This window comes from Dreissena polymorpha, chromosome 12 (assembly GCF_020536995.1).
Source record: "Dreissena polymorpha isolate Duluth1 chromosome 12, UMN_Dpol_1.0, whole genome shotgun sequence".
NCBI classification, from domain to species: Eukaryota; Metazoa; Mollusca; class Bivalvia; order Myida; family Dreissenidae; genus Dreissena; species Dreissena polymorpha.
The window spans coordinates 30,428,318-30,500,406 of record NC_068366.1 but is presented as its reverse complement, the minus strand read 5'-3'; the positions used below and the strand labels follow the sequence as shown (position 1 = coordinate 30,500,406).

The 72,089-nt window shown below is 32.8% G+C and overlaps 1 protein-coding gene across 1 annotated transcript; it reads left to right on the top strand.

Annotated features, from left to right (window-relative positions):
• Positions 1-47,838: 47,838 nt before the first annotated feature.
• LOC127852490 (cholecystokinin receptor type A-like) lies at positions 47,839-49,161 on the top strand. The gene has a single exon (XM_052386446.1). It carries the CDS (start codon positions 47,839-47,841, stop codon positions 49,159-49,161), a length of 1,323 nt encoding a protein of 440 aa, XP_052242406.1.
• Positions 49,162-72,089: the final 22,928 nt, after the last annotated feature.

The window sequence follows — 72,089 nt, the reverse complement described above, 5'->3', positions numbered from 1 at the left end:
TTCATTCAACGAGGTTTCCACGAGTCTATTGGTACTGCTATTTTTGTCTGCAAACTATTGTTCTGTCGTATTTGATACGTTTTGCGAAAGAAATTTTAATTTATTTTTTAATTATTTTTTTCGTTGTATTTTTATTTAAATGGTTTCATGAATATGTCCACTAAAATGCCCCGTCTATCTAAACTATGTTTAAAGGGTTTAATTTACATTTATCGATTTCGCTATCAAAACAAATACTATATCGCATACACATGTTGCACACAATATTTCTTCTTTTTCTTTCCATAAAGTTTAGTATCGAAATAAAATAAATACTGCCTTTATATTTGGAAACTTATGTCAAAATTGTCGATATCATTATCTGTGGTCTGTCGGTGAAAAAAAGGGAGCAACTTGAACTAGCAAAAAGGACAGGTTGGACTGTGCAAATGCTGCGAATGCTTGGTTCGATATTAAGTATGTTGCATAGATAGACTGCACATTTCCTTCGATCCGAATCAATGTCTGCACTAGGTACAACAAACGGATATGGTTAAAGGCGAATTTTCAACGTTTAATGTTGTATGCGAATTTCTAACGGACATGGATGTATGCGAATTACCAACGGATACGGTATACGCAAATTACGAACAGAGAAAGTTTTATGCGAATTTACAACGGAGGAGGTATTTGAGAATAACTAACGGATAAGGTATGTGCAAATTACCAAACAGGTAAGGTATTGCAAACGAATACGGTATATATACGAATTACCGACAGTTACGGTTGCAATAACAACGGATGCCGTATATACGAATAACCAACAGAACAGTTTATACAAGAAAAAGAAAGGATTGTGTATATGCGAATTACAAACGGATTAGGTATATGCGAATAACACACATATACGGTAAATACATGCGAAGTAACAACGGATAAGGTTTAATACGCTCTACCAACAAATAAGGTTGTGTGTAAATTAACGACGGATAAGGTATACGCGAATTACGGACGTATAAGGTTGTATGCAAATTACAAAATGATACGATTGTATGCGTAGTACCAACGGATAAGGTTGCATGCGAATTACCAACTGATAAGGTATATGCGAATTACCAACGGAAATGTATATGCGAATTACCAACGGATAAGGTATATGTAAATTACCAACAGATATAATAACATGCACTTTACTACCAACGGGTAACGCTACATGCGAAATACCAGCGGATAATGTTATATTCGAATGACAGAAAACATCATAATATTAATGAGTGGGTACGTGTCAGTCAGGGAGTAAATTGACAAATCATATGCATTTATGACAGGAGTGAATAATAGCTCACTGTCGCATAATCCAATAGAATGACTGGTACTTAGAGCCTTAGAAAAATGCGGCGCGTTGTATGGTCAAGAACTAAATTGTTTTTATTTTTTATTTTTATTTCAACAATTGGGAAAATAGATTTAAAGATTGTAACAAAAAATAAGTTACAACCTCAAACTTTAAAATATAAAATGTAGAAAACGGGTCTATACGTTGGCCAAATTATTGCTGGTATTTAAAGAAATGTCCATTTATCAAATTTTTAAACATGTTTACATTTTGTAAGCAAACTTAATGCTTTACAATATGAATGTGTGCTATTAAAGATACATCCACGCCTAGCAAGGGTTATTGCAGAAGGTTTTGACACTTTGACAAGAACTCGTAAAAGCCTATGTGAATGTTTTTAGTTAATGAATACTTATAAATACTAATATCTATTTAAATTTCTTCTATAACGTGTAGTGTAATTTACATTACATTACAAACTTATGTGCTCTTGCTACATGTACAACGCATTTAAATGTCCATCTTTTTATGAAATTGACTGAGGCTTCAAGACGGCGCAACCGTGCGCATGCAGATCCTTTTTCATAGATAAATCTTCGCATATTTCATACTACAGTATTTCGTGACACGTATCAATTTTTGTGTTCAATGGGTCTCTGCTTCCGAGATTGCGGAACTCTTATGCATCAAAAATGACGTACAGCAACGTTGCTATATTTGTAAACTTTCGTCACGTTTTGTCACATGCGATACCATAATAAAGCAAACGGAATGCTTAGAATGCCTGTCTTGGGCAGATTATTAATTGACACACGTCACAAACAAAATGTACTTTGCGCCATGCTGTCCGAATAATGTCTTATTATGTACTTTTATATGTTATTATGTTTTATATAAAGAACAACATATCGCATGTATATCTGAATAAAAATACATAAAACATTTAAATGTCCGTGCGTCTTTTCAATTCAAAAATCACTCCAGCATGATGGTATGCTCATTTTGCTGTTTCCTTCTTTATTCAGTAAAATCAAAAACCGCGATATCTTTATTACAACGTGAAAGGAATCGAGCACACACTCATGTGCTCGGGCTCTTAAGATTCGTTAAACTTACCTGCAACACGATCGTACGGAAACGACTGAAATAATCGCCTGGTTTGTGTATGGATATCAAGTCTTGTTCATAAATGAAACAGTTTCCCATCCCACACAGCCTTTTACATGTTTCATATGTTGTTAAATGAATTCCCAAACACGATATCCATAATAATAATATAACATTAAATTAAGAATTATTAATACAAAAATGAGATGTTATATTCACGGCTTTTTCAGGTTCAACCGCCAAATACCGTTGTATCATCCATTTAATTTATTCTGATGAGTTTTAACGCATACATCTGGTTTAAACTTTAATGGTATCAATAATATACTGCATTAAAAAAATTCTATTTTTACATCTTATTATCGAATTACTAGCAATAAGAAAGAACATATTGCCACACAAATTTAATGCTGTTATATAGTAAACTCATTTAATTAAGGGATAGTAATACATGTGTACCGTATTGACATATTAATGTGTAGAACGGTCGTTATAAATGTACAGTCAAAACTGTATTTGAATGTTTTATATATCAATTGTCATGGTTATCTTTTCAGTGAAAGATATATTACAGTATCGTGCCTGTTAATAAATGTTTTTTACAATAATATCGCTCCAGTTTGCGAATTGTAATGCATTGAATTGCAGCTATTATATCGGATTTAATAAATGTATGCATAATTGCTATATTTAGTATATAGGTTGACGTTTGCACCATCTATATTATTTCGAATTATGTAATTTATTTTGAAGGTGATCTGTTTAAGATTTACTTCTTAATTGACATCAAAAACGTCGTCATTTGAATAAATTTTGTGTTGCGTGTTTGTTTAGTTACAGACACCGTGTCATAATATCAAATTTATTAAATATTGTACTGTGGCCAGAACCTTTGGGTTGCCTATTGTTATTGTTATATGCATGGGCTATAATTGATATGTATTTTAGTTCAGCTAACTGTCAGAAAGCTTGATATACGAAATCAATTCGTTTACGATCACGTATTATTCTATTTATTTGAAAATGTACATATTGCTGTAAGTATACTAGTATTATAAGCATGTTCCTCATGAAACGAATTGTCTAACTTCGGATTAGTACGAAGTCATCTATATGTACCATACAGTATTTAAGAAACGTTAAACCCACGAAGGTCCCTATGGCATTATAGTGACCAGCCAGGCAGCCACAAACCGTATATGGACCGAATCCGTAGGCTGAGGTCCAAATACAGTTTTTGGCTGCCTGGCTAGTCACTATAATGCCATTGGGATCGAAGTGGAGTTTACAATTTCTTATATTACACAGAAGAGTGTCCCCTGTTTCATTGTATGTGTTGTACCGGCTTTCCGTACTTGTATTTTTCATGCAACTGAATGCGCAAACGATGACGTATATCGTGTGACGTAGTTTCTCTGACGAAACATTCCAGTTGGAGCTAAATTCTCTGGATGTTAAGGACATGTCGGACGTGGTGTTTTTTTTAACAGTTAGTTATTTGCTAAAGGCATCGAACGAATACACAACGTATTTCGGATTTTGTGCTTATCATACATAATGTAAACTTCGATAGGAATACAATAAAATAGTATGATTTAAAAATAAGTTTCGATAAAGGGATCATGGAAGAATAGAAAATGGAAGTGAATATCGTTTCGACTGTATTGTTATTAACATTGGATTTATGTTGGCAATGAGGTAAGCATGTCGTTTACTCTAAATTAAGTTTTTTTGTACTCTTGTAAAAGCTGAAAAAGTGTAAATGCTGTTCAATAAAACGCGTCAACATCGCATTTTACAGACTGAAACTGGTCATATAGATATAGAAGGACCAATATCTCTGAGGTGCAATATAATTGATATAGTGTTGTTATTAATTATTTTTATCACAATTTGACGTGGTAATATATATTTAATAACATATATACTACCGACAGTTATCAATATAATAATATTAAATGTATTTATCATTGAAATGAAACGTATTATAACTTTGTATTATCATAAACTCTTAACTGTGTATAAACTGTACATATCCTTTCTTTTGCAAGTGGGTTTTTGGGCCTTCTGGATGTATTGTTTAATAAAACATAAGACAATCGACTTTCATAAAAAATAAACACAACACATTTTATTAAGATGTTCAGCTATTTATCAAACTTCGTTTCAAATGGACTAAACGACCTTGCGTTTTCAAGAGTCAAAGAGACATGAAATACAAAATTAATATAACATTTAAAATCATATAATACAAATATGTATTATCATGAGTGAAATATTGAAAAATAAACACAACACATTTTATTAAGATGTTCAGCTATTTATCAAACTTCGTTTCAAATGGACTAAACGACCTTGCGTTTTCAAGAGTCAAAGAGACATGAAATACAAAATTAATATTACATTTAAAATCATATAATAGAAATATGTATTATCATGAGTGATATATTGAAAATGCCCACTAGCCTTGTGTTTAAGTGAATTCAGTGCAGGGGAATACTATTTTGCTATTTAATCAATGCTGATCAAGTACGACACTTTACGCACATGCATTAAACCCGTTTTTCCCAGAGCGTGGCTCATATCTGAGCTGAACACAACAAGAATGGTAATTAAGGGAAGATTTTTATGAAGGAAATCCGTTGGTATTAAATGATATTTAGAGTTCGCCTGTATGTTTTAATGAATCTACAAGAAGAGATAAATCCCTCGATTCATTTACGTTGTGATAAGATTTTTTGAACTTTCCCCCCACACATCTTCCCATTCATCATGTCCACAAAGCAAAATAAGTTAAATACATTATATACATATTTTTATGTAACACATAAAACAAATACAGTACAAAAAGTAATTTCAGATGAAGATTAGGTGTGACATTAATTATCTAGTGAACTATATGAGTACATTTTATCTTCTTGATGGTTTTTAGTATTTCTAAAGCGCTTTATTACATTGGTTTGAATTACTACCTACCTGATTAGCGTTTATATCTGAGTAAGTAAGTAAAATTTGTATTATACTCGTAAATTATATATTACGTAATTTGTTTTACAGAAATGTGTCTGGGTCAACGCAACACTTTCACTTTTAAATCAATGCACATGGGTTTTAAAGCACAACAAAATGTTATCACTTCTAGCAAACAAATTATTATAAATATATAAGAATTCTTATCATGCTTTGTGTTTTACAGAAGTTCTAATTTAAAGTTAACTATCAATGCTCTGTAAATGATTGCATTAAAACACATTCATTTAGTAACATATTCACAAAGCTTAAAGATTAATTAGACATTAATAATACAAAAAATTGCATCTTTTTTAACATAGTAAATTGCTTATATGCATAATACATGTTAATAAGCTATATTGCATAACATCACTGATATGCTTCACGAAATAAATGAAACAACAAGTATATGAGCCGTGCTCTGTAAAAAGGGGGTTAAATGAATGTGCATAAAGTGTCGTTCAAGATTAGCATGTGCAGTCCGCCCAGGCTATAGAGGGACGACACTTTCCGCAGAAACTTGATTTTTGCTAAGAAGAGACTTTCTGTAAATGGAAAAGCACAAAAGCGGAAAGTGTCGTCTCTGACGACAGCACAGGCTAATCTGGGACGACACTTTACGCACACTCATTAAACCCCCATTTTCACAGAGCGCGGCTCAATTATACTTTACAAATCATACACGCCCTATTTATACCATGAATATTGTGGACACTATTCAATTTATGTACCTACATTTAATGACATTTAGTTCATATTTGTATACAATTTTATTGGGTTTATAAATAATTATTGTTTGCACAAGACATGCATGTAAAACATACGCAAACAAATATATTTTATTTTATCTTATTTTTAAAGAACCAACATTAAGTCCGTTATTATTTTATACACACATGCACAAAACTAATTATTATTCGTATTTCAATAATAGTTTATTAACTTGTTTGTATTTATATTAATCGTTAAGCAATGGAAATCGCATTTGTTCAAAAATGTATTTCTTTCACACTGCACGCTACAAGAAAGGATAATATATATATGTTATTTCAACGAGTTCAAAATTCCTTTATAATGTATAGGTTGGTGTGTTAATAAAATGTTTGAGCCATGTCTCACTCCAAATGTGTGTGCCACTCTTACGTGCTATTGCACCTTAGCTTAATGTATGTGTACATGTAAAAACGTTATGAAAAAATATTTGGGCCGACTACATTTGATTTTTGCTTATAAGAGACTTTCTTGAAACGAAAAATATCAAAAAAAGCGGAAAGTGTCGTCCCTGATTAGCCTGTGCGGACTGCATCGGCTTATCTGGAAAGACATTTTACACACGTGCATTAAACCCACTTTTCACAAAGCCCGGCTCATTTAAATAGAATGAACGCATACTTTTAAATATGTAACCTTTTGTTCATAGACACGTCTCAAGCTTGGAAACAAAAGAAACTGTTGAGAGATAACAAGAGCCTTTTGAATGTTTCTATGGAACGCCTTCACTGTCTTATAATACCAAAACTTGTGATATTACGTCAAACTGACTCTGCATGAATGCCTGTAACCATTATATATATGCACAATCACAATATATAAATACATAATTTGAATATATACATATAAAGCATTAATACATATAGATAAAATGTAAAAATATACAGATACAAATGTATTATACACAGATAATCTTCCATTATATAAAGGCATTACTTCTTTATATGAAGGCAAAATGTCTTTATATGAATGCCTGTAACCATTATATATATGCATAATTATAATATATAAATACATAATTTGAATATATACAGATAAAGCATTAATATATAAAGATATAATTTTCTTATATATAGACAACATGTAAAAATATACAGATACAAATGTATTATACACAGACAATCTTCCATTATATAACGATATTACTTCTTTATATGAAGGCAAAAGATCTTTATATGAACATAAATCGTTATGCAATAATAATAAAAGATCCTTATATATACATAAAACATTGAGAGATACAGATAAAATTGTATTATATATATGTATTATACCTCGATACATAGATATTATGTATTGATATGAAGATATATGTATTTTAATTTTCTTATATGAAGTTTAGACATTAATATACGAAGCTATTCGTTATTTATGTATTGGTCACTCATCATTATATAAAGTGCTTTCCTCGTTATAATACTAGTAGTAAAAAGTGAATTTTACAAGCCAAATATTTTGCACGCACCGGAAAATTGCGCGGTAATCTACAGTCTACATCATGGCAGACGACGCCGTAAGGAGTGTTTTGCATTCAATTGGTTTACATTCACTGTATCAAAATTGTATGAGTAAAAAAATATATTCTATTGAGATTTGTAAATCGTTAGAAGATAACCAGTTAACAAATTTAGGTCTGGTGACCATTGGTGAAAGAATTAAGTTTAAAAATGCAGTGCAGCATTGGCAATCCATGCCCATCATGCCCATGGCTGAGAGCGATACGGCCGCATCTGGATCTAGGATCTCGACAGGTACACTTTTCTAATCTATTTTATTAAATGTTTATTTGGTTATTCAGTACAGTGTCATTGTTTTTCCTGTCTGTCGGTAGCAAATCCACATGCCAATGCAAACCAATGTCGAACAAGTCACAAGGCCATTTGAAGTCAAGTTAACAGCAAAATATGTTTTACCTTTGAAACTTTGATTTATTTTGTTAAACTGGACTATTTTAATCAAAATTATGGTTGTGCCATCTTAGATTTATATAGTCCAAATAATGATTAATTTACGATTGTTTTCCTATTGTAAATTGTTTTTCAAATTTTATTTCAGTTCTTCTTGTTTAATCTTTGCTAACACATGCAATTATCATTAGTTACATGTAAAGACCACCATTACCCCTTAAAAGTGTGTGAATTATGTCAGAATATCACTTTGTAGATATTTAAAATAGATATTGTTAACAAAATACACATTGATTTTGTTTCTTACTCTTAAATATAAAATTACTTCGGACGTAAAGATACTTATGTGCAGGTTCTAATATTTTGCTAAAATCAGTTAACAGCGGCTTTTTTCCCCAATTGGGAATTTTTGCGTCGTTAAATTTTCAAATTGGGAAAAAACAAGTCGCAAAATCAATAAATTGGAAAAAAATCGAGTTGCAAAATTGATGAATTGGGAATCCTTAAAATGCATTTTATCTATCATTAGGGGGTACGTGTATATTCTGCATCACAAAGCATTTTAAACTCTAGGTTTTAACAGAAAAACTACTAGTGATGATATTTTGACAATCATAACATGTCATGTGAAAATTGTGTAATTGCCACTTCAGTAGGAATGTGCCTGTCAATGGAATTTTTTTAAGCATTATCACTGAGGTTGCATAAAAAATGATATTAATAATTGTGTTTAAGCCCTTTAAAGTCTCACAAGCCCTGGAAAGTAATTTTTGTGTTAACATTTTCAGTGATATCAATTAGTGTTGATAAAGTTTATTTATGTAAGGAAGACTGATTTATGTAACGATGAAATTCTTTCACGGGAAAAATCAATCACACAGCACGATTATGTTAACCAGTCACATTTTACACGACGGTTAGAGTTGCGCCGCTTTGAAAAGTTTTGTTTACTTTCTACGTTATGAAATAAAGGACCGAAAATGAAAGGCTCGACGATTTCAAAAGATATTTTCAGCGAACATTAAAGGCACTAGCCATTGGGAAAGGCACTGAGGATCGTTGGAAACGGTAGATATAGATATTGGAAAAAGTCCGGTGCTAAAATTGGGAAGCCTCCGGTAGGCTTTGGGAAAGGTACCGTTCCCAGGTACTAGTTAAAGAAGGAAAAAAATGCTGGTTAACAAAAAGGACTACACAATTGAAATCTTTCTGAAATGCAAAATATTAATAAACACACATGGCAAAATAAAAAAATTCATCTTAAATCGACAGGATATTCTTGGCATATTAATTTCATCCAAATGCAATCCTATACCTGCCATATGTCCCGGATCGGAAATCTGGCAAATGTGTTACACACAGTCCTTGTTTGAGTGTATACATGTACAGTGAATGAAAATCAAATCAGCACTGAACTACCTAATAGACAAAAAGCATAACCAGGGACGTATATGCATAACCAATAAGGCGCATTTTGCTTTTTTTACAAAATTTTATCTGTAAAAGTATCGTTTACGGTAAAGATCACCTTATTTTACAACTACGCGCTACATAATTTTCATACAAAAGTAAAGATCTACTACAAAGTTTTTATGTGGCAGTTGATACGCCCACGTGTTTCCTGCAGATCATGTGACCATGTACACAAAAGCAACTTCGCAACCTTTTTCTAACACAAACAACATGTGGCTTGTATCTAGTAATGAAAGTAGAAATGCTTAATTTGATGTTAATAGATCTAGTGTATTTCCGATAGGCTTTTGGACTTATTGTTTGTGTATTGATCTCATGGATGTTAATTTTTGTTTATTATAGGTAAGTTACATGTGAAATTTACCTAATTACATAGCTAAGATATCGCGAAAAAAATGCGTACCAAAAGTGCATATATCGTACATGTATGTCTATATATATCGCTATATGTATACATGTCCCGGAAATTTGAAGTCAAAGTCCCAGATTTGGTCTGAAAATTTATGGCAGGAATGCCAATGCTATGTATAGATAAACAAGTTATTTATAAACGACCAATGACGTAACACTATGCAGCTTTCAATAAACACAGTGCAATATGGCTACAATCGGAATCCAAACAGTGATAGTGTTTTCATATCTGGAATAGCATAACTTGTAAGTTTTGACTAATGCAATAGTTGTAATTCGGAACTTGGTCCAGTCTGGGTTTTTAGCTCCACTGGCCAGAGGCCAGCGGGGCTTAAGTCATGGTCCTGTGTCCATCGTCCGTGCGTCAGTGCATGCGTGCGTTAACTTTTCCTTAAAACATCTTCTCCTAAAGTACTAGTCCAATTCTGATGAAATTTCTCAGGAATGTTCCTGGGGTGAACCTCTTTCAAATTTGTTCAAATTATGCCCCTGGGGTCAAATTTGACCCTGCCCCGGGGATCACAAAAATGAAAATTTGCTTATATAAGGCCTATTTTGTGAAAACTTAAAAAATCTTTTCGTCCATAACCATTGGGCCTAGGGCTATCAAATTTGGTATGTAAAGACATCCAATAGTCTTCTACAAAATTTCTTCAAATTATGACCCTGGGGTCAAATTTGACCCTGCCCGGGGGTCACAAAATTGAACATATGCTTATATAAGGCCTATTTTGTGAAAACTTTCAAAATTTTCTCGTCCACAACCATTGGGCCTAGGGCTATCAAATTTGGTATGTAGAGACATCTAATAGTCCTCTACCAAATTTCTTCAAATTATGCCCCTTGGGTCAAATTTGACCCTGCCCCGGGGGTCACAAAATTGAACATATGCTTATATAAGGCCAATTTTGTGAAAACTTTCAAAAAAAATTCGTCCATAACCATTGGGCCTAGGGCTTTGACCCTGCCCTGGGGGTCACACAATTGAATAAACACTTATAAAGCGCTTTTTTTATGAAATCTTCAAAAATCTTCTTGTCGAAAACCATTCAGACTATGGCTACCAAATTTGGTATGCAGTAACATCTTATAGTCCTCTTCCAAGTTTGTTCAAATTATGCCCTTTGGGTAAAATTTGACCCTGACCTGCGGGTCACAAAATTGAACATTATATACGCCTATATCTTGCTTATTTTGTGAAAACTTTTAAAATATTCTTGTCCTTAACTCAAGGACCTAGGGCTACAATATTTTGTATGTACATGTAGTGCGATATAGTAGTCCTCTACAAAGTTTGCTCAAATTATGCCCCTGGGGTTAAATTTTACCAAACCCAGGGGTTCACAAAAAATGTACATGTGCTTAAATAGGGCCTATATTAAAGTATTTGCACATGCAGAGAATATTTTATTCAGCTTTTTTCAGCAGTGGAGCGATACAGGGCCATCATGGCCCTCTTGTTCTGATATTTGAGCATGCGTCAAACAAAAGCTGCAGGATGTGCATATTTCAAAACGAGAATGAATCAATATTTACTATATCTTTGAATAGTAAATACCACTTTCTACTAAAACATTCGTAACTTATAGTTTATAAAAATTCCATGAAAAATCATTTTTCTTATGATGAGATGAACACATTTTGATTGTGTTTAATTTGTTAGAATATTAAGATAATGCTGCATGTACATATTAACAGGTTTGGTGACGTAATTATGTCATTGCATTATAATTATACAATTGTGTGTAGGCCTGGGCGTACAGTTTTAATGGAAGTTTGTCAACGCAAATACAAAGACATTTACTTTATCGTATATATATTATACTATTCACATGTATTGGTAATAATAACGACAAGTACCAAACGACAAAAACTTAAATATCCTCAGTCCATTCGTAGTACTAGAACTAATATATTGATTCATATAAGTTGGTTATTTATATGTCAATGTATATAGCCCTATTGCGATGTTTTTCCTTAAATGTCATCTAAAAAAATAGAAGAAAATTATTTGCTCAAGACCACGATTGTACCTACTGCGCGCGCTCAGAAATCGGAAAAAACAACAGTGCGCGAGTTCCGAATGACATCTTTTAGTAAGGAATCTCGTCCATGAGGATTCTGGGCTGTTATATGAATTTGCAGACTTTAAAGACGATTAAAAAAAAAAAATCACCTGCGGTCCAAAACTAGGTCACTAGGACTCTTAGAACAGCTTTTTGACACCCTAGAAGCGACATTTTTTACCTAATCTTTATGAAACTTGGTAAGAATGTGATTCTCATTGAATTTTCAAATGAGTTTGAAAATGGGTCATCCCGGGTTAAAAACTAGGTCACTAGGTCAAATCTTAGGAAAGATTGTTTTTACCCTAGAGGCAACATGTTTGACCAAATCTTAATAAAATTTGTTCAGAACATGTGCCATATTGAAATAATATGGCACATGTTAATATTGACAAAAATATTATAATATTGACAAAAATATGTTGACTCAATCCTCAGGTGAACAATAAAGGGCCATCATGGCCGTCTTGTTATAAGATTATTTTTTTTTACATATTATTTTGGCTTTTATTATATAATTTGGAAAATTGCCTACAAATTAGGAAAACATATTGAGTCATATTTTGCATTGGGAATCGGTAAGATATTCTGACCCACAGAATCTCTAGAAAAAGGCCTGTAGAGCTTCTCTGCACAACTGCTCATTTGTGTGTGTTTTTCGTTTGGCTAACACAATGAATATCTCAGTGCTGCAGCGCACATTTTCATATGTTGTAGTGCTCTAGATATTTGAAATTAATATATTGTGTGAACAGCAAAATAAATCTCATCTCTGTTTCAGAATGCAGTTAATAATGTGTAAGAAAGGTAACCTTGGCTTTTTTTTCAGACGCTACATTAAGAGAAAGGAACTCTTTATTTATGCCAAGTAGGTGCAGGCAGCCTAGTACCAGTACTTCTGTAGGCAAAAGAAAACGTCCACGAACTTGGACTGCTAATTTTATGTGCCTTTCAAACAATCATCAAAATAAGGTACCTAACAGTGCTGAAAAAGATTGCTTGTACAAGGCAGGTTTGGGTATGAAAAAAGTAACTTTTGAAGGAGATGCAAAAGAACAAAGTGTTCATGACACTATCATTAAAGAGTTTCCTAAACTTGAACAGTGTGGGGGGTTTGAACTGTTACGTTGTAACAGTAGCTGCAGAGTATTGAAACAACTTAATTGTAAATGGGATGTTAAAACATTAAAAAGTGTTGTAGGACCTCAAGGTAAATTTTATATAAGACCCATTCAAAAGTGTTTGACGGTTGAGGTAGTAACAGAAGATGAAGAAACAGAGTTAATGACAAACTGTGACATATGCAAACAGGAAGTTTCTTTAGGTCAAATACGTAACCATGTTGAGTCCTGTTTAGCCACAAATCTGGACCATACAGAAACGTACCTGTATACTTCACAGGGAAATTCAGATGAAGAACTTCCTGAAAGTGCTTCAGAGATAATTCATCAACAGGTACGTGCACTTTGTTTACGGTATTTATAAGTGAATACACTTGCATGTATTTTCTCGCCATATAAAAATGTTATAATCAAAACCAGACTGTACACAGATTTAATTATTAAAATACTTATTGAACTTGGTCAGAGAAATTGTGTTCTATAAAAAAATAGCCACCAGGGGCTTCGTCGGTTCTCTTTATATTTTAATGGAGACAGTCAGTTGGAAGTCATTGCTCCCTGTCTGTGGGTAGTTTTTGTTTTAAGGAGTGTTGCGGCAGTTTTTGTTTTAAGGGGTGTTGCAGCAGTTTTTCTCCAAATCATATTTTAGATTTTTTTAAATCACTGTTATGCAGATTATCTGCGTTTGTCAGTTTGCTGTGCACAGTGTGTCAAGTTTTAAATAAATACAATATGTTAATTTAAACGTTACACGTTTTTAAAGGTACATGCATGTTTAAAATCAATGGTTCAAATTATGACAAGAAAAAGAAAAAGAAATTATGTCCAACTAATGCATAAATGATTATGTTATTTTGGATTAGTAGCAATGTTTTGTTGTTATGCCCCCACCATGAAATGGTTACAGGCATATAGTGTTTACCCTGTCCGTGTGTTTGTGTGTGTGAATGTGCAAAAAATTGCAATGGTTTCGTGTCGTGTCAATAACTTGCACTAACACCAATAAATAAAGTTGCACAAATTATGTCTCCCCCAATATTGGGGGGGGGGGACATATTGTTTTTGTGCTGTCCAGAGATCTGTATGGATGGATGTTCCTGGAACCTCGTCAGCACTTCTCATAAACTTGCAACACTTACTAACTATCATAAGGGGACTGTGCAGGCAAAGTTATGTAACTCTAACTGGCATTTTGACAGAATTATGGCCACTTCATACTTAAAAAATTGGAAATTTTGTCAAGTTTTGTGTTTTGATCCCCTTTACTCCTAAAGTATCATAGCTGTTGCTTTCAGACTTTCAACACTAATTACCATAAGGGGACTGTACAGGACAAGTTGCATAACTCTGGTTGGCATTTTGACAGAATTATGGCTCTTTTTGACTTAGTAACTTTGAATATTTGGTTAAATTTTGTGTTAAGATCCACTTTACTTCTAAAGTAAGGCTTTTGATTTCAAACTTCAAATACATTCAAAATCTGTACATATTTGGTGCTTTTAGGGAAAACAGGGCTTAATGCATGTCAAATAAGATTAGCCTGTGCACACTGATTTGCCTGTGCAATGCGCACAAGCCAATCAAGGACGACACTCTCTGATTTTATGTTGATTTTCGTTTAAAGAGAGTCTGTGGTACTGGGATGACAATTTATGCAAATGCATTAAGCCCTGTTTTTCCAAAATGAAGCTTAAATTATCTTTTTTATTAATTATTTGGGAAAAAAAACACATCTCAACCTGTGCTTTAAGACAAACTCTTTATAAATTTGAATGGGTTGTGTTCATTTCAAACTTGAGATATAAAAAGCTATAATATAATTTTGAAAACTGAGTTGCGTCTAAGATTATGCAATAGCCAACAATATCAGTACCTTCAGCGCTTTGATTTTAGGTGTATCTACTTTCTAGCTTGTTTTTGTTGTGAACACAGTTTGTCATCATTTCCTAGCTGAAACCTGAGATGAGTATATCTGGCATTTGTTAGAAAATTATTTTGTCCTGAACATAGCCTGAATCTGAGATAACAGCCCGTCAGCGACAATTTTATGGAAACTTTATAGGGAACATTTATTTTAGTGAATAACTTTTGTCGTACATGTTGTTTAATTGTTAACTTGATTTAATGAACTTCAATTCACTATTTAATTAAAAAGAAGTTCTATATTAATTAAATTGAATTTTGTTCATATGGAATGTTCTATTTTCAATAACCATTTAAGACTCTGAGGTTTAAAGGGGCCTTTTAATAGATTTTGGCAAGTTTTGAAGTTTGTCATTAAATGCTTTGTATCGATAAATGTAAACATTGGATATAAAGCTGCTATTAGGCAAAGCAGGCCCGGGCCTACATTTTTTTTTAAACATTAAAATGTTGACCCTGAGGTGGGTGAGGGGTTAGAAATCTGCATTTCATGTTGACATTATCCTAAGACAATCGATTCTGAAACATTCCGAATGATGTTAATGACCGTGGAAATTTAATCACAGAGAAACGGATGTTTCGATCGATGAAATCATCAACACATTTGCCTCGGTTAAGTGTAGAAAAATTGATTTCTTGTAATTGATGCACTTGTTAGAATAATTAGTGTAATAGATGAACTATAAGTTAGTTTAACACTCAACACGTTACGGTGCCGTTATAGACATGAAGCCAGTATTATTGGAAAGAATTCCCATGGTTTGACTTGTGAATAAGTGTGGTGTTACATTTTTAAATGTTTCTCTGTTCCATATTGTTTTAAAATTAAGTTCTCTGGTATGAAGATAATACAGTAAAATTTAGTTCACTAACATCGAGATAAAACAGTAAAATATCAAAGAAAAACCGGCAAAAGTATTATATTTTCGGAAAATATCTTATTATTTGTCTAGATAAGCTTAAAATCTCACCACAGGCGTTATAGGATTTAAAAATTGTCCAGGGGATGACACTCGGACCCCCCGTTTTCATGTATTATATCCGGGCCTACAGCTTAAAAATGCTAGCTACACCCCTGTTCTGGATACAAAGCCAGATGTATTTTATATTTTATATAAGCAATCCTTGTTAAGTTTCACAAAATATAACGACAACAACAGAACTCTCCAAATTATTAATTTGTTTTGCGTTGTTCATGTTCAGTACATGTTCAGTATTACTGTTTCCGCACAAATATCATAACTAAAACGAAAATTTGTGAATCTGAAACAACTTTTTTCAATTTTGTCAATTTACCCAAACGTGAAAAGGCCCCTTTAAAAGACACAGTCCCATTATGATTTTATGAAGAGAGATGTTATATATAATGTGTTACGACAGGTTATGTTAATTTCTTTCTTTCATATACCTTTTCGCTTATGTAACAATACAGTAATTGATGTATCACGCATGTATTTATAATAAAAAAGAAAAGAAAAAGAAAAGGAGACATCATGTATTGTATTGTAAGGGGCACATCTCGTATTGTCCTGTTAAAGCATGCAGTCATGAGTCATTATCCCGCGCCATAGGCAGAGGGATATTGTTTTAGTGTTGTCTGTCCGTCTTTCTGTCTGTCCGTCTTTCCGTCCGTCCGTCCGGAGCCATATCTTTGAAGTGCTTTGGCGGATTTCATTGAAACTTTGTATGAGTATATATATATATGGATAAGAGGATGACGCACGCCAAATGGCATTGTACACCATCTGTTAATAACGGAGTTATGGCCCTTTGTATTGTGAAAAAATGCTTTTTAATATAAGCTTAGAGCTTTATCTCCATTAACACATGAGCGAGAGCCATGAAACTTGCCATAGATGTTCTCAATCATCTGGGGATGCTTCACATTCAACACCCATAATCCTAGGGGCTAAGGTCAAGGTCACACATTGAGGTCAAAGGTCGTTCTCCATCCGTCCAGAACACTTTTGTGTCCAGAAGCATATTGGCCGGGGATATCAATTCAACGAATTTGCTTGTTTGTATTGAGGTTTAATCTGTCTTGTGTGTGAATCTATGAATAAAGTCATTTGTGAGTTACCCATCAACGAGTTCAGAGCAGACATGGCAAGGGACCGTCACAATTTTAAGGCCAGACGGGCCTAGAAACGCGGAGAAATAATGTACAGGCCACTGTTATTAATTTCACAGGCCTCAATTTTAATTGTATAATCCTGGAGGGACATTGCATTATAAATTCACAAAGTGAATGTTAACATGTGTGTGATTTATGAAAGGGCAAAAATTGTGTGAACAGTCTTGATTCGAAAAAATTAATTTAGTGTATTATTCAGTTTGGGAAAAATATAAACACATATTAACATACATACGTTATTGAGTTTTAATGATGTATTTAACACAGATTTATTAATATATTAAATACTTTTACCTTTTATTATCTTCTATTTCACTAACATGCCATAACAGTAATCTGTATAGAGTTACAAACATAAATTTGAAAGGCCTGTGTTCATTTCAAACTTGCAATTAATTTTGAAAAATAAGTTGCCTCTTTAATTATGCAATAGCGAACAATTTCAGTGCCTTCATCCCACCCTAAAATCCCCCCCCCCCTCAAAAAATATATTTTGTTTTACACGTTTTTTAGCTCACCTGAGCACAACATGCTCATGGTGAGCTTTTGTGATCGCCTTTTGTCCGTTGTCCGTTTTGCGACGTCAACATTTGCCTTGTTCACTCTCTAGAGGCCACATTTATTGTCCAATCTTCATGAAATTTGGTCTGAAGATTGGTTTCAATGATATCTTGGATGAGTTCGAAAATAATTATGTTTGCTTGAAAAACATGGCTGCCAATGGGCGGGGCATTTTTCCTTATATGGCTATAGTAAAATCTTGTTAACACGCTAGAGGCCACATTTATTGTCCAATCTTAATGAAACTTGGTCAGAAGAATTATCCCAGTAATATCTTGGACGAGTTCCAAAATGATGCCGGTTGGTTGAAAAACATGGCCGCCAGGGAGCGGGCATTTTTCCTTATATGGCTATAGTAAAACCTTGTTAACACTCTAGAGGCCACATTTATTTTCCGATCATCATGAAACTTGGTCAGGAGATTTGTCTCAATGATATCTTGGATGAGTTCGAAAATAATTTTGTTTGCTTGAAAAAAATGGCTTCCAAGGGGCGGGGCATTTTTCCTTATATGGCTATAGTCAAATCTTGTTAACACTCTAGAAGCCACATTTACTGTCCGATCTTCATGAAACTTGGTCAGAAGATTCATCCCGCTAATATCTTGGATGAGTTCAAAAATGATGCCGGTTGGTTGAAAAACATGGCTGCCAGGGGCGCATTTTTCCTTATATGGCTGTAGTAAAACTTTGTTAACACTCTAGAGGCCACATTTATTTTCCAATCTTCGTGAAACTTGGTCTGGAGATTTGTCCCAATAATATCTTGTTATCTCAGGTGAGCGACTTTGAGCCTTTCAGGCCCTCTTGTCTTATTTTTGGAAGATAATGTAATAAATGCCCAGACCCCCACACTATACACCCCTCACCACAGTTGTTTCAATTTCAGGGGTTTTCCATGGAATTCCATGATTTACCAGAGATTTCCAGCATAACTTCCAGGGTGACCCTGGACAATGTACACCCGGGCAGTGAGGACCAGCATAATGGAGATTATTTAAGTACATTAGTTAAAAAGTGTACTACATTTTGTAAATTCAATGATGTGTCTGATCCTATTCATGTGCTAAAGATCTTTCAAAAAGAGATTTTCACTGGAAGACCATTAGAACTAACAGAAGAGACATCAACTACGGGCATTTATGGTGAAACCAATTTCATTTTGGTAGACAGAGGCGATCTACTGAAAACAGCAATTGAGGAAATAAGGGCAATAAGCGACATGAGGAAATGCCTTGAAGTTCAGTTCTATGGAGAGGTAAATACATATAAAGTGTAGAAAAAAAAACAAATGACAATACAATTTTCCAATTCCAAGTCTACTTCACTGAAAATAATTCCCTGTTTGTGATTATTGTGTTTCACTGTATTACATTTTTCATAAATATGATTTTTCAAACTTTGAAAAATATAGAAAGAATGTTGCAAAGAGGTTTGGACATTTTGGGGCATTGAATTTCCTTGTTTTAGTGTCAGCGGCTTCTTGCCTAGCCATGCTATGGGAATAACGTAATCTTTTACACCCCAGCAAACAAAGTTTGCAAGGGAGTATGTAGTTGTCATTTTGTTGGTTGGTCGGCTGTGGGTTTGATCATCTCTCTCTGACTGCTCCAACATGTGGATCAAACTTCTCATAAATTGTGTAAGTAATTGACTTGAAACTAGAGATGTGTCATAAAGAAAAAAGTGTATATGTGCAAGATCCAATTTTAACATGCGGTGATTCACCATTTTGGTTAAAAAAAATGCGAACATAAGTGTCGGTAACAAATCTAGTGGGTTGTACCTGTCATTTAATTTTGCAGTGTGCTGCTGATTTTGGAGGTCCAAGGAAGGATTTCTTCTCTCTTGTCCTGCAGTGCATTAAGGAAGAATACTTCGAGCCAGTGAGAGAGTGGTCAGAGCTGTTGGCAGAATATTGGGTAAATTTATTAAATTAAGCTTATTTGACTGGGACAAAGTGCCATATAGGGGCCTGTACTTAGTGTTCCAAAGGCAAAGTCCAAGTCATTCAGGCTTTGAAAAATACATCATCCCAGTTGTACATACAGGGTTCTTGAACTCTGATATATGGGGCAAAAGTTCCGCCCCAATTAAACCACAGTAAAATCATTCGTAGTTGACGGTCACTTTAAGGTGTTATTTTTAGATATCATAAAACCTTCTAACTTTTAACTTTAATAATATTTTATTGCATTTTTATGCCCTTGCCATGAAATTGCCCTGGGACCAAGAGGAAATTCCGGTTAAGTGAGGATTCCCGTTTAGAGGGGAAATCAACTATTTTGCTTTCAGTTGGTCATTTACATAGTCTAATGTGAAAAACTATTCTTGGGTGAGGAGTTGATTTCCCAATGAGACATGTACAAAACTATATAAATATTTTGAGGTACATTTAACATTCCAGCTCTGAGCACTCTTCAAAACGGAAGATTACCTAGAATTATATCAGCAGAGCTAGTGGAGAAAGTATTCAATCAAGTGCTGCCTGTGACATTCACATATAATTATACCCCCATTACCATTGGTAATAGAAGCTATATGAGTCACTCTTTCGGTCAGTCGGGCTGTCACAAAATTTCATCCAATCTTCACCAAACTTGGTCACAAGTTGTATCTAGATGATGTCTAGGTCAAAGTTATCATCCGGAAACCACCTGGTGGACGGACCGACAGACCGACATACCGACAGACCGACATGTGCAAAGCAATATACCCCCTCTTCTTCGAAGGGGGGCATAAAAATATGACAAAAACATGGGGTTACATACCATTAGGAACAAAACCAAATTACATGTCATTTTTATGATTTTTATTTGGGGAAATGGTCAAAATGTTAAATATGAGGAAAAGTTACCACTGAGGAGATAATATGGTTTTTAAAAGTAAATTTGAAGGTAAACAGTATAGTTTTTCTTAGGTAAAAGGGTCAATATACTTTGCTGCTGCAAAAGAAGGAAACAAGCCCAGACAACACTTAAATGAACATCACATTTACAATGTAAACAAGCAAAATGTATTGCATGTAAATAAGACATAATTAACAACATGCTAATAAGCAAATTCAAAGAATTGATATACTTTACACATTGTGTACACTACAATACATTAAAATTTGTAAATGTTCATGCAAAAAAGGCTTATTTTCATGCTCAATCAACAATGAACCTATCATTAAAAAAAACATTATTACAAAATTACATGAAGATTAGGCATCAAATTTGACCTCTAGTGTTCACATGGTTTTTCTTTTTTGACTTAGTGTTTGACATCTAAATGACCCAATTTCAAACAGAGTCCATATATCATTGGGACTAATTATCTGACCAAGTTTCATTTAGATCGGACAAAAATGTAGACTCTAGCGTTCACATGGCATATATTGACGATGCACAAAAAACAAAGGACTATCACCCAAAACTTTGTCCGGACTATAACTTTGTCATTAATCGTAATATTTTAAAATGACTTGGTTAATTTGTGCACTATCTCCAAGTTCACGGACAAACTTTGAGTTGGAAGGTCAATATGCCCATAGACGAGTTTTTCTAGGCCATAACTATGTCATTTGTTGTGAGATTTTTAAATCATTTGGCAGGGTTGTTCACCATCATTACACGGTGTGTGATGCGAAAAGAAAAAATTCTGTCCATATCACCAAGGTCAAGGTCACATTTTCAGTTCAAAGGTCATATATGGCCATAAACTGACCTTGTCTGGGCCATAACTCTGTCATTCCTTGTGAGATTTGTGAATGACTCAGTGCATTTGTTCACCATCATGGAACAGTATGTCATGTGAAAGATCTACACCGATACTCCAAGGTCAAGGTCACACTTGCATGATAATAAATTATTCTTTAAAATAAAATAAAATTAGTTTCTCTTACTTTGTGAAAACAACGTGTTAAATACTCAGTTAAATATTCAGTGTCAATGCGGCATGTAGGGGAATCGTCATGTCTGTGACAAAACTCTTGTTCAAGTTATGCCCCTGGTGCAAAATTTGCCCCACCTTGAAGTAAAATGTATTTCTTTATATGAAAATTGGAAAAACTTCAGCAATTGCCTCCGAAACCACAAGGCAAAGCAGATATTTAGCATAAAACTTCATTTAGTGCATCTCTAATGAGACTGTTTAAATTATGCCACTGGGTGCAAATAAATTTAATTGTGTGTATATAGTGAAAACTTTAAACATCTCTGAAACCACCAGACCAAGACCACAAGAGCATAGATATTTTACAGTAAACATCATCTAGTGGACCTCTACCAGGATTACATTAATTATATCACTGGTTTGGCCCACCCCAGGCACAAATGTGATTTCCTTAAGAATTTATAGTCACAGTGAATAGGTAAAAACTAAACAATCTTTTTCTCTCAACCGGCAAGGAATAAAGTTCCCGTATGTATTTAAAAAAACAAGTCAGGTGAGCGATATAGGGCTATCATTCCTTTTTGTTAGTTCTTCTTGTCTAGTTATTGTCCTTTAAAGATTCCTATGTTATTACATGTTGTTAAGCGCAAGTTCTCTGAACCTTACACATGTTCCATTTTTCAGCCACTGTTGTAGGTGTATTGTCAAAATTAGAGACACTGCACATTCAGGGAGCATAACCTTTGTGGTCTGTGACAGCGACTTGTACTTGTAATTGCTTAGCATGAATGGCAATCTTTTGAGACAAGACCATATGGTGCAGGTAAAGACGTAATTAATAAGCTAAAGGTATAGTTCTAGCAATAACATGTTGCCCGTGTCCGTGTAAATGACTTCATGTGATGTTTCTTTTGTACAACTTTGTGAAAGTATGCACACGAGCTGCGTTCATGTAATTGAGAATCTTATTAAATGTTTAGTTATTTGAGGTTAGTCTGTGTTACTTCATTTAGAAGCAAAATGAAAATGCCCAAGGAAATTATAGACATCCAGCATGAGATATGTAATTGCACTAAGAAGCAGCTGAACTCCGTTATATGATTGAAATGGTGTTGACAAAAATAACACCGTATTTCCTCATTCACATCAACCCTCTTGACCTACAGTAGTTCATAAACGAGGAAATGAATGTAACAAACCATAAATATGATTATTTTTGTTATGCTTGTTAGTCATAAAATGGTGCAACCTTGAGGTATACATTAGTGGCGAAAAGTAGGTCACATACATTGTAATGTGCTGGGTAAATGTCAGTTCCGACGGACGAACAGGCATGTCTCTGGGGCGGAACAATTGAAACAATTGACTAGCGTAATATTCCGTATTATCACGTGGTCAGTTTAATGAAAACTAGCCAATAAAAACGCGTAAAGGTATATTACACATGTTTATTATAAAACTTTTCGTAATGGCTATATAATATGGGGAGGCAAGGTATAGCATGTGATAAAAATAATGTGCAGGCGGAATATGCTGAAATTGCACCTCCGTCATCATAAAATTGTTCATTCTCAATTAATATTGAAAATGAAAATGTTACGTTGATAGCGCAAATGAAGGAAGTGCATTTGTATCTTGAAGTATAGATTTTAATACACCATAACAACCATAATTAAGTACAAAATATTATTTAAATTAATACTTGCGTTTTTGTAGATTTAATTAAGTCAATTAACATATCGGGGACTTAATAAATTGCTTTGATAATTGAAACGTATGTTGGTATAGTAGTCTAGAAAACACTTAATGCAAAGGTTAAAAGTCTATGAACAGGCCACTTAAACTTCGCTTGGAAATCATAAAGCAGCTTTTAATAATCAAGCAATCAATTGTGTTGTCATTCAGTTTATATCTGTTTAGCTGTCAAAAAGATGTCTATGCCGTGATTGTTTGACCTCCAGTTTTGAGGACATAGCTCGTGGAGCCGTCGCATCCGGGTTTCTTCAACACTAATTTGAAGAGATGATGATACTGGCCTGGTGTCCAGAGACTCCATATCCTCATCAGACGAAGATTCTGTACGAGTGTTTGGAAGAATATCATCAACATGTGCTGATGGGTTGTCCATCATACCGGCCGTGTAAAGCCGCATTGGTGTTGAGTTCACTGTTCGTATTCGATGGTGATTCCATGCACCTTGCCAGGTGTTTAACCTTTCATTTATCTTTGAAACAAATACGTAACGAAGTGCAAACAAGTCTATTTCATTTAAAATGTCAAGCCGGCCATTGTCCTCTAAAAAGTAAAAACAGTCATAAAAATAACTCGAGACTCCGTCATACACGTCCCTTCACAATCGTTCAATACGTTGATTGTGTGTACTTTTACCAGTGAGCATACTTCCACGTCCTGTCCCGCGAGCATTTATCATGAAGTCGGCAACCTTCATATTATCACGGCCTTGATCTGATCTGACCCGGTCAGGAACTCCAAATTTCGAAACACCATCTCTGAAGCAATGCAAAACCGTCTCCGCTTTGTTGTTGTCCGTGCATTTAAGATATGTAACTAAACGACTGAAACCATCAATGTCGCCTATTATAACAAAATGCCATCGAATTAATTTATGGTTGCTGTCAATGTGCCATAAACAATTTGGAGCTGAAACGTTGTAAATGCGACGTCGTAATCGCCTTTTTTTTCGTGCACGAATTCCATCTTCGTCTAGGTGTTTCAGACACTGACGAAGCCTGAAACGCTGAACCTGTATAAGAAATAATACTTTATGTTGGTTTTATGCAAAAATGAATATGCTTTAATTTACTTCTACCTTTAGCCAAGTACCTTTGAAACAATAGAATTTTCTATGAAAAAAAATCTAACAAAATTCTTATTTTTAATAGATTAAAGCGATAGCCGTTTCAGGTATGATTGTTTGGCACAAATCAAGCTGTACTCTAAAACTAGTCTTAACAATTTAGTAAGTTTTCAATTGTTTGACAATACTTTATTGGAATCTGCACGGACAAATGTATCTGTTTATTTATAGACTGTCTACTAAAATCAATCAACAATGTACCGAATACGCCTTTAATTATAAAAAGATCTAGTTATGCATAGTAAAATCATGGTACCTTAATTCCTTTTTGAAGTAAACCTTTTCGCAGCATTTCTTCTCCACACCTAGGAAATTCAGTGATGGTCGTGGCAACAACAATGTTTAGTTCTTCTTCATCAATTTCTGTAAATGCGAGCTTTGACAAGCCAAATTGACCCATCTTCCGGAATAAGGTACTTTCAGAAACCCCAAGTGCAATACTAGTGTCCTTCACTGAATATCCGGCTCCGAACAATGTTTCAATCATGTTACTTGAAATTTCAAAACGTATATTCCGACACCGTGTACTATCATTATTATGTGCCCACGGATTACTCCGGTAACAAACACATTCAACACGCAATTTCATGATAGTTGTTTTGTCATTTACACCCAAGCAATTAAAGTCATACAGTGACATAAGTGATATGATGTCCGGTGTTATCTTCTCCTGTCTGAAGCGCCGTATCACTCCTTCTTCCACTCCAAGTCGCTCAAGTATCAAATCCATATCCATTGTTGTAAAATGATGCAAAACAATTTGTCTCCCGTGTGTAATAAAATCTTCGTATTGGTATTATATATTTAAGATGTTTAACGTATTTTTTAAATTGTATCTGCATATAAAGACGATATGTGTTTATATAAATACGATTTATGTTTATATAAAGGTCATTTGCCTTTATATAAACAAGTTATGCCTATATATAATAAAAACATATCCGTTATCATTATATCATAACGATTTATGTTCATATAAAAATCTTTTGCCTTTATATAAAGAAGTAAAGCCTTTATACAATGGAAAATTATCTGTGTATAATACATTCTTATCTGTATATGTTTACATTTTATCTCTATATAAGAAAAGTATATCTTTATATATTAATGATTTATCTGTATATAAGACAACTGTATCTTTATATATTAAATATTTATCTGTATACATTCAAATTATGTATGTATATATTGTGATTATGCATATATATAATGGTTACAGGCATTCATGCACACTCAGATTGACGTAATATCACAAGTTTTGGTATTATAAGACAGTGAAGGCGTTCCATATGTTTCCATTTCACCCGTTGCGACTTCAGCATCTGCTGATGAACGATAAAATAAGAGATTATCCTATTCATAAAGAAGCTCGATATACAACGTATTTTGTTGCCAAGCCTATCTTGTGTTTATGTCGATAATAGAGTTTTTCGATGAAACACATTGTCTTTTTTTCATTTTAAACAATAATTGTTGGAAACTTATCACGTGTTTAACCCGTATTGCGTAAAAAATCAATTTATAAATACATTTCAAAACGAGGAAACGCATACACACCCACAACACAACTGTGCTTTTAACGTATTTTAACTGTTTTAAATTTATTTGAATACATGCATCCTTCTTTTCATACATTTCATGAATCAATAGAAATATGTACCTGATCTTTTTTAATTTCAATAACTTAAAAACCATATTATAAACTCGATAAGGTAGAAGCAATTGGATTGTCTCGAGTTCCATACATGTCAAAATATAATAATGAACATTAAATCAGTAGACAACCCCCTCCCGCCCCCCTTCCCCCCAAACAAACACACACAAAAAACAACAACAACACAACAACAACAAAAACAACATATGTTGGCCCTTAATTGCGGCACGTGACCGATTGCAGCTACAACAATTTACACTACGCGCACTTTCAACAACAACAGGAAAAAACACCAACACAACAAGAAAAACAAACAGCATAATGATAATAATAATTATAATAATGATAATATTAATAATAATAATAATAATAATAATAATAATAATAATAATAATCATAATAACAATAATAATAATAATAATAATAAAAATAATAATAAAAATAATAATTATTATTATAATAATAATCATAATAATAATAGTTATATTTAATAATAATAATAATATAATATAATAATAATAAATAATAATAATTGTCAATGCAATTCATTAAATTTTGTGTTTTAAACAAGTTCACTTTACAATTACACTTCACTTGCTTATCGCATATTAAACAAGAATACTATTACTCGGTTTTTTTTCAAGAAATATAATATGCACCTGCTCCGAATTAATATTGCACTCACAACCACACGATATTATAACCGAAGCATTTTCCAGTACACATTTGTTGTTTTTGATTGTGCCTAGTATTGGAAGCATTTCAAGTGTGTGCTTAAAGGGGCCTTTTCACAGATTTTGGCATATTGTGAAGTTTGTCATTAAATGCTTTATACTGATAAATGTAAACATTGGATCTTAAAAGCTCCAGTAAAAAATCAAGAATAAAATTAAAACAAGGAAAAAAAATAGCCGGTACCAGGGCTCGATACAGTGACCCCCGTAGTCCTGGAGTTAGTCTGAAGTAAAAACGCATTAGCCTTCACGGCTATTCCGCCGAGTTTACACAGAATGAGTGTTTTATACCTTATATAAGCAATCTTCGTAGTTTCGTAAATTTAAACGACAACGAAAGAACTCTCCAAATTATTCAATCGTTTCGCGTTGAAACGCTTTATTATTTTTAGGTTTTCAAATCTTCAAAAGATACAAATAATGGTTATATTGGACTATGGTAAATGTTCAGTAATACTGTTTCCTCACAAATATCATAACTTAAACGTAAATTTGCGAATCTGAAACAACTTTTTTCAATTTTGTCAATTTACCAAACCGTGAAAAGATCCCTTTAAGGTTAAAGAATGACACACATACTATCTTCCCTTACTAAATGCCATGACAAGTTAATTTTGCCAATTCAATTAGAAATATACAACCTATAATCTCACCCGTAAAAAAGATGATAAGACACAGTAAACCCGCACTGTGATGTCTGATAAGTGCATTCATAACGGACGTTAGCTGGCCGTGCTTGTCATTCAACGAGGTTTCCTCGGGTTTATTGGTGCTGCTATTTTGTCCGCAAACTAGTTTTCTATAGTATTTGATACGTTCATCAAAAGGAATTTCCTTTTTCAATTATTTGTTTTCGTTGTATTTTTTTAATGGTTTCATTATTATGTGCACTAACATGCCCCGTCTATCCAAACTTTGTTTAACGGGTCTTATTACCGATTTATCGATTTCACTTACACAACAACCACTATGACTCTTACACATCTAGCATTAAATATTTCTTCTTTCTTTCCGTAATGTTTAGTATCGCCATAAACAACAACACTAATACTGCCTTAATTTTCGGGGATGTCAACTAATGTCAATTGTCAATATCATTATATGTGGTCTGTCGGTGAAAAAAGGGAGCAAAAAGGACAGGTAAGACTGTGCAAATGATGCGAATGTTTGGTTCGATATTAACCTATTTATGCCAAGCGTCTAGAAAAAAAGGCCTTGGCAAACATCGTAGACCCAGATGAGACGCCGCATATTGCGGCGTCTTATCAGGGTCTGCGCTGTTTGTTTAAAGCAGTTTCTGTAAGAAATATTCTAAATATAGAAATAAGTATACTAGACATACTAATTTTGGAAATAAATTGCTCCAATTGAGAAGTATGGGAGAGTCCACTAGGCATAAATGGGTTAAATATGTTGCATAGATAGACATAACCTTTCCTTCGATCAGATGAATTATCCAATGAATCCGTAGAAATCAAGGACTGCACTAGATAGGACCAACAAATATGGTTATAGGCGATTTTCCAACGTTTCACGTGTTATTCGAATTACCAACGGATAATGTATTTGCGAATTACCAACATATAAGGTTTTATGCGAATTTACAACGGGTAGGGTATTTGCGAATTACTAACGGATAAGGTATATGCGAATAACTAACAGATACGGATGTATGCGAATTACTAATGGATAAGGTATATGCACAATACCAACGGGCAAGGTTTTGCAAACGAAAACAGAAGACAGTATACATGCGAATTACCGACGGTTACGAATGTATTAACAGCGCATACTGTATATACGAATTACCAACAGAACAGGTTATACGATAAAAAACGAACGGATTTGGTATATGCGAATTACTAACGGATTAGGCATATGGGAATAACAAACAGATACGGTTAATACATGCGAAGTAACAACGGATAAGGTTGCATGCATATAACAAAATGATACGGTTTAATGCGAATTACCAACGGTTAAGGCTACATGCAAATAACCAACGTATAAGGTACATGTATATGCGAATTACCAACGGAAATGTATATGTGAATAACCAACGAATAAGGTTATATGCAAATTACCATCCGATAAGGTACATGTGAATTAAAACAGATACAATTACATGCACTTTTCCAATCTCCACGCAGATTTGTCGTTTCATGCTCTAGCATACAATCTCTGCCATGACAAGAAAATCCTACCAGCTTTGGTAGGATTTTACTTTTTGTATTTCAGCAATTTTTTATGAAAAGTGGTATCATTTTCTTAAATATTAAGAAAATAGTTTATAAGTTTAGGTTCATAATAAAGAAGAAATAATCTAAATTAGAAAACAGTAAAAATAACCACGGGAACATTATTGTTCCACGTGGCTTGGCTATCATCACGCAGTTGGCTATGGAGGTAGGGATTTGATCCAGCTATGCTGGTTCCAGTCCAACCTCTGCGCGGAGGTTGGCACTTTTCTACCAATGGATACCGTTACATGCGAAATACCAGCGGTTAAGGTTATATTCGAATGACAGAAAGTAGCATACAATTGATAAGTGGGTACGTGTCTGTCAGGAAGTAAATTGACACATCATATGCATATATGTCAAGGGTATATAATAGCTCACTATCGTATAATCAATCGAATGGCCGGTACTTACAACATATTAACGATTCATCTACGCCAGTCAAGAGTTGTTGCTGAAGGTTTTGACTAGCACATTAAAAAGCCTATGTGAATGTATTTAGTTACTCAATACTTATCAATGCTTATATTAAGTGCACTTTCTTCTATAACGATTATTGTTATTTAGATTTAACTTATGTGCTATTGCCACATGTACAACGCATTTAAATGTCCATCTTTTTTATGAAGCTGACTGAGGATTTAAGACCACAAAGCCGTGCACATGCAGATCCTTTCTCACAGATAAATCTTCACATAATTATGTAATACTACAACATTTCGTGTGGAACTTGTATGCATTACAAAATATTAATGATGTACAGCCACGATGCTGTATTTCTTTTTACTTTCGTCACGTACTGAAACCATAATAAAGCAAACGGAATGCTTAGAATGCCTGTCTTTGGAAAATGATTAAGTGAAAAGCGTGTTAGTGCATAACTATCATAAACCAAATGTATTTGCGCCATGCTGCCCAAACAATGTATATTTATATACTGTTATAAGTAAATACATTTGATATATAGAACAATAGATCGCATTAATATCTCATTAAAAACAAATAAAACATATTAATGTCCGTGTGTCTTTTCAATTCAAACAACACTCCACAATGATTGAATGCTTATTTTTCTGTTTCCTTGTTTATAAAATAAAATATAAAAAAAACACAATATCTTTATTACATCTTGAAAGGAAATGTGCACACACTCGTGTGTTTGGGCACGTGAGATTATTGTAAGATTATTTACTGAATCAAACACCTGGTTTGTGTATGGATATAAAGTCTTTTTCATAAATGAACCGTTTCCTGCCACATCCGCCATTCACAGTGTCCATATGCTATTAACTGAATTCCAAAACAAAATATAAATAATAATAATATTATACAATTATATAATGAACTATTAATAAAAAATTAGATGTTATATTCATCACTTCTTTCAGGTTTGATTTCAAAATACATTTGTGTCGTCCATTTAATGTATTCTGATGTGATTTGTACATATATCTGGTTGAAACTTTAATTGTATCAATAATATACTGCAATTAAAAAAAGCTATTGTTATATCTTATTATCGAATAACTAGAAATTAGAAAGAACATGTTGCTACACACATTATGTTGTTTAATATTAAAATCATTTTATTCAGGGATAGTCATACATGTGTTCCGTGTTGACCTATGAATGTGTAGAATTGTCGTTATACATGTACAGTCAAAACTGTATTTGAATGTCTTATATTAATTGCCATTATTATCTTTTCAGTGATGGATATATACCAATATCGTGCATGTTTCTATATATCTTGTACGATAACATGGCTGCATTTTACGAATTGTGATGCATTGAATTGCAGCTATTATGTCAGATTTAATAAATGTATGCATAATTGACATATTTGGTATGTAGCATATTACGTGACGTTTGCATCATCTATGTTAATGAATTTCGAAGGTTGTCTGTATAAGATTTACCTGTTAATTAACATCAAACTTCGTCATTTGAATACATTTTGTTGTGCGTGCTTGTATAGTTACAAACACCGTGTCATAATATCAAATCTATTAAATATTGTACCGTGACTAGAACCTTTGGGTTGCCTATTGTTATTTTTATATGCATGGGCTATAATTGCTGTGTATTTTAGTTCACCTAACTGTCAGATAGCTTGATATACGAAATCAATTCTTTTACGATCACGTTTTGTTCTATTATTTGAAAATGTACAAACTGCTGTAAGTATACTAGTATTATACGCATGTTCCTCATGAAACGAATTGTCTTACTTCGGATTAGAACGAAGTCATATAATGCACCATACAGTTTAATTGATATAGTGTTGTTAATACTTATCTTTATCACAATTTTACGTGTTAATATATATATATATATATGATAAATATATAATACCGACAATCATCAGTATAATTATATTTCATGTATATTTCGTTGATATGAAACGTATTATAAATTTGTATTATCATAAACTATTAACTTTGTAACAACTGTATCTTTTCCTTGTGCACTTGAGCTGAATGGTCTTCTGGATGTATTGTTTAATACAATAAAACATAAGAGAATCGACTTTCATGCAATATAAACACAACACATTTTATTAAGATGTTCACCGATATATTAAACGTCGTTTCACATGGATTAAACGAACTTGCGTTTCAAGAGTCGAACATAAATGAAATACTAAAGTAATAGGCTACATATGTATTATCGTGAGTGAAAGATTGAAAATGCCCACTATCCTTTTGTGAAAGTGAATTGAGTGTCGGATGAAATATAACAGCGTTGCTAACGATACGGTGATGTATTTGGACAATGACGCAGCCATCGCACAATACTGTTGTGAGCTGTAAACTCGTTTTTCTCTAGATAGAAGCTCTCATATATTATTAAGAAAGTTATTTGAAGTTATTTTAAGTGCAGTTTTGTTATTTAAGCGCATTTCCTCATATCTACAATAGATCAAGTTTCAACACGATGCAGACTACAGCATTTTCATAAAAAGGATACTTTTGGAAAAGACTCGAAAATCTCGCTTTACCTCGGACCGTGAAATATGAAATACAATCTATGTTGGTTGTATTACGTAACAAAAATGGAACGTCACGTGGTTTTTATGACGACATCTGATTTGGTAATGTAAATAGGTATATTATAACATAAAGAACATAACACAAAATCTTACACTTACTAAACACTGGTTCTAATAGTGTAACGATCAGTGCAATTAATTGAGGGGTTCAAATTTGTTTTAATTCATACCAAACCTGTAACTTTGACTAGATTATATCACAAAGAACTGAATTTAACATAATCACTGACCTAATCATCATCATCATCATCATCATCATCATCATCATCATCATCATCATCATCATCATCATCATCATCATCATCATCATCATCATCATCATGCTCATCATCATCCTCATCATCATAATCCTCATCATCATCATCATCATCATCATCATCATCATCATCATCATCATCATCATCATCATCATCATCATCATCATCATCATCATCATCATCATCATCATCATCATCCTCATCATCATCATATCTGGCCTTTCGTAGTTTTGATTGTTCAACAAGCACTGTGTGTCACGTTCCGGACATACATGTTGATCTTGTGCTCAATGTAGGAGATGCAGAGATGCGTAGACACATGTGTTAAAAGGCCTGTACCCTGCATTCTGTGTCCGAATCAAGTTTCCAGGTCTCGTAGCAGTAGTTTAGTACTTGAACAATTTTATATGGCGTGTGTAACATGTAAAATACACTACTAAACCTATATATGTGTATCACAAAATCACACATCACGCTATGACAATATTTGTTAGCAAACTGCGTTTGTCAGTTCGTTGGAGGGTCAAGCCCAAATAACAATAATAAATCTTATCAACTTTCTCAATCAGTTCGTCACACAAAACTAAAAACTGGTTTCGTGTCTTTATTAGTAGCACCGAGAACAAGTATTACTTTTGAAGTGAAATACAATCGTAATTAAAGGGAAATGTGGTTTGTGTGAAATTTCCTGAAATTCGCCGCAACATATCACTATTTATAACATATACGTGCATAAACTGATCATACGTGTGGACCGGAGAACGGTCTTTGCATGCAATAAATTGTTAACGTAGACAGTATGTTTCCGCAACATATGCTTTCTAAACGTCTTCTTGATCGTCAATATGCATTCGTGGCAAAACTAAAACTAGTCGTACAGTTTTCGAGCTTCGATTTTTCAATTTTAATTAAAATAAGATAAATGTCATCAAATCCCAATAAAACATCCGATTTTCATGATAATAATTCTATGATGACAATTTTATCGTAGAGAATTGAATATACATATGTCTATATTTCATAGTTTGTCTAATAAGATTCCTCATAGCAAGTGAAATATAGGGTATGTGATAATGTATTATCACTAAATATCTGAATCTTTTGTATTGAAAGCAGGCTGTGTATGAGAATCCAGTCAGACATTTCGTGATTAGAGAGGATATTTTCTGCAAGAAAATTTATCGCTTGAGGAACGCGGATGTTTCTGAAAATGAATACCCTTGTTGCAATTCGTGTCGGATGCTTTTTGCGATGAAAAGGAAATAAAGATTACTTTCAACATGAAATGCGTTTTCCAGAAAAAATCATGATTTCCGAAAGTTGCCATATCATATGACTTTCATCATGAAATGCTTTTGCAATGAACTATTTCGTCAACGCATTAATTAACATATGTATTTAAATTATTAGAAGTTGAATGCTTCTGTGCAGATTAAACCGTGTGCCCATGTCATGTGATACATGAATTTAGCGAAATTAATGTAGAGTTTAAATACATGGAAATTAAATAGTTTGAAATTATACTAACAAACCAGTTGCAGCACATTTGCATGTGGAAATCGTTCATGGATATTCGGTCGAAGATTTACCGTCATTCCATCGGTCATGGGTCCTGTTGCTATGTTCACTTCTGGTTTGATTGACTGGATTAGGTTCGCTTGTTTAAGTCATTTATCTTAAACACGTTAATTGTACTACCGTAAGTGTTTAATGTAGGGTTTCAGGAATCCAAAAGACGGCAAAAATAATTCAAATGGCAACAGATGCAGCTTTTCAGCTTATTGAATAGTACAACGATACTACTATTTAGACACCGGAGATACAGTTTTCACGTATTTATATAAATCACTAGATTGTGTGCACTTGATAACGTTCGTACCGCTTTCATACGTCATCAGTTATTCAACGAAGTTTAGTGTCTTTAACCAAAGCAAAAGAATACTTACACATGGCTAGTTATCGAACAAAGTATGCTAATCTCCAGAAAAAGTAAATAACAGGAATGCCTACATCGTATTTGATTAGGAATTCTGAATCACTATCCTACATGAAACACATAAATAGCTTCATACCTATAAGGTAATTTCTTTATTGTACATAATTATGTGAAGTTCGTGTCAAAAGTATCTTATCTGCCACTTGCAATTGCTTTTTCCAACATTAGATTTTTTTTTAAACATGAATAAAAACATTTTGACTTTCCCAGCACAATCATTACACTGATTCACAGCAAACCTCATGGATGAGTTAATATTTCGAACAAAAATTTAAATAACAGTCACGCATCTACTAGATTCGCGGTAAGTAGGTTACTATTTCCACATACATGCAACCATATTTCACAATTCTAACAATTAAACCACATTAATTACTGAGCTGTATTCGATGTTAACAATTAAGCTGTCTTGTATTCTTATTTATTAACATTATTTCCATTGAGCACGCATTCCCAACTACTAACTAATACAGGCGGAGGGCAAGTTTTCAAAATACCGAGATACAGCTTCAGCGTAGATGTCGAAGAACCAACGGTGTTGAGAGTTCTCTCTATAAAAGAGTTGATCTTTATCCTTTTTAAAACCTTCATTTGTTATTTCATGCAGTGATGTGTCTTTTTCTTCGCAAATTTTGACCAACCTATCGCAATTTCTTTTGTAGACAAGTATATATGATCGGAGATTCTAAATAAAGATGGATAGTTTGTAATCCTTGTTTGGAACGAAAAGCATTCATTGTTAAAAACAAAAACAGTGTTTTTGTTCCTGACATAATGTGATTCGTATCAAAAGTAACATAATAGACATGCGACCACAACATTTCATTAATTGGATTGTTTTTGTATAAAATGAACACCATAAATGGGCCCCGTCGTACTAAACATTTACAGTTACGTCTGGATGCATTTTGTAAGAAGCATTTATTCTTTGCACCAAGAAATATAATAAGTGTACTGTTTGCTTTATTCCTTGCGTCAAGAAATATGATAACTTTAGTGTAAGCTTTATTCCTTGTACCAAGAAATATGATAACTTTAGTATAGGCAATCATATAAATATGTTCGTATATTTAACGTGTCCTCTATTTTATTAATATATTGCGTGAACATTCATTGTTTTAAACCACAAAAATGAGTCGTTGTATATATTATTCGCCAGATTATGGACATCACAATAACTAGCTTAGAGTCAGAAAACAAATCAATTAAAAGATTAAAAAAACACAGTTTCTTTCTTAACTAAGTTCCTGTTCCCATACAGAAATGTCTTCATAAGCACTGCATCGGTCTAGGCAGGACCATACTCTCGTGTATACAGCTGTAAGTTCCTTTTTTATGTTTACCATACCTACTTAGTTAGTTATTTATACGTAATCGTGTGACTCCGGTCGGAATATATAGCTTTCATAACAGCACACCATCTATTTCGGTCCCTAAACTTGCTTTGGGCCCATCTTGCAAAACTATGGTAAGGCTTCTACGCCAAGATTTCGCTTGCGTTTGTCTTCGATTTTTGCCTTGAGGTATCCAGTCCAGTGTGTCATGCAGTGCTGCGTCTTTCTCTTTGCAGAGCTTGACCAACTTATCCCCATTTCTTTTGTATACGTGTTTATATAATCGGAGTTATGTTCGTTTGGATTCGGTAAAAATATGTATATGCCATGCTCGAAACTAATGATTTACTTCTTATCCTACTTGTACGTTAATGACGTTCCATGTCAATGACTTACTATTTTCCAGTTACTTTTTTACACTATTACATTTTTATATAATCAAATGTGATACATGCATCACTTTTAATATTGTTATGGCATTACGTTTTATTCTGTAGACTGATTAAACTTTTTATATAATTGCACATTGATACCCTTCTTAGGATTTCATTATATTGTGAATCACATACCAAGTGAGGATATGGTGTTTGATTCGTACTAGATACACTTTTGTATGCACTCAGTGGTCATAATCAACCTCATAAATATAACAACGGCCAGACAAGCAAACAAGGCCTCCGTCGGGAATAAGCATCATTATCAGGAATGAAATATTTCGTGATTTATCCCCGCGTATTATCTAAAACGAAGAATTTCCCGCAAAGAAAACATAACAAGTACGGTCATGGCAGTACAATAGCAGATGTACTTGTTATGTATTTCAATCGTCTTTTATATTAAAAGCCTTACAATATAACATTCAATGAATACTTATAAATAATAACTTAGTTTTAAATTGCATTAAATAAGGTCAAGTTTTTTTTCAAAACAGTTTCAACTTTTATTAAAATTGTATTTTGTTTTCTAGACTAAAACAAATTCATATTGTAATGTAACTGTTGGAACTTTGTCTTGGTAAATGTTTGTCTCTTTCGTAAATACTTACATCAGTATTGGTATTGTATATAATTTGAATTATTTTCCATAAACTGGTATAAAACGATAAAAGGCGCGGTAAATAAAAAAAATTGAAGTAAAGCATTTGAAATCCTTATGCTTATAAATTAGAGATTTATTAATATATGTTCTGGCATAGATGCCTAAACTGACCGGTGTCAGCATTTTGTGAAAGTAAAGTAATGAAATATAAAATACCAGAAAAGATTTGACCATGCATTTACAACAAAAGGCTACTACTTTACAGCGTGATATGTCCTGCTCTCCTTACTGATAACTGTTAAAAAGATTACGATTGAACCGTTAGATATGTTTGAGTTATCCTTATGCATACAATTTCTTAGCGTTTTAATCGTAATCGTTGTATTAAGTCTGCAATAATAATGTAAGTACATTATTACACAATGTTATTGAACTAATTGTTTCCCAATGCAGAATAGCATAGATACAAAGAACCTAATCAAGCTGAATAACAATATATACTTTATGATTTATATAACCAAGAAATAAACATAATCAAATCAAAACGGATACCCGTAATCACGTCATTATAACAAAACATGTTATTATTTGCAATAAATAACTTGTCCTATCATTCGTATACATTGATGATTCGTTTATTGTATATATGTTTTAATATTGTTCCATGTGGTAATCAAAGAAAACCATCTGTATTTACTCTTACATTGATGAAACAATTGCTCTACTTTGTTTTAATTTATAAGAATTACACATGTGATACTATGATATGTGTTGGCATTATTATTTGCAAAACAGCCTTGAAGGGACGGGTCAAACGAAGTTTTAAAAGACAACAACATACAGGTGTCAATATAAGTTTTGTCATTAAAATATATTAACACATTGGAAGATGTCGTTCTTCTTAAACCCACTTAGTCAAAAATAACTGTTGGGTATTGTATGCAAATGGCAGGTTTGTATGTGAACTGCTTTGATATAGGCTGCACATGAACGACAAGAACACCTGCCATTATGCGTAGCCACTTATTATAGATAGCACGTGCCGAGATTGTTAATAAAGCTTAACATGCTAAAGAAAGACTTGTGAAAATAAATGTACTCCCACAATGCATATTGTGTTTTTAACATGTTTATGTAACCATTTCCTTATTCGTAAATAAATGCTTGAATATGAACGAGGATTGTTAAATTAGCTCACTGTTTATTAAACCACAAATCAAATTGCGTTTAACCCAAAAGAAATGTATAACGACAAGCTATATCTAACACAATGTACATTCAGTAATATTTAATATTTTTGCTTCTGAATAACAATTTTGGATAGATGTCGTTTGAACAAATCAGAAAATTATAATTTCGTGTATTTTTTATTATTTTGAACTTTAAATTTGCTTTGTTATTTGTCAATCGTTATCTGTATTGAAAAATGCGAATACACTGCCATAAACCAGAGCAATACACCATTAACGTAAATAAACGTAGTATTTATCTCTAGTAATATGCATGGTATATTCAAATTAAAACTACTAAACTTGAACATGCTAAGATTTCAAACACGATGCGCGTAGGTATTAATATGTTTATTGAAATATACGTATCTGCCATCTAATCTCATAACACAAATTGTAGTTTCGTTTTAAAAATGCAAAGTTTGGCACAAATTCATAAATTACTTCATTGTAATAGATCGCAAAATGTATAACATAGAAATTTCATAAATAATTATAATAAAATCAATTAAACGATGTGGTAAACAATAATATAATATTCACTCATGGAATGCACACGGGCCGTGAAATTATGAAATATGCACGACTTAAAAAACACTCTTCATTGGCATATTTATAAGGGGTGTACATACATGTTGTTTTCTTATTAAACACAACAACAAGAGAACATCATCAAAAACCAATTTAACACAATAACAAAACACGAACATAAGTATAATTTAGACACGCAAATATAATATAACGAGAGAGATTCATCTTACCATCTGCATGTCGTTTGTTGTGAGCGATAAATAGAGGGAAATTAATAAAACTCAATATTTATGTAGTAAGGTATTCAGTGTCGTATTACTGATTCTTCGACTAAGTTATTATTGAACTTGTATTTCATTCCGGCTGTTACATGTCAACGTGGGTTGAGACTTATTTAAAGAATTCATACAATGTAGACAACGTTCAAATGTGTCTTCAGCCCCACTAATTCGAGGTCGATGAACTAAATTAGAACGAATATTACAAACAAGATGGCATTGACAGTATTTCACACAATACAGGTCGGGTTAAAAGCCCTACCATTTATAGAGGAACACTAGGTTCATATTAACATGTATCTAAACAATTGTATCGTTTCAAATTGAAATCCAATGGCAGTTAAGCACAACAATAATACGAATCGATTTCTTGGACGTTTAACCATTGGTAAAAAAATTAAGCATATTTCGTGTTTTTTGTATACCGAGTTATATCAACGAATCTTTTGAACGTTGTGAGAAATTTTACAATCCAGCTATATGATATGTGTTTTTATAGTTATATCAGTTTTGACTGACTAAAATACGGACAAACAGAGGAACATGGATTGACATACAGACATGAAAAACCTAAAGCTGAAAATTTCAACAAAGTTTCATGGTTATATCTTAAATAATCTGCTCTTTATAACAGATATGCGGCTCAACGGAGTAAAGGAGCATACTATACTTCATTATTAAGATATACATTTAAATATTCAATACTTGTATTTAAGAAGCAAGGAACAAAACATTCCAAACGAGTACATTCTCGACGTTAATGTAATACTTAACACTCAAAACAGCCAATGCATAATGTAATGTTGTAATGTAAATATATATATATATGTCCGAAAAATGTTTTATTTTTCAGGTAGCCCACTGGGCTACTAATAAAAATATTTGGTAGCCCATACAATTTACCTACAAAATGATAAGAGGCAAGTTTTCATCTTTATTTTATTTCTTCATTTACATATACATAATATGTTTACATACATATACATATATATAATACAGCAAGTAGTCTGATGTACACAGTCAATATCATAAATTATTGTTACAGTACAGGCACCGTATACTACATGTAGATATTACATGTATGTGCACATGTATGCGTACTTTATTCGGACAGTACGTAAAGTCGGAAACGTAAATAAAGCGTTTAGATGATCAATACTATTGACTCTTATGGTGTTAATCAATGCAATTGCCCTTTTTTAACAACAAATACCGAGTTTCAAAGAAAACAAGAGAGTATTAAATCATTTATTTACTTGCGTCGGACTTAAAGGACTGACCGAATTTACGTATTGCATCCGTATGTTACGACAGTAGTGTGTAGTCAGTATACAATACAATAATTGAATGACAACTCTTGTTAACGCTTAATTACGAAAAGACCGAATAATGAATGAACTGATACAGCGTAACGGTAACGATACAGCGTAACGGTAACGATACAGCATGTTTACATTATATTTTATTAAGAGGAAATGGCAATGCCAAATAATTCGCGAGATACCCCGGTACTTTAGTTGAAATTAACAACGAAATTTTTAATGGAAATTAAATGATCTCAATGTTGTACCCGCTACGAAATTTTTATTTACAAATAAATACACCCACGCCAATTTTCGTGCACTTTTTATCTGGACAAAGAATTTTTTCATTTATTTAATGTAGAATTTGTAACCTAAAATAACTGTACACGACGCGTGCAAACCGTGTCAGGTGATTTACGCATGTTGCAATACAACGGTCCTGATTGGGAGCTTATTTCATCATATCTTTAAATAGATCCATACGCCGAAATTCATTTGACACTTTCGAAATTTTCAAACGTTTGTGTTTATAACTCTTATCGTCTATATTACCCACCCATAATTTGTTTAAAAAAATATAAATCGGGCATATATGGGATTATTGATTTACAGTCCAATCCAATCATTAAGTGACTATGCAAACTAATTAGCAGCGTTCACACCGTTGTAGATAATATTCATTTTCGGTTTCGTTACCGTTTTGAAGAATCCGCTATTGTTTTGATTTATTTAATGTTCGGCGTCCTTGGATATTTAACGACATCAAAAACGTTGTCGCTATTACTCATTGTTGCTGTAAACAAAGAATTCCAAATTGCGAAATTGTGAAATGACGTTGCATCATGTGCGCAAACTATCCAATCGGCTCTCATTATATTTTTAGCAGACGACACATGTTGATTCTGATTGGATTATTAAAATACACTTTTACTGTTTACAATCGACATTACCGCAAGTAATCGGTGACTGATAAGTTAATTGATTGCACTTTGTTATCGGATTATAGGCAATACAGTGTACAAAAACATGGTCAGTTTATTCTACTTATGTCTGTCAATAACCCGGGCTACCGCTCTTATAGATTTATAGTAGCCCGGCGGGCGTGAGCTGGAAAATTTCAGTAGCCCGATGAAAAATTTCGGTAGCCCCCGGGCTCCGGGCAATGGATTTGTCGGACACTATATTAATACGGCTAGAATATTGCCTCTTATAGCCTTTTTAACTAAAACCTATATTGCGGGTATATTTATAGTGATAACACAATTTTTAAACCATGATAATTATTCTTGAAAAAAAGAACATTGCAATTTGTTACTTAGACACTTATTAGAAGTCTCACTCTTTTTTCCAGATGTGTTCTATTAATTACTTTAGGTTTTGTGTTCAAATATATCAAACAAAAACGCAAAATTAATGTTTAAACACATCCCGTGCTAACATAATGATTATAAAGAACAACCACTGTAGATAATCTATCTAAATTGTATTTCTTTACAGATATAATAATATATCGATTCAATAACAACCCGCATCAAAAACTATAACACAACCAACAACAATATTGCGATTTGGATAGTATATCCATCAAGCTAATACCGACAATTGCAATGGACATTAACCGTTAAGTCTAATTGAAACATTCTACTTACACAGCTGTCATAAAGCTGTAATAGTATATTTCAAAATAAACAAATTGATTTCCCAAAAGAAATCTTTCACCGACAACACCAACATGTTGTAAGAGGTTTTCAGAAAATCGTATATATTTGAGATATCTTGACATCGACTGTTGTGTGATTTGAATTCTGTAATCCCTTGTGGGCATGGAAAAGTTAATAAGGACTACATGACGAAGAAGCTGAAAAGATGAATTACCGAAGAAGGAAAGATGAAACCAATAAAAACAAACAAAATAAAAGCTAGGTATGTGCGTTTGTATTATTTGTACTTTATTTTTTAGGACCTTGATTGTTTTTCATTTATGAACATCTAAAGATAATATTTGAAGTAAATACATCTAAGTAACTAGTTTTATACTATTTTTTTTCTTACGACGTATGAATCCATTATTGTTCGGGCAAATACAGTGAATAGTATAATATTATTTATAATTGAAAATACTGTTATAAGTTAACACGGTATTTGGCGAGCTACACATCTTCTAAAATCAAGAAACACAACACTGCTCATTTTATGTTTGGTCTAAAAATCTTGATTTTGCGTTTTATATGTGCAGCGAGTACTACTAATATGCAGTGTCTTTTCCGGAAGATGAAGTTTTTAGGAGTTACTATTTGATTCTTAAATTATTTAATAATTCTATTTTTGTAAATATTGTCATGTTTATCTATTCAATGTGTAACAATTTTGCCGTATTGCAAAGAAATTTTATACTTAGCAAGATAATTGTCATTTTATCAAATTGTGAACATATTACGACATGCTTTCCCTCTGTCTGTTCGTCCATCTATCCGTCGTGTTCAAATCATCGGTCTGAAACTTGGATATCATTGTCTGCGATGCGATGCTTATGCATTACACCGTTGTGGCAGTTTGTTTTAAAATAATGTAATTGCCATTACATAACTATGACTTCATCGACACGTATGCTCTGCTCTTAAGCTTTATGTGATTAGGAACGACCTATGGTTTTTAATACACGAAAACGTCTTTTTTTAATTCAGGTGCAAAACGTCCAACTAAAACCTGTACCTATGTAATCGTTAACTTGTATAATATTGTTCCAATGAATGCATCAATTTAAATATTCATTTGCATAGAATTGATAAAATGTAATATATTTTTTTTTTAATTTTATTTCTTTTTAAACATTCACAAGTCGAGGCCATATCTACGAATTCAACAGATCATGTACATGTAAATCATAGTGGAAATGTGGATATAAAAAATAGAAACAACATTTTTGATTTGAATATCAGAAAAAAACTAAAGATTATACGATATATTTAGATGTTTCTATCGTTTCCTTTACGTTTTATCATATCTTACGTGCTGTTGAGTCATAACGTAACCGGGTCAAAGAGATATTGTAATCATTTCAGGACTATAAATAACACGTGTATACCAGCATTCGTGCGGTATGATAGCCGTAACATTGTAGCCTTCTTCAAGTTGAAACAAATGTTCTTTATTTCCATTTTTATATCTCAATGACTTATCACCTTATATGAGTTAACATCAAGATTCATGAGATCATTCAAGTTTTTTTGAAGAATATATCTAGACGCGTTTTCATTTCTTTGCTTGTTACACTGATCAATAGAAAGAAATGTGTACATCTTTAAAAAAAAGCTATCAATCCCTTTAGTTAATTGTAAAATGTTTCCTATTAATGCCCATTTAAACAGGTTAATCAGAATGACACGTTGTGAGTGTTTTATTAATAGTTCTACCAATAAGTATTAGAAATAAGTATCAGAATATAGCAAATAGCACACATACACAAACCGACAAAATAAATATAACATTAAAACACTATTGACAAATAATATATTTGCGAATTAACGCAGTGATGATTGCACTCTTTTTGTATCTACTGAATATCGTGAAACATAACAAAAAGCAATCAATTTGCATCAGTTAAGGTCGATTAAAATGTTATAACCATTAAAGTATTAACATAAACTTTAACATAAATGTACTGCGTATATTTCATAAAACCCTAACATTAAAATATAGGTTGGTTTAATTCGTTTCAATGACTTGCAATACTATGTGGGCAAGTGTGTGATTTATGCTTTAAATCTCTTATTTTATGTAGCGCTTAAGTAATTCTCTAGTACATAATAATGTACCAAAAATCACGAATATTCTAATTGTTTTCAGAAATCTTTGTTGTCATGCCGTATACTAAATGTATACATATATGTGTATCCATTTAATGAGCATCTTACCGTTTAAAACTTGACGCATAAACCTTCGAGTAGTTTTACCAGATGATTTGTTGAAGAAAGCATATTTAAATTGTATATTACATTATGATTAATTTCACTTAATTCAATAGTTGTCATTACAAAACGGTTAATTATTGCAAGCTAAACGGTGAGGCGTTGTCACAAGATAGGTTTGCTTAACGTTTATATGCTTCTTACCAAAATATATATTTTCTAATCATTGCTTCTTTTTCAACATGATTAATCAACGCTCTTATAAACACAACCCAGCGCTATGATTGCATCCGCATATATACTTTGTTCTCGTATATCAATTAAGAGAGCCGGAACTAAGAATGTACATTGTACATTCATGGTAACATACATTGCTTTCCATTCGAAAGTTAAATTGTAATTGTTATTAGTAAGAAGTATGACAGCATGGGCGTTTGTTGCTATTATTTATCCTATATCAACATTAAGCTTTTATGCGCACAGCTTTAAACTTAAACACGTATCATCTGAAAATTAAGATAACCGTTAAAAAGGCAAAACCGATGTTAAATTACGCGAAGTTATATTGAAAATGACATTTATTTAATACACAAAAAATTAAGGTTGCCATCAGCGCGTTATTTAATCAGCTCCTATATATAATGAAATTGTCATGTCGCGTAACTTTCTCTACATATCGCTCCTTTTCAATATCTATCGGAGCATGTATGAGATGGTGTAGTCCGTTTGTTGGTAGATTTATCTTCCTATCTATTTCACCGTACTCAAAATTATGGTTAAAGTGTATCTTGTGTATTGTATTAATATTGCAAATATATGATGGGCTTTTGATACTAGCCATAAACATTAAGGTATTTATATATTTCTTATGGCTTTATCTAATATTTATATGGCTGATAAAAACGTTTTTATAGAACTGTGCTGGAGGCAATAATATTTTATTGATAAAATCGAAATAATTAAATTCGATACACAACACTGTCAACACGCTCTCGTTACTTTTGATTTAATCAAAGTTCAAACAGTGTAATTTGTTTGACATTATACTGGAAACAAGTGCAGTGTACCCGACCGACGTATTATTTTGGAGAACGATCGTGAACCCATCAACCCTTTAAACAGCGTAAATAAGCAGCACGAATGTTGCTACGTTGTTTTGAACATGACCGAGATGTTTTCAAACAATTTGATTTTCATACCTAGAAATATCTCCCACTTGTATTGTTTTTAGCATTTTAAATTGTGTTTGTGATATGGTTTGACGTCAGGAATAGTGTTAATACATCTGTCATTGTACTTTACTTTTTGAGAATAGTTACCTAGAATAGATCTCTTATTAAACTTTCCTTTTTGAGAATTGTGTCATTAGTACGTAACGTGGACACGGTTGTCGTGGAGACGGGTGTCGTTTGCTTAAACGGCGTATATTTGCGGCACGAAAATTGCTGTTTGTCGTCAATGTTGGCGGTATGTTTTCAAAACATTTGATTATCATACCTAGATATATCTCACACTTGTATTATTTTTATTATTTTCAATTTTATTTGTGATATGGTTTGACGCCAGGAATAGTTTAAATAGATCTCTTATTAAACTTTCCTTTTTGAGAATTGTGACCTTAGTACGTAACGTGGACACGGTTGTCGTTTGCTAAAACGGGGTATTTAAAAAGCACGAAAGTTTCCATTTGTCGGGAATATGGGCGATAACAGCATTTGTTAATCATACCTAGAAATATCTCACAATAGTGGTGTTCTTAGTATTTTTTTTTTATATGGTCCGACGTCAAAAATAATTGTTATTATTATCTTGAAAATGTAGCAGGGGTGTAGATCGGCGAAATTGTGTTCGTTATTTATGTACTTATTTTCCACTTTAATTATGTTAACATATTGTGTTTTATTTGACAAAAACCACAATACGGAGGTGAAATCATATCAATTGATATATTGCCACATTTTAGCGATTACTCTAATTATCTTGTGAAGCACAAACTGTGTTAAATTGCATGCACGTGTAAATCACAGACATTTGTATTAATTAAATTTTATGCGTTACAGGATAAACTGTGCCTTGCAGATATGCATATTATTTTTTATTTCTTAAAACACAAAAAATATATATATAACAAATCACGATTATTAACCAAACTGTTTACGCAATCTGCAATAAATGACGCAATCTACAATAGATAAATTTAATTAGATTTACCAATAAGTCCATACTAAGTGATTGTAGCCAAGATAGATGAAATTGATACTGTGCATAAAATGCAGAAAACGGAAAACAACAAAAAACTATACACGTATACAGTTATTTAAACTGGAACCTTAACGGGCATTACAGCTTTGTTACAACCCGTTTTGCAATAAACCCGTTTTGCAATAAAATTATTGCAAAACGGGTTGGAGTGTCTTATTGCAATTTTTTTTTTTAAACAACCCGTTTTGCAATAAACCCGTTTTGCAATAAAATTATTGCAAAACGGGTTGGAGTGTTTTATTGCATTTTTTTTTAACAACCCGTTTTGCAATAAACCCGTTTTTAAATAAAATCACCACACATTTATTTGCAATAATTTCATTGCAAAACGGGTTGGAGTGTCTTATTGCAATGAGAATTTTGTATAACAACCCGTTTTGCAATAAACCCGTTTTGCAATAAAATCATCACTCTTGTATTTATTCAAATGGATTGGAATAGTTAAAAGTGATGTTCAAATTTTGTATTTAAATAATATTGTTTTAAAATAGACAAAAACTGTGAGTTAAAACTTAAAATTAAAAAGCATGGAAGGTGGTGAATTTCGAGATTTAATACGATAAAACAAAACAGAATGTGTGTCGAAACGTGTTGAAGTGTCTTCATGCAACGTCAGTTGTGAGTTACAAACCGTTTCGCAATACAATCATCACATATATACTATTTGTTTCAAATTGATTTGAAACGGCATAAAGGAAGTTTAAAATGTCGCCTGCAAGGTAAATATGATACAACTAAACTGAATGTATATATGAAGTGATTTTCACCAATTGGGAAATTAAGTGAAAACAACCCAGAAGTGCAATAACTTTATTGCAAAACGGGTTGTTTAAAAAAAAAATTGCAATAAGACACTCCAACCCGTTTTGCAATAATTTTATTGCAAAACGGGTTTATTGCAAAACGGGTTGTAACACAGCTTTTATTAAATTGACAAAATATAACATGCTGATTAATTTATTATTGTGTTGAAAAATTATTTGGTTCATAAACCACGAGGAATTCTTACCACGGCAGTTGTAAGAGCGCTGTATCCAATGATTCCAATCTAAACGTCGTACCAATCAAAGCGAACCAGCGAAGTTTTATTGCTTATCCAAGCACGCTTTGTACTATATAGCATCGGATCTTATGAGAATTGTAACAGTCGACTGCGAACGCTAAGCGTGTGCGGTGGATAGGCTGCTACTATAACTACGCTATTACATACACATGTATGATTCAGATGATATGTGTTTAATTTCTGCTATTTGTGTATAAACTACTACATGTTGGTGACTAATGGTTATAAGTAAAATTGATCAACCGCGTGTTTCATACTTATTTTGGAATTAATAAAACACAACACAATGTGTTCAATTGTTATAGAAGGAGCGACTTTGAGGTGTTTATTATAACACGTGTGGGGTTTGGAAAATACAGGCAATATATTCTATTCTGTGAAATAAACAAAAACACAACAACATGGAAGGTATGGAGCTGTCGCCGAAAAACACCACACTGGACACGAGTGTTTATGTTAAAGAGTACAACGCAGAATTCAACAAGAAAATTCTGCCGGTGAGCATAGTTTTCGGACTAACGGCCAGTGTGGGATTGATTGCCAATGCCCTCGTGATTTACATCTACGGTTTCCGCTACAAGCGCTGCAACTTCAAGTATTTCCTCTTCACGCTCGGACTGATTGGCCTGCTGCAGTGCACCATCATGCTCCCGACGCAGATAGGAGAGATGCACTACTGGTTCAACTTTCCAACCTCGTGGCTTTGTCGCACCTCTGCCTACGTTTTCGGTTATACAATCATTCACTGCTACTCCATTCTGTTCCTCATTGCTTTGGACCGATTCCGCAAGGTGTGCCGGCCATACGACTGGCAGATCCAGGCCAACACGGCTAGGAATTTAAGTATTATCACTTCGATTGCATCGTTAATTCTAGCAACGACGCCTGGCGTGGTGAGTGGTCACCATTCTTTCCAGACATCGTACAAAGACGTGAATATTACTGTGACAGTTTGCGCAACGGATGACATGCATAACAACAGAGAATGGGCCGTGTATTTCCTGCTTTTATTGGGTGGACTACCAGTCTCTGTCATCATTATTGTCACGTGTACCATATATGCATTAATATTAATGCGGTTCTACCGTCAAGGCTCTCGAACAGCGCAGTCTAACTTAAACAATAGTTCACTCGCTCGTTCTTCATCTGATGAATTGTCCAAAGTGAAGACGGACGATCAAAATAATGTCACGGACACAGATAACAAAGAGATTGTATCAAAACAAATGGAACAGACACTGACTGAGGCAAAAATAGTATCATTTGATACCACGACGAGTGTTCAAAATGGCGACAATAATTCGTCTATGAATTCCACGTTTAAAAATATTATGTGTGTAGTGTTTCCGGTAAGCAGACAAATTAATATTAAAGCCAATCGCCCTGGCAATCTTCGTAAAACTTCATCAAAGCTTGCAGTTAGAGAAAAATTATTGCGAAAAACATGTATAGTTCTCATCATCACGATAACGTGTATCATTGCGTTGATAATCACATTTTGTCTACATATGGTCTCCGAGTCGATCAACTACCACGCGCTTGAGGTCCACGGAGTGATTTTGAACGCGTTTGTGATATTTCACCGAGGGAGCTTTTCCATGATATGTGCCCTGTTTCCAATTATCTACGGCGTTCGTGATAACAGTTTCCGGAACATCGTCCGGGAAATGCTCGTCAAGTACAAGGGGTCCAATCAGGAGCAAGAGCTTGAAACGTGTGCATGAACATAGTCATTATGCCAATTCAACTCGTGACTGTTCATGACGTTTTTTTCTATGTTAATTATTTGTATTATATATGTCCACTGATTTTAAAACTGACGTTAAACTAGAATTTAAGTCACACACCTTGAAATGAATTACATGTTAATCAATTTATACATATGGATGACATTTGAAAGTGTGCAAAATTGTAATTAAATATATAGCCTAGTAAGCAAGTATTTTTTTCAATCTTAAAACCGAAAGTAGGATTTCTATACGTATACGTCCATTTCGACAAACGCGATTATTTTTAAGTTTTAAAGCGCAAAAAAAGACGGATTTCTACCTTGTAACCACAAGATATATTCTAATTGGCATAGATAAAATTAAATCTATAGCCTAGTTAGCAAGTACTTTTTTTTATTTGTAAAACCGAAAGTAGAATTTCTATACGTATACGTTTATTTCGACAAACGCGATTATTTTAAGTTTAATAGCGAAAAAAATACGGAATTTTACATTCTAACAACAAGATTTATTCTAATTGGCATAGATAAAATTTAATCTATAGGCTAGTTTGCAAGTACTTTATTATTTTTTAAACGATACCGCTTTTAAAACCGAAAGTAGGATTTCAAGACGTATACGTCCATTTCGACAAACGCGATTATTTTTAACTTTAGAAGCGCAAAAAAGTCGGATTTCTACCTTGTAGCTACCAGATTTTATATTCAAATTGGCATAAATAAAACATGTATCTCATTTATACTTAAATTTACTGCGCAAAATAAGTTGTGTGGCTTTAAGGATTGCGGATTCCATGTTTGAAACTGCAAATTTCGGGCTGCATTGTTCATTAATTTACCTCATCCAGTTTAGGTGTGTCGATATATAAGAAATCATTAGAAGAAACTTTGTTTCTTTATAGAAGAGGCAATAATGTGATACAGTAATTGAAATCCATACTATAACCGAAATCGAACTAAATCCGTTTCCAATAGTCAAAAAATTAACAAAAAGCACTATGTGTACCATCAAAAAGACTCAATTTATATGTCATGTGTATATATAGGTATACACGAGTATTCCAAGTGTCTGCAGTTGCCCTATTCCCAATAATAATGTGCAATTCGTTCATTAATTCCGTCACGAATGCTCGCCAACTTTGCGTACCATAAAGTATTATGCCTATCCTTTGAATTGTAAGAAAAGATAATTAATAAAACACCTTAATGCATGTGCAATTGGTTAGTTTCTTTACGATGATGTCCAAAACATGTATAATATTTATAAATTGACACCGTTATAGCAGAACATTAATAATAATAGTTCCTTGAATATTTTCCAACTGTTACGTACACTATGGTACAGAATTATTTTACCATGATGATAAGGAAATAAATAGTCATTAAATGTCGTGTTTGACTTCATGACAAAATGAACAAAACTTTAATCACTCTATCAAATGTAACAAAAGTTCGTTACACATTTAACAATAATCATTTTTTTAACCGAGTTAATCAATCTATGAATATTTTGTACGAACACCATTTGTTTTCTGTCTGGTTTGTTCAATTTTCTGTATAAAATATCGTATTGCAGATTATTAGCTCTTTCAGTGCTGGAACCGAATACTGAAGGCCTTTGCAAACAGTTTAGATCCAGATGATACGCCACAGAACGTGGCGTCTCATCACGATCCAAACTGTTTGCTATTCTGATAGTATTTTTTGAAAAAAAAGCAAAGAAAATGCTAATTTTAGAAATTCAGCAGACAACATTTTAGCAGACGACAAATTTCCCAGCATGCAAATGGTTAACACTTGCCATATACTGGAGCGTCACGCTAACAGACGATAGAAAAACACGCAAGAGTACATGTATGATCGCAGAGAATGCTGACATGTAATGTAAGATGACAGCAAGGGGGCGATATGCAGACTTAGAAAAGATCCCGAGAAACACCGCTGAATCTGTGTATACATGTAGTACATTAAGGTCGAAAACCCTAGTGTTCATGGGCTCATCTCAATTGTAGCTGACGTTTCAAATTTCATTTCATGTTCTTCACGACGATTTAAGAGATCATTGCGTTATGCAAGGAACACATAAGGTACAATGTAAAATTATCGATACAACATTTGATATTTACTGATTGAATCAGTATAGAAAATATTTTTTTGGAAAACAAAAACAAAATAATAACTAAAGGGGCATTATAAAGTCCCATTGAAGGTGAACATTGCCAATATATGAATATACTGACATTTTTATGTCCTGTAAAATTGCATATAAGTTAAATGTTCATTTATACCCTGCGAGAAGAAATTATTTTATTGTATGACTTTGTTTATTAATCAGTGCGGCGATTTAAACAATGTCTTTTATTAACAAAATCTACTTTAAATCGTCATACGATACAAATGTCATTAAAGGGCCGTATATTAAGCATTGTTTCAATATTTTAATTTAGAAATATACCATTCATTCACCATTTTACAAACAACATTCCAGGAGATCAGTTATTTTGTTAATTATGACAAAGGATATCTCAATTTATTGCATCAACTTTTTTACCGTTGTTTGTTTCTTGGTTTCTTAGACGCCCCCGACATTAACTAATGTATTGACTAAAATAACGGGACTTGTTCTTTCAAACAACGCGCTTGTGAATCACGTTTTCGTTTTCGGGAAAACAGGAATCAGCATGATAAAATGAAATGCAAAAACTAGCCCCATTCCGCTAAGTTTAATAAAATTAACTGTATCATTTTTAGGCAGACGTTTAATTAGATTACATTCGTTTGATCTTTCTTTAATATGTGCTATCATAGCCGTACAATGTGTATGATTTTACGGTAACTTTTGTTTGGTAAGTCGTAAGAATGAAACTAGCCTTGCTAAAATAAAAGTGTTAAGACATATAACATATGGTTCATTTACTCTAACCACATTGACATTAGCTGTACCTATTTCTCTCAGCCTGATTATATGTGTAAGTAATTAAGAGGATAAAGTCATGATATTTAATTGTTGGCATTATATATGGCCACTGCAGAAATGTAATAAAATCTTGATTGCCCACCTGGTGCGAATTTTAATTTAATTTATGTCAATTTAAATTCCATTTTTATTTTGCATCTGTGTTACAGAAAAGTGCTCGGATAAACTCTACAATATCATGATTGTAAATGAGTACACTTTTATTTTTAAACCACAACACAACAATTCATTCCCACCATCAAACACAGTAGTAAAATGTTATAAACATTAAAATTACGGCAACCTTTTTGTAGGAGCTTACATTATTTTAAGTGATGTTGTTTTGCAATTGTATGTATATATTGTATTTATTTATTATTAGTTCATAATTAACAATATTCAAGTTTAAAGCTGAATAAAACTTATGAAAACATAATAATGCATCGTTAATAAAAAAATTCCTTGCAAGCAGCAGCATTTAGTCTATTACAAGTATACGATTGTACACACTACACGATAGTTATTTCATGAATAGTTTAGTTATTAAATGTACTTAAGGTTCATGTAGAGGCTTCATTTTGAAAAATGTGGGACCCCTAGCATTGAACTCAAATTTGACTAAAGGAAGAGTGCCACATTGAAAATGTATACATATATGCTTTAAAGGATGTTTTTCCTTCAAACTGCTACCAATTTTGTACATCAACGTATCATAACATCCACAAAATCAATCAAAATACAAAGCGATTTTAACACTAAAATAAACATTATTTTCAAAAATCTGAATCATGTTTATTCCACGTATTTCGGCGGAAAATTATATCACTAGTGAATAATATCGACATTGACGAGGGCAAGTTACGCTTAAATAGTAAAAAAAGTTTACATATCTAGAAATATCAAAACTCGAACACATGTCATTTCATCACCATGGGGGAGGCCATTTTTAAATCAATAAAATAGAAAGAAACATGCTAAAAACTCACTCATCGCCTAATTGACATTCCAAACGGTTGACGATGACAAATGCATTGGATTGTAATCTTTCCGTTGATGTTTGCAAACTGCACGATCAGACCTCATAAACACTCAAAAGAATAACTATGTAAGAAGCATTTCACCAATGTTTACAATCGTTGTCGAATCACACGACATATATTATTGCGCATAAAATAGTACGCTTACAGACTGATAGAAAGATCGATACGTAACTCTGTTCAATACACCACGGTATACTATTCTATAGATAATATATAATAATACATCGCTTTAACAATCTAAAAGTAGAAATAATTCTTTTAAACGGAGTTTTTAATAACGAAAGTGAAAACAACGGAAGTTGGATGGATAGTCTGTGAGATGCACTTCGGCTCCAGAAAAACAATACAAATAAACTAAAAAAGACGTGTGGGGGACAATTTTCAGCTGGATAATATTTGTAATAAGGTATGTGATGATATCTCTACGTGGTCATTTCTATTATTTAGTGCGATCTCTTGCTGATTAATGTTAAAAGTTGTTTTACTAGTTGCCACCCAACTGTCAAAATAAGTATTGTATTTTCTCAGGTATGTGTATACACATACCCGTTTTTCTCACCACTGCACGTGGTTTCGACCGATTTGTTTTGCACGTTTTTCTACGGATCACAGCGATGGCCACGCTTTCAAAATGGGTAGAAGGAATATAAATATAAAATCAATCGTTTGCCAATTTCTTTTTATTCCTTTACAATTTTAAATGTCGTCTGCAATCTATTTCAATTTGAGATGGTTTAAAATTTGCAATTTGGTTGAGAGGTAAATAACACAATTGTTAAGCCTTTGAAATAGAATTGTGACTCTTATTATCCACCATACCTGGATTTTTAAAAAGTAGTTACGTTTTAGATATTTTTAGAACTTTGTTTAGGATATTTATCCAAAAAAGGCAGTTGAATAAAAACTCATTTGTTGTTTTATGACAATAATTTTCTGTGAAATGTTGCTAACTTAACCTTGTATATGTATATAGCTTTGTATTTATTCCACTTAAGGTAGTGCATATCCTTCCTAACTTTAGATTGAGATTTTGTAAATTAGTGTAAAAATATATTGGTTTTAAACCAAAATATGAATAAAGCACACAAATATTGACTGTCAAAAATGTGTTTATGTTATTCTATCCGTCTTTAGCTTTAAAATGATATATAGTTTGACCATATTGTACCACATTCAATGAAGAAAAACCAAAGCGAAGTTTTAATGAATTTTATCCCCCCATGAACCTTAATTTAAATTATATTACACTAGATCATCGCAATTATTCAAACTCTCGTGCGCGCTACCCACATGAAACAATAATTAATAATATAGGTTGTGATTCAAACAGTTTCGTCGGTACGTTTACATTCAATTTGATGCTTGACCCCATTAAACTTATTTGAGCCGAATCTTGAGTTATGCTTCGTAATCTTCGCATTATCGTAACGAACAATACTTTTAATAACATAAACGTATATTGTTTTGCATAGGCAACACATTGTTCTTAAGCATGTATCGAGCGTGGAAACCGTAGACACAGTTGAGAGATAACAATAGCTTAATGAATGGTTCCCTTTAACCGATAGCGCCTTCAGCACTTGCCGTTTAACGATAGCATAAGCAGTTAACAGATTCAAAAAGAAAGATTGGCTTACAATTTAATTGGTACCAACCCTATCTTGTGTGCAAAAGTGTGCTATTAAAAGAGCCTTTTAATATGAAATGAAATATGAAATGTAATTGTTAATACTGGTAACTTTCGTATATTTAAAAAAATGAGATGGACAACACCTCAATAAATATATTTTTATTTTTGAAACAAAACAAATTTTAACAACGAGAATAAATATCGAAAATTAATAAACATCAACAAAAACAATGTGTGCTGATGTAAACTTTTCCAATTGAATGACGCGCTGGTTTCTTCTTCATCGGTGAAGAAACTTGGAAAGAAATGGAGAACAATTAAGTTTTTAGAAATTTGACAATTTTTGAAAAATACATAATTATATTGAAATGTTTTCACGCTTCTTTGCTTCTTTAAACACCAAAAGTCGCTTAAAAATATGACTACGTTTCTGATCATGTCCTAGCATTAAGTTAAAGCTCTAACATGAGAAAGCCCGATTCAGACGCCTAACGCGTACCATTCCCATTTCAACTCCATCAGCAGAGCCACCGAGGCTTTATCATCTGCTTATCATTAAGTTATAGCAAGTTACCAATATCCCTACAACAATAACAAATCCCACTAAGCACATAAACAAAAAAGGAAACATGAGTTTAACTAGAATCGACGCGTTGAATCGACCGAATCTCCTACTTGAGCATAGAATTAATATAAAAAAAACTAGTACTCGCGTTTCTTTTCCAAGAATACTTCAACTCTCCCCTTGCAACATATTGGAAACGTTTCCAATTCCATATGACCGACACACCTGCGATGACTGTTTTTGTTGAATATTTTGAGAATATTCGATCTTTACTACGGCTTGAGGGTTGACATAAAAACAACAGCCTTTCTCATACGCACTGACGCTTCTGTAAATTTCGCAAAAGCATAATGAATGAGTTTGACGAATCTAATCCGTGAAGAAATTAAACGATAAGAAACAGGAACCCCGACGGTGATAGCAGACTAGAGAATCAATGCTGACGCAAATAAGCAATGCTTATCAAGTAACGAAGTATATGTCTGATAACTGGAGCTGAAATTTGATCGGTTACTATTCGGTGCGTTATACTAAAATACGCTTTTGATTTATTGAGAAGTATTTGTTATTGTATTTGCTTGTCTTGCAATAACGATTATTATCATATTCATAAGATTATCATTTGACAATTGTCCGATATTTTGTCGACTAAAATGTCCACTTTTCAACAACTAATTTGAAAGGATTCTTCGATTATACATGGTTAAAAATATACTTAATTTTTTTTAAGTTTTGTGTTATATATTTTGTTACGCAATATGGTAATTGATCGTTTTATACAATAGATTGAGTCTTCGACCCACACTTATTTGTCGGTATCGCTTTCTAGATTGGGGGATCATTCAGTGTAAATGATGGCATACAAGAAGTAAGGATAGATACAATAACATGTGCGTTTATTCCCGTGTTGCAAACACATTCCTCCCTATACATAAAGAAACACCGACTGACCGCATACGCATTAGATTCAAACAATTAATTATTGGAAGAAGCGAAAGAGACACATACATGGTTTGGTAGCATAAGTATGAGTAAAGTTTACGTAACACTTTTATTTAATGACACCAGTGGTAGAGTAATATAATTGCACACCGTTTCATTATTCAATACATTTTCTTGTATTAAAATAGCATTAGTATAGCAGCCTTTTTAAATTCAGATTGATAGGTTCATCTAGTAGAGATAATAAATAAACAAATTGAGACCGACATTATAGATAACATTTTAATCTTCCAAAATAGCCTCCACCGTATGACTTGTTCCCATATGTTGTACAAAACAATAATACCAGCCATTTAGAGAAATATTTTTCTCCATAACTCAAACACCATATGTATTTTGCCCAGCACTGAAACCCGGCAGATTATATGGAATAGCGTTGTCATTTTGCCCTTTAAGAAATGGTTTTCTTCGAAATGTCTGTTAAGTTTATGCTTTTATTTAAACATGTGTATTTTTACAATTTTTCAATTGTTTAATATTTATGCTCAAGTCGCGCAATTCATTGATGAGACAGAATGAGTGAACGCTCTAAATGTTTTCAACACGCTGCAAACAGAGGCAGATAACGTTCTAGAACAATACCTGGGCTAAAACGCGCTTCAATATATGGCCGATGGGGTCAACAAGCGTTGGTACACTTATTGAAAATTTGATTTATATGGCACTTTCATTTTTCCGCTATGTTTGATGTAAAAAAAATACGAAAATGATAATAAAGCATGATATATTATATACAGATATATTTTGATAAATCTGGTTAATGGTACATACTTACATATAGTTTTTTAATCACTAGTTCATTCAATTAGTGTCTGTTATATCGAAATATGTGAATAATTAAATAATAATATTATCAAATAAATGTGTGCTCGAATGGAAAGTACGTTGTGAGATAATTTATGCGAAATTTAGTTAAATTATTAATGACTGTATTGACATCTTGTATTCAAGATATATATGTGTTACTTAAATACTAGATTTAAAATCTTACCAGTTCAATTTGATTTATATATTTGGTTTTATTGTTTCGAAGCTGAGATAATTGTTAAATTAAGACATTTACTGCTCCTAAAACTTTTAGTATAAAACCATTATATAGTTAAGATATACGCTCCCTGCATAGTGTCTGTGACGGAAAACATCAACAGGATTTTGTGGTCTCAGTATGGTCAAAGTAATGACATTTCCAAGTATGTTCCACTCATATGTTCTGCTGTCAGTTAAAACTTAACATGATTGGTGATAATCTTTAATATACGTAAAATAATCAATGGTTACATCATTTACGTTCTTAAAAACGATGACCAGTAACTAAATTAAATGTTGGCATGAAGTGAACAAAAGTGTCTAAATAATATATTCCTAGTTATATATCCATAGCCATTACATAGTCTTTATGAATGTATGCTATTACAACTTCAATTATTTTTTGAGACACATAATCCGCATCTAACAAAATAACATAATTTCCAATAATTCCATGTTCATAATCATATTCGTTTTCCTGACGTACAGTAACACGCTGATAATTCTGCAGTTTGAATGATGGTCAATATATGCGAAATAAACACTTTCAATAAGGAACCCAACCTTTTTTTAATTATTGACAGTTACTTAGCTGACCATATAAGAATATTGGTCCCTTGTCTGGAAAATAATTACTAAAAACGTAACACATGGTACAATTTCTTTATGGTAGCATATGGTTTTGAGATGACTTTAGAAATGTGTAAAGAATGTGTTTATGCAACACCAAACACGATCATCAGTATAATGCCTGATTTTGATTTATTTCCAATTAAATTAAACTGTATCTCTTTAAGTTTTAAATGTCATCCCATCAAATCAAATCAAATCAAATCAAATTTTATTTTAAGTCGGTACATGTGTAACAAAGAAACATTAGCTATGAATAGCTATTAACCGACATTTACAATAATAGCAATAAATAACATGCATATTTAAAACAAACATCAGCATTAAATGATACATAATCAATCCTATAGACTTTTAAGACATGAGGTATTTAAAACAAATAATTTCATGCAGAGGCAAAATTTAAATAACTGGCAAACTACAAACATCACAAATACAATTGGCAGAAATAATACATTAGATTAAAATTTGTGTTGAAGTTGCTGATCTTGACCTAGGTCTAAAAACTGCAATAAAACAAAATAAATAAGAAACTGAATAGGAAAATAAGCACAAAAGTGCGACAAATAAGACAATTCTAAAAAACATATATCCCCCAAATCAGATTTGGAAAGAACTGATCAGCAACTTCCTCACAAGTGCATAACACAAATTAGAATATATTTCATAGTTAAGACATAAAAAGCAGCAAATACATGCACACAAATTAGGCAAAAACAAAAGTACTCACGCTCTTAGGGTTATAGAGACTGGAAAGGGATGATAACTACACATACAAACAAAGCAAACAGAAGAAAACAAGGGAAATGCAAGCGAAAAAAAAAGCAGTACAAATAAAACTAACTGCAAACAAAACTACAACTAAATTTAGTAAATAAATAAGGCTATGAAGCTGCGGAACAGCAAGAACAAGCGCAACACTCTCCACTCCATGCGCTGACCAGACTTCGGAAGCAATTGTAGTTCGATTGGTCTCTGAAGTTTTGCGGTAGATAATTCCAAAGCCTGGCCGCGCTGAAGCGGAAAGAGCTGATGCCGTATCTTGTGGTCCTTACCTTAGGTATAACAGCAGTATTGGAGTACCCTATCCCCAGCAATAGGTCTCCCGACATAGCGTAGGTTACCCGGAATAGAATATTCAGTTACTACGTTAATTTTACATCGTGTAATATTATTAAAATTTACAATTAAAACAAAATATACACACATTCATGGAACGTTACATACGCAATTACTATTTGACGTAGCTTACATTATAATTAACTGTTTTAACGTTACCTTATGTGCAATACATCGTAGACTGCATCTTAATTTACATTGCAATTTTATCTGTAACATCTGCAATTAATTCGTGAATCATAGCAAATTCACATACAACAGCGAACGCGTGTGTCTGGTGTTATAGAACTTAGCGGTTGGGAACTGATATTTCCCGCAAGAAAGTTGATCGCTTGATTGAGCAACCCTGATCTTTCAGAAAATGAATACCCTTGTTGGAAATATAGTTTAAAACTATGTTCATTCAAATGCGCATTCACGCATAAAGCGCATTGAATTTTAAAACGCTTGATGTTATATGAATAGATAAGTGCCAAGCAGATTGGCAGTTGGTTGTTGTCCAAGGATGACAGACTGGTCTAGGGTTTACCGTCATTACATCACCCATGGGTGCCAATGGTATTTTAAGCAGTGTCTTACTGCAGCGGGTAAGGCTCGCTGCAACTGAAATGCATCTGGAAGACATTAATGTTTCTATCACAAGTGTTTAAGGAAAGTTCAAGCATACCACACACTGCAGAAATAATTCACTGTAAAATGACAAATATCTTCACCAGCTAACTAAATCCAGATACGCTCAATATACGAGGTGAGTCACGGAGAAATTATAGGTTTAATATTTTTAAGATATTGAAAGTGTTTACCGTTAAGCACAATAAATTTACACGACTATACATAAGGGATTTACTGTTTTAATTACTAAAAACACCATTGAAAGTTGAAAAGCAAACTATTTATCTGATGAAAATAAACTGTTATTGATAGGAACTAACATGTTCAATATAGCTAAAACAAAAAATAATGCAATATAACACACACACAAATATCATGTGTCAGGAGTCAGTGATTAATTGTTATGTACGCGCTTTATTAACTAATACATCGCATTTTTATTTCACCCGTAAACCATTTCATACGTACAAGATGAAGTTGTCATTACAGAATTAAATGGATTTTCTTAAAAAAAACAAATCTTGGGAAAGATCGTTACACGTCGAGAAACACTATTTTAAAGTTTATTTATAATTTCTACTATTTGCTCCCATGCTGGAATTATCGGGTTTAGAATAAGAGTTCAAATAGAGCAGAACATAATTATCAAATCTTAGGAAAGATCGTTACACGTCGAGAAACACTATTTTAAAGTTTATTTATAATTTCTACTATTTTCTCCCATGTTGGTATTATCGGGTTTGGAATGAGAGTTTAAAAAGAGGAGAACATAATTCGGGTGATGCAGTGGTCTAGTGGTAACACACTGGTCTACCATTCCAGAGGTCCCTGGTTCAATTCCTGGACGGGGAACTGGAAATTAATTAACAGAAATATATCGCTGTAACCGTTCAAATTTAACACTTCAACAGAGTAGTCAAAAAAAAAGTTTCGATTTGAAATGATTAATTCTTTTAATTTGCAACATTTAAAATATAAATTACCACAGATACAATTACAGATCATAATAGACCTACCTATCCAATTTTTCCACGCATATATTGATCTACTTACAATGTTAAACCATGAAAAAATACTTCAAACTTCAGAGATTTACGTCTCTCAATTGAGTCCCGTTAACCTGATATGATTGATAAGATTTATGGAAAATGCCGTAGAAATGCCCCTAATAAGATTAAGCTGGTGTCCCATAACAAACATGACAATGAGAAACGTGTATGTATTCGTTTATGTATTCCTACAGAACTCACGATGGTTAACGGTATTATTGTTCTTTTCATTGACTGAGTTACCCGTGCGTTCATTATTGATACATATTTCAAGCACAGAATGCATGGACGTCAACCCAGTCTCTTAAAAGTTTATATCAAGAAATGCTTTAAGTGTTTCCCACCCAACTAGAGATGTACTGGTATGAAACCCAGGTAATTCTCGCGTGTATCGGTGCTATACACTGAGCACGTAAAAGAACCAAGGGATCTATTCGCAAAGAGCTAGGAATACTGTCTCTTCTGTATACTGTCTCTTCAGCAAAAACAAAAGGACCCCATTGGAAATAAGTTCTTGCACTTTCATGTGTTATCCTTGACCGCAAGGTCAAAATAAATAAAAAATATTTTTTTATGTATATTTCGAAGTACAGTATTTACTGTTTAATATAAGTAATTCGCATGGCAACGGTCTACAGAGGTTCAGCCTTTCCACAAACTATAATAATAACAAAATGTATGTATATATATATATATATATATATATATATATATATATATATGTGTGTGTGTGTGCGTTATTTATAGCATATTTGTCAACAGTTTCATTAAGTTTTGATTGTGATTTGACGGTATGATTTAAGTACTACATGTGTTGTATACTTGTTATATTCATAATTATGTTAAATAATGATATATTTTTTTCAAGAATATGTGGATGATTTGCAAACAAAATGTTACTACATCATGTTCTTTTTGTGTAACCTAGATTTAATTAAGTGTTGATAAATAATTGAACTGGTTGACATATTTCCTAAGTAATTATTGCTGAGAATAAGAAATTCATATTAAGTGAGATGAATAAATTCTTTTAGAATATGTTACTCATATTTAACATTAGCAAAACATAATTATTGTAGGTGACATATTGTTCTGTCTTGAGTCAGAACATCTTGAGTATGGCGTTTCACCAAATACAAAAACAAATTAAATGTGTTTTGGTAAAACTGTTAAAACTTCAATAATGTTCAATTTATTTTATAATTCAGCATATGTGGAAGTAAATATTATATTAAAAACATTATTAGAAATTAAGATTATAAACAAAAAATAATTAAAAAGCAGAATGAAACCACAGTTGTGTCCTCTGGAAAACTGTAACGACATTTAGTAAGAACAGTGTTGCGCCGCACCCTCGAATACCATTAAACCAGTGGCGTGTTTGATACCGATGTGGTGAGTTAAATATATTTTATAATGATACTGTGCAAATAAGAAACACACGTTAGTTACGTACAATACTATGGGTAGCCCATACTATCGTTTACCCATTTTATTCGAGCAGTAAATAGTTTCTAAGTTACCGTATGATCTTTTATTTTCAAGATAAACCAGGACAGAAAAGAACTATAACATTACTGTTAAGTATTAAAAAAACGCTTTTTGTAATTAAATACACACACACAGCTTCAATATTTTTTACGAAGCCACCAACCGTGAAGCTTGCTGATATGAGCTGATTATAAAAGTAGCAACCAAAGCCGTTTAGTAAGTGTGCTATTCCAGTACCATGTGTAACCTACAGCATACACGTTATGCTTACCTTGTTAAACATTTGACTTCGTGTTTAAGTGACCATGTAAACCAAACATCTGCCAGTCTGCGTCGAGTAGAGGATATCTGAGTTTTTGTCACATGTTCCATATCACACACAAAGGCGAGTACTATTTAACGATGTTTAGAAACTTGTGGTGTACATCAATTGAGCTGATAACGAACGTTCTTGGTCTCTAAGATTATAGAATACAGTTATATATGAAACCCGAACGTTAATTGCAGACCTAATTTTTAGTCAGTCATTGGTTCAGAGCAGGGAACTATTTCAATCATAATCCGCAAGTTAAATTTCATTTAATGAAAATACTACTATTTCGTTGCTAATATTTGTAAATATTTCTTTTTGTCAATTCTGTATATTATTTTTGTTATATTTGGAGTGTACAAATATAATGAACTATTTTTATTTTTGCTAAACCAAAAAAGCAAACTTTTAAATGCTCGTTTTGGTTTAAAGTCAAGCTGAACTCCTGCAACCGGTTTTAATAAAACTTAAAGAAAGTAAAACACGTGTCGAAAGAGTTTGAAAAAAGTATACATTCTTTGCGCCACAAACTAGGAATACTTTAGTTCATAAATAGTTTTTTTCCTGATATATTTCACATGATTTTAAATTATGACTTATGGACCAGTCTGTTTCAACACTTGTGTTGCGGTTTTAAAACTTGTCGTGGGATCTTTGATAAGTTAATGACACGAACTCGTTTGTCTACGTTCAACTTTTCTCTTTTGCTTAATCTGCAGGTACGCTCATGAAGTTTTTTATTCAACGTCAGACAAACTCAGTCTTATTACTAAACTTGCCTCTTGATGGATGTTTATTTACTAAACCTATGTTTTTCAGCACTGCCTACTACACTATTTGTTCATAAAAACTACTTCAAGTATTCTCCATAGTGTTATTTTGCTCACTGTTGTACGGTGTTCTTTTTTTTCTTTGTATCTATAACACCCATTTGGAAATGTTTACTTTTTTGTTGCCCAGTCTCAATATAATGCCGTTTAACTCAGTCTTGGTAGATAATTGTTCTTTTTGGTCTTATGCGTCAAATCGAAAATATCTTTAACATCAAAATCAGTATCCATATGGCCGATACACTTATGTCAGAGATGTCAAGATAGGTTCTAAACTAATAAAATAAAAAACAAAGAACACAACTACAGAAAAAAAATCAAATGAGTTATTTAAGATGACACATTGACTTAAACCAAAATTTATTAATTACGTAGCGGTAAATTCTCGGAAATTCTGGGAAATAAAATAATTTTACTTTATTCTGTAAAATGTTTAAATTGAAAGTTAATATATCGTTTTTCTGAACTTGTTGTACTCGCATATGTGTTAGATAATATTTTGAGCGTTTTCATTTTTGTTGTCGTTGATAAAAATATTTTATTTATTGAACACATATAAAATAATAATCAAATGTACAGTTACACATACACTGATTCTACTGCAACACAAGTTCATTAGGTGAATGAATGACATTGACATATAAACAAACATGTTGATTTAATGTTCTGCACATAGTTCTAAACTTGGGTAAAGCATGTGTTGTCGGTTTTCACCATAACAATACAATAAGTTCGGTTCAGTGGTCTCATTTGCCTTGGCTATATTCACTTGATCAGCATTAAGTTTCTGTAGAGGAAGTCTGCTCCATTCAAATATTGTTAAATGAACATATGACATTGATAGGGTCGTTGGACGGGTCGTTACATTGCTTGTGTTTGTTTTATTTCGAAATGCATACTACAGACTACGAAATCCAACCGAATCAAGGACTTAAAATTTAAGATAAACTGGCGGAATATTAGTGCTTATTTAAGACATGATAGTAAGTTTTTTGGCGCCTCTTATCAAAAGTTTCCGTTCCAACATGTCTGTATAAGTCAGTAATCGTGACCATAAATGCAATTTGTAAAGTGATGTCAACCTGAAATAACGTCAATTTAGTAAACAAAAACGTTTAGGATTTACCACCTAGTTTTGCCAAATATAGAATGCAATGTGTACAATTGTTTTAAGCTCATCTGTGCGAAAGTGCACATGGTGAGTTTCTGGGATCGCCTTTTTTCCGTAGTGCATTTACTTATCATTGCAAATCACACAATTTTGCAGGTATGATCCTTGCGCGACCTTCCATGAGAGTTGTTTAAATCGTTTCGGTCCGCTACATATGTTCGTCGCGAGAGCTATATTGTTTGTCCAAATTATGTCCATGGTGTCAAAACAGGCCACGCCACATCATTGGTAAAACTATAAACACAAAAAAGTGCGATTGTCATGGCTTTAATGTTTGTTGTGTACCATCGTGTAGCGGTTTCCTAACAATCATGACTGCATCGTGATTAAAACAATAATTCCCTTATCAATTCTATTTTGTTGCACAAAGAAAGAACACACAATTTACACAGGAAGACAATTTACATCGATAGTTAAATATAAACGTGTACACATCAGATTTGAAAATTTGCATCGCAACCAGCAACAACCGTTGGGCCCCGTAAGGAAGTGAGAGGCAAAAAGTCCTCTGCTACCGTTGAATGGTCATGTGTGCATTATTCAAACAGTGTGCCAGCGGGCCGGTCAACGACCCTTGTACGTGCGAAAAGATGAACATACTTAAGCAAAACTTTTAACGAAAGTTGATTATGTTAGATCCGAATGTAAATACTGGCAGCGGAACAGAATAAAAGCAATACAATATAATGTTTTCGCTCACAATCATTAGCAAAAACATTCCAAAGTGTTATCATAAACTGAACAAAATAAATCATCAATGTTTAAAAAAATAATTATTGCACTTGTGATTGCTGAAGATTTATTTATGAAGCAACACAATTGTGCTCTTTAACATTTATATTGAACAATGTTATATATTTTATTTCTTATAAATAATCAAACTATTAACGGTCATGCAATATCGCCATATGTGCTCTTTTTATGACAAACTGTTGGTCATATTGACGTTTTATAACAAATGGTTTACTTTAACAGAAAGTATACTTACCAATTGATATTTTGCGATTGTATGGGTTTAACAGTGTGTGTGTGTAACATTGTATACAGTTCAGCGTATTTACAGATCATGCGTCTAGGGTAAAACACAGGGGTCACATGATTTAAATAGAATTGTAACAAATAATTTAAACACTCTTTGAAACCGAAATATCACAAGCTTTGATATTTAGTATGTGCCGCCAGATAGTGGTCCGCTGCAATGTTTGTTCAAATAATGCACATTAGGTCGCTTGATTTAAACAGACTTTACTTCGGACATTATTTTAGTTTTTCTTTTTTAAACGAACAATACAAGAGGTTAAATATTTCGCAAGTAAACTTCTGCTAAGTTTATTAAAATCATGTCCCTGTGGTCGAAATTGGTCTTGTGATTCTGGGTGATTGTGTGTTGAAATGTTTCACATTGTGTATATCATGCATAACTTAAAAACGTAAATGAAACCACAAAGCTTTGATATTTGGTATGTGACATCATAATGACCTTTATATAATTAGAAAAATAATGCGCTTGGCTTTAAAACTGACTCTTCTAATACACATGTAAGCAATCTAAAGTCATATTCACCCACTTGTTTATGTATTCGTTGCATATCGAACGGTTTTGTTGTAATTGCGCATTTTTTAGTCTTATATAAAAGCTATTGAAATGCACTGCACATGTAATTACTTAGGGGCCACGATTTATGTAAGGTTGAACATGAATGTTATTTATGCCTCATGTGGTATAACGTTACTGGATGTTGCATTGCCTTAAACAAGCGTTCGACCTCATTTCTTATATTTCAGTGCACTAAGTTTATAAATTATACCCTAGCTATATTTGTTTTAATGTCATTTAATATAAATAAGATGATATTGGCTCTGTATGCATGAACAGTAAACACGTAGCTTAATGATACCGGTTTTCTCTGAGAAGTATGCCGACTGTTTCCCCAGAGGCGTCTATAATATAATTATCATAGTTAAAAAACATATTATTTTATTATGATAGTTTGACAAGTATTTGTAATCAATTTCATATTCATAAAGGATAGCTTTACATATACTCTGATATATTTGCTTCGATAGGCGTTTTCCTTGTTTTTAAACCGATAATATATTTCACAATGCGGTATGGACACTTTCTATGTGGGACATTAGCTTCAAATCCCCATATTTTAAAACCATACAATACGATTAGTTTAAGAAGCTTTTCAAAAAGCTCAAACTTTTGATCCGCGGCCATATTTACAAAATATACGTAAGTACTGTTTAGCTTAAAAATAGCTATATAGTCTGATTCCTCAATGAATTCTATAATAAAAACGTTTATTCTTGAAATAGTTTAAACGATCTCAGTTGCAGTGATAAATACAAACTCAATATACAATACAATAACAATTTTTACAGCCATACAATAAACATTATATTTATTTATACCAGCCATATATAGAAGAATGACCCATACCACATGCCCCGATAATGTCAGATGGCAATGAATGGTTGTTTGGCTGTCCCTTATTTCATATGACGTATATTTATTATAACCATATAACAATAGATCCTCGCAAGGAAAATGTGTAATGAACGAAGTCATTAGACTTTACGATCGAATCGAATTTATCGGATATTATTACACGTCGAGGGCCAATCCTATTATTCTAGTTTATACAGTTTTCACACATGTGTCTCTAATCGAGTTGTTTACGGAACATATTGTCAACAATCAAACTTTATATCACTATTACGTAATAGATGAAGATTGAAATATACATGTACATCAAGCAAACAATTGAGAAGGTCGTCAATAAATTTGCGATGAATAACTCGTTACAACTTATAATTAAAGCAGTCCGAATTACAAATAAGTATTGTACGACGCACTGTGTGTTTTTATTATGTTAGTTATTCTAATAGAGTGCCTTTTAATCTGTATACGAACTAAATAATATTGACAATTTTAATTATCATACTACTAGTATTATGTATGTGTATCATAACAAATGGTAATGGAACATTTAATTTTTTTATAAAGGAAAAGGACGCCTATACTGAAATTTGATAACAAATGATGCATACTTCCTCACAAAACACAAAAGTCTAGTCCTGACCATTAGATATGTTCTACGATTTACATAATGATTTAAATATCAAGATTTGAAGACCAAAGTTGGAACCCTTGTTCTCGACACTATAAAAGAGGAATTATCAAATATTTGTTGTTTCTTGAGATAGACCCAATCATTAAAAAATGTTCATACATAATACATTATTTATTCATTCGACCAATGCAATCTCTTATTGAAAACTAACTGCAATTATATAGGCACAATCGTTGTTTGCAGCGGAAAACGTTTTAAATATCGCAAACATTTACTGGAAATGTTGCTCATGTCGAAGGAGGAGTAAACAATTCCTCTGTATTTTGCGTTCATACTGTTTTCTTCCCATATTTTGTGTAAATAGTATATATGAAAAAAAAACAATTTGCAAAACCTTATACACCGTTGATGTAAATACAAAGATATTGTTTAGATTTTAAAACATGTAAATGTGTAAAATATAAACGTGCCAAACACATATCAATAATACCAATGACGAGTTAAAATTGAAACGTTGCAAAAAAACGTTATTATAAAGATGCAATTTCAATACCAAAGAATCAATATAGCGCATTGTTTCACAATTAAAGCGCATTAATTAAGCATATATGTTCGATTTTAGCCGGAAAGCGGATTCGTTTCCGTATGATGATTAATAAATATAATGTATTTCGAATGAGCGTGCATTCAAAACCACTTACTCATAGTGAAAGGAAGAAGTTTCGAAACATAATTAAAAACAGTTCTAGTATGGTTGTCAAAGTAGTCATCAGGAGTGGGAGAGCATAAAAAAGGAAACAGTCTTTTCAGCATTTATGATGTTTTGGAAAAACATGTTTGACTGATTCAGATGAAATCTTGAACCGTTGTTGATTAAAGAGACAATGGTTGTTTTTTTTGATATTACGAATAGCAAGGTATTGACATCTGTAAACTATCGGAAATGTAGATCCGTGTAACCAGAATCATTTTTTTCGTAAACACCTTTATAGGTTTTGTTTAATTATTATCCTTTACTAATTTATTTAGCAAAACAAATTATAACAATGAATATGCATGAATGACAATTTAAGACACCATACAATACCATTATCATAAGACGTCTTACTTCTGTATTTTTAATGAATAATACTATAACTACAACACTGTGTGATACTTTATACACTTTATACTTAGTTGTTTTTCACATGACATATACTGCTGTAATATTCAGCTTTGTGTATAATTGACATTGTATGAGTATGTCACGAGAAAAGGCAGTCTGATGTATTGTTTTATCACATGTTAAGTTTCACACACCAGTGCATTTCAATGATTTATACGAACGTTCAATTATAAATCAAATGAGCAAATAATGGGCGCTGCAGGTCCAAATGTTATCGGATACAGTTCATATGTGAAACCCACGCGGTTATTGACCACGAGCTTTTTCTTTTTCAGCGGAGCTGTTTTATTCAGGTTTTCAACAGAAAATAAAATATTGGAGTTATGTACAAACAGTAGACCCGAAGGAATTTTTTCGAAGATTGCATTAGCCTATTTGAGAGAATTACTTCAGTAGGTTTCAAGCTTAATCTAAAAAAGGTCTTCATTCATCGAATTAACTTATTTTTCATTAAATGAAGTTTATCACCGTTTTTAGTTAACATCTTAATTAAGACTATGCCAGTGTTTTGAATGCCGATCGTTTCGTATTCGATATTGCCTTATTTCTCACATGCCTTTGCCGCAGGATTTGGTAGGTATTTATTGTCATTTTACAGTTTGAAATGCTTCATTTACTATTGATCGGTGTATACTGTATGTTTTGATGCTAGAGTGTTTACCTTTAATACCCATTATTAAAATTTTCCCAGTTAATAAATTGAGAATGCTGGCTTTTGACAAAGCAATCTATTCTTAAACAGACTGAATAATTGCAAAGGCACGTCGCAAAACTATCATTTAGTATTAGCCCTTATCATTTCAACTCGAATCAAATTACTTAACATGTCAAATATTAAGACGCATGTGTTCTTCGTACAGATGTGTTTTAGTTTATTCAATTATTTGGTCGGCATACATAGACATCCGCCTCGTATTTATTCATATAATATTTACTGGAAATCAACGGCGTTTAATGAGAGACTGTTCGCATTGAAACCATGTGTATGGTACGCATCGATATTGTGTGAAATTAAGTCCTGCTCTACTAACATATAATTGCCCTAATCATAAAATATTGATAGGAAGGATGACCGATGTAATTTATTTGTCTCTTTGTTAATGTGTTTGTATAAATTGGATTTTGCCGATGTGAAATGCCTTTTATGTTAAACACCTACGTCGTAATATATCACAATAGACCCATTATTATGTGTAAATACACTGATAAACCCACCCACTCTTAAATTGATACATATTTTTGTGAAATTAGCACCCATGATACTGCCAAATTGCTGTTTAACTTAGCAATTCATCGCATTATAAATGGAATCCTTTTTAAATGCGCTTGTATAACACGTATTCGCGTTATCTGGAAGTTGGTGTAATCATTTTTCTGTATTTGCATTTTTCTGCATTTATCCCCCCTCTGTAAAAGATGATGCCGAATATTTGCATTTAAAAGTAAACTTATTGTATTCCAGTTACTATATTCGCGCCTTATTACACATGTATGTTCATAAACTGAACATCGAGATATGATGAATATGTTTGTTTAATGACACACGACATATATATATTTTTTTTGATTGCCTATTGCTTTGTTTAAAACAACTTTGCGAAATTAACTAAAGGCGTTCTTGGCACTTCATAAAACCAATTCTTCTGTAGTTTATAGATAGAAACAACTTTCAAACCAGCACTTTATAAACCCTCTTAGCATGACATGTTGTTGTCGATCGCAAACGAAGTGCTGTTAAAATGTAGCTACATACGCACTTAGATGATTTCAGAATGACCTCGGTCTTCAAATCTAACCGCATATTATAACATTCCACAGAAACAAACAACACCTTGGTCGGGAATAAGCTTGCACTTGTTTCATGTAAATAACAATCTGAAACGTTACCTAACGTATTTATGAGAATAAATAACAGGGGAATAATACCATTTGAGCCGGGTAATGGAAGTACATTGACCGACTTATTATGTCAATTTATAAGTCTTTTGTCCAAGAAGCTTACCTGAACATTCGTGAAGAAGCAGCATTAAGTATCCTCATACATAGTTTTGATTTTATATCAATAATTTTACTTCACCTTTTTACAATCGTATCATTCTAAACTACATTAGAATACTATGTTACTAAAGTAAACGTTTCTTTAACTTTTCAGAGCAAATTCGAAACGAAAACTACACAAAATTCTAATGCGAGCTAATTCATTAATTATAAGTCATATTAAAAATATACGAATATGATGAATATATTTTATCCTGTTCTGGCGAAGCGATTTAAATAAATTGAACCGTTCCTCTGTAAGTATATTGTTATTGCAATGATTTAAATTCTCGAATGTCTTGGTGAGCAATATGGAACCATGAAACTCTATCAGTAATAGATCACTAGAGAAATTCATGTTCTTTTTCACATCTTTCCTTAAATAGTATGTGAAAGTATCTGCGCTATTGACTTGTAATCCAGCATATATGAAGTTGTTTTTTTGAGTGCATTAGAAATTGGAAACCGGATACGAAATATGTAAATAACACTCGTTAGATATTTGTTAAATAAATACAATACAATAGGTTATGCACCGTTATATGTTCCCTGTATTACTTAGTCTACCAGAGGACTAGATTCGATGATTTGTTCAAATTGCAATCTGTGAACTCGCACGTACTCTTTCTTATATTAAAAGCGTCTTAATCAAAACTAGTAATCGCAAAAGATAAACAGAATCAGAGATTTCGTAAAACTGTCCATGGCGAATAGTACTTTTGTTGTCAAAATACAAAGTTTTTCAGAACATTATCCTTCTTCGAGGTACATGCTTCAAATTATGTCGTATACATTTACGCGTGTAAATACATTATAACATTTCCGACATTTATTTTTAAACATTAGATCGATCGCAGGGTAAATCCAACACACATTATAGATGGTCGTATACGTCACGGGAAAATATGAAAGAAGAACTCATAAAAAATAATACGGATGTTACTACTTCGTTTTATCGCTATTTCAAATTGACTAACGGTTACCACGTGCTACTTGAAATGTATACGAGTAGTTGGCATTATGTATTTGTAGATCATATGTAAAACCATTGAAACACACCGATTAGTACAGTCGCAGTGATAAAAGCAGAGCATTTTTGTTCACGCTCCTAGAATGCTTTCTACTTTACAGCAGTATATACTTCTCTTATACTTACTCATAAATATGTTAACATAATGCAGTTTGAAGCGTGTATTTAATTACGATATCT

Excerpts from the sequence above, each read along its gene's own strand:
- LOC127852490 (XM_052386446.1), top strand. The coding sequence starts at position 47,839 with ATGGAAGGTATGGAGCTGTCGCCGAAAAACACCACACTGGACACGAGT.